Source organism: Glandiceps talaboti, chromosome 17, assembly GCF_964340395.1.
Source record: "Glandiceps talaboti chromosome 17, keGlaTala1.1, whole genome shotgun sequence".
Classification (NCBI taxonomy): Eukaryota; Metazoa; Hemichordata; class Enteropneusta; family Spengelidae; genus Glandiceps; species Glandiceps talaboti.
The window spans coordinates 9,611,067-9,683,155 of NC_135565.1; the positions used below are offsets into that span (position 1 = coordinate 9,611,067).

General features: G+C 35.5%; 1 protein-coding gene across 1 annotated transcript; it reads right to left on the reverse strand.

The window, feature by feature from the left end:
- Positions 1-1,038: 1,038 nt before the first annotated feature.
- Positions 1,039-54,012, reverse strand: LOC144448049 (1-aminocyclopropane-1-carboxylate synthase-like protein 1). The gene is made up of 6 exons (XM_078138198.1): positions 53,908-54,012; positions 4,184-4,325; positions 3,567-3,706; positions 2,873-3,106; positions 2,461-2,536; positions 1,039-1,079 (listed from the first exon to the last, which is right to left on the reverse strand). Exons 1-6 carry the CDS (start codon positions 54,010-54,012, stop codon positions 1,039-1,041), a joined length of 738 nt encoding a protein of 245 aa, XP_077994324.1.
- Between the last annotated feature and the right edge of the window lie 18,077 nt (positions 54,013-72,089).

Here is a 72,089-nt window from a genome sequence, read left to right on the forward strand (position 1 = left end):
ATATATGTGTAATTTGGCTAAAGGTGATGTGTGGCAGGCGGGGGTGGGGGGTAAACTTGGAAAGTCATGACTAAAGAAATTGGGGTATGTAAGGGTGTTCTTGATGGTGAGGGCAGAACACAACATATTTTGCAGTCTACTTGACATAATGAACCACTCGTTAATATGCAAATGAAGTAAAAAAAAAAGTTATGTTATTTTGCCACAAATGTTTATGCAATCAATCACACTTTCAATAAATGTTTTGAATTATGCAAATCATACCTTTCAGAAACTAAAATTTATTTGCTATACAATCAAAATTGTAAATCAGACATTTATAAAACCAAATTTTTAGTAAGTCAGGACTTGCTACAAGTTAAAAAAAATATACATTTGCTGTAAATCTACCATTTTAAATGAGAAATTTATCCACATCATAAAATCAACTTTTTAGTAAGTCTTGACTTGATTCATATTCAAGAATATAAATTTGCTGTAAATCCACAATTGCACAGTTTTACCCTGATTAATTTCATTATTTCTGGACAAGACCTTTACTTTCAAGAAGTTCAATAGGACTATAGGCATCATAAAATGAAAGTCATGCAATCAGTGGTTTTCAAGTTTCGTCCAAATGAGTGGATTTCTATCGAAGTAGTTGGTCCTTTACAGTGGAAGTCAATGAGGTATCGATCGCTATATAACGTTACATAATCACTTGGTCAAAGTCCATGGGATGTTCCATTATCCTATAGGGGTGTTTTCATGTTTGAAGTATGTTTCTCACCGCATGTGTATGTCAGACATTGGATTTCATTTCATTCAAAATTGTAAAGCACTTTGAGCACGGAGTGGGAAAGCGCTATATAAGAAACCAACATTATTATTATTTCAGTTGTGCATGTTGCCCATCACCAGGAAGTTTTATATTTATAAAATAGAAGTCCTACATTTCTCTAAAATGACCTCTATTAAAACTTTCATGTTTCGACTCTAAACAATATTTTCAAATTCACACGAATTTATTCTGAATAAGACAGGTGGCGTTATAAAAAACTATTTTCTCTTCATCAAAACTGCAGCTATCCTCTTCAAAGCTGAAAATAATATGGAAAGAAAGAAAGAATGATTTATGAAAGAAAAAATGCACAAGCTTAGTTTATACATGGGGTGGGGTAGTTAGTGCTGCATAATAAAAGGGTCCATGAAGTATTCTACATTTGCTACTTATAGAATACTAGACTCTCTCACAGTCCTTGGAGCTTCACATTACTAAAATTAAAGCAATTTATTTTGTATGTACCGATACCACCTATATAACCATACTCGAATATCCTTGTACTGTGTGCCCTTATCAACCCCATATATAGAGATAACCATTCGTTGACGTGGGATTGCGACGCTCCGTGTATTCGTGAAGCCTGAGAGCTCCACAGACTGTGAGAGAGTCTAATAGACTTCATGCATTCATGGTAATACTGACAATCCTAAATGGACACACATTCAGGGGTAGGTAACAAATATTAGTCTAGAGCACGATCGATATAGTAACAAGTACAAATATAAAAGTTGCGGGAAAATTCTACATAGTACCTGGTACAAGTCGTTTAGTTACGAGCAAAGTCTATATTGCGACGAGCACAAAGTCCTGTTTTTCCCACCGTCCATTGCGTATTCAACATGGCGGCAAGTAAGATCAACAATCCTGATGGTAAGAATCAGTCGATTTCTACTACTAAAAATCGAAAATACGTATTCCTATAGCGTGCGTTCTGGGAAGAATTGGTTGGAGGAACAACAGGGAAAATTTCATTGATCGATTCCACCGATTGTGGGAGGAGTTAGCGAAAAACTTTTTCTACCGACGGATGTCCTATTCTAAACACACGTACCTATACCGTATACGAATGCATATACATACGTATTTTGAACCACTGATCTATCAGATTACTGTGGGGTTTGTTAACTGGTTGGTTGTAAATATTGTATGCTTTACTTTTTACATAGAATTTGCAGGCAACATATGGGTTTGTTATTCTGTCTACATAAAATATAGTACTACTGTCAATATTGTACATGCATTCGCATAGCATAGGGACGTGTGTTTAGAATAGGATATCCGTCGGTAGAAAAAGTTTTTCGCTAACTCCTCCAACAAACGGTGGAATCGATCAATGAAATTTTCCCTGTTGTTCCTCCAACCAATTCTTCCCAGAACGCACGCTATAGGAATACGTATTTTCGATTTTTAGTAGTAGAAATCGACAGATTCTTACCATCAGGATTGTCGATCTTACTTGCCGCCATGTTGAATACGCAATGGACGGTGGGAAAAACAGGACTTTGTGTTCGTCGCAATATAGACTTGGTTCGTAACTAACCGACTTGTACCAGGTACTATGTAGAATTTTCCCGCAACTTTTATATTTGTACTTGTTACTATATCGATCGTGCTCTAGACTAATATTTGTTACCTACCCCTGACATTGCATCTTGGGTAGTTGTCAATTGGTGCTTCATTTACATATTCGGTAGGGTTTCTTTTGTTCCTATTCTATAGTATGCAAAAGAATGCCTGAGAGTAGAAGTAATGAACACCCTATCAAATATGTAAATGAAATACCAGTTATTTTCTTATGTCTGGAACAAAAAATTGCAACAAAGCTGGTTTTGTATTCCCTTCTTAGACAACTGTATGCTAATTATTTTTGTAAGTTTTAAAGAATGCCCATACTCCTGTGTTAGTCTTCTGGTAAGTTTATTTACAATATGCGATCATTTTTCACAATTTATTCATCACAATCATGCGATACATTGATCAAATCTTGTCTCCTATGTTTCCAAGACAACAAACATGTACCAGGAGTTCGAGGCATTAATTTACAATTACCCTAGAAACCATTTTCGTAACCACTTCTCCCTCCCTCCCCCTCCATGTGCTAAGAAGTCTTTCAGTTACACCATACAAACCTCTGTCTTGCCAATCTCTTGGTATAGTAAATACCATTCTAAACCAGCCAGGTTCACTGCAAAAGAATCCCTTGCCTGCTGGAATGTAGACACCACAATCTAGGAACTCCTGGTATAACAATAACTCATTCTCAAATGTTAGGGGAGATATGTACTATGTAGACAAAACCAACAGAGTATTATTAATTAAGCAAGACATCTAAATATACAGTAACATCTTCACAAGCACTAATAGTAATGAAATTCCTACTCCTGAAGTGAATCCCAAATGTTTGCCGACATCTCGTCAGGATCGTCAGGGGTGTACTACAATGGACTAATTATGAGTTTAACAGTTGGTCTGAGGACTCAGTGTTTTAACAGTTTGCCTAAGGACTTTGTATTTTAACAGTTTGCCTGAGGACTCAGTGTTTTAAAATTTGACCTGAAAACTACAAAAATGTTTCAACTTCTGACCTGGGGATTTCGCCCGAGGACTGCAGGGTGGTTTTTCTTCTTCAAAATCTGACCAAAAACTGAAGCATTTCAACATTCAACCTGTGTAAATAGACACCAGAATAACTAACTTTTATGAAGATTGCATCTATAATATTATTAATGATTTATCTAATTACCTGTCGAAGGTCAATCCAGATGAAGATAGCTGCTGGTCTCACCAGATGTGGTATCCCTAGCTTAGTCAGTTCCTGTGACATGAACTTATGAGACTCCTTAAGTCGCTGACAATTTGTTAACATGAAGTTGGTCATCCATTCTGAAAGCATATACAGACACTGTCATGATTGGTGTTACATACATACTGATATAATTGATATCAAAATGTCAAAACAAACAAATACACACAACTATTTGCTCTTTGACACTACCTACATGTAGCCCAGATCTGTCAGGCTTGTCATATTGTTCCTATCTCTACTGAGAAGCTCTCTACACCAAGCCAACTAGGGAGTGGTGTACTCGTCACATCACTATACATAAACACTTGAGATTGTTTGATTATAACATAGCGGTATGATTACTAACTCAAGTACTCAAAGACATTTAACATTGTGCATGCGTATCAATTGACTGCATTCATGTCGCCATCTAAACTGGAGAATGATTTTTGGTGTAAAATGGGTCTAAAAATAAATGGATTCTGGGGTTGTCAACTTTGGATACACTCCCCTGCCAGAACTGGCCATGGGTCTAGTGGTTTTGAATAAAAACACTGTAAATCATAAATATATACCTTCATCAGCCAGTAGTTGGTTTAGAGTCACCTGTGTAGGACTTGATGCACAGAAAAAGAAAGCTATTTTTCCAAGTGCTGAAATTACTTGTTTATTCCAGGAATAAATTGCACCACATCTTAATCCAGACATACAAAAATCCTGTAACCCAATTGAGAAACATTACATTATGTATCACTCTCCCAATATGGGTGTTTGCACCTAAGGATCTGGATCAGTGGTTACACACGTCTAGAGGTGAGGATGACAGAGATGTATATGAGGGCCTGGATTCTAAGATAGGTGACATGAGCCTTAAAAAGACAACAAGTCATTGAGAATAACATAGCTATGATTGTGTTCTAAGGAACTGGCAGTTTATGTTGTCATTTTCTTGATATCACTACTCTGATCACATGAAACATGAAAACTGCAGCCATATCGGATTGTATCAAAACGAAAATGGATATGCACATGTATGTCATAGAACACTGTGCTAATACCAACTTTGAATGAGATCTGTTCAAGCATGTCTGAGTTATGGCTTTGGACAGGGAAAATTTGCAAACAAAACGGCTGCTAGGCAGCCATATTGGATCGTATCATGAAACAAATTGACATGCATATGTATGTCATAGTATGTTGCCCCTGTGCCAAGTTAGAAAAAAATCGGTCCAGGCATCTCCAAGAAACAGCTGCGGACGGACGGACAGACAGATGGAACCCAATCCATAAGTCCCGTCCCAGATTTCGTCCGGCGGGGATGAATTAATCAATTTTACAAGAAATATCACAATTAGCACTCTAGAAATAACAGTAACAAAGTAACCTTCACATGCCAGTTAATTTGCATACATCATTTACGTCAACACCTTGGATGAAGACCATCGACTGAGTTGATGTAAACATCAATAAAACTTGTGACAATTCCTCAGACTTGACTTTGCTGATCAATGACGTAGAATGCCTGCCAATATTCGAAAATGTCAGACTGCAATGACTATATGCAATACTGCAATGACTATATGCAATGACTATATGCAATACTGCAATGACTATATGCAATGACTACATGCAATACTGCAATGACTACATGCAATGACTATATGCAATACTGCAATGACTATATGCAATGACTATATGCAATACTGCAAAGACTATATGCAATACTGCAATGACTACATGCAATACTGCAATGACTACATGCAATGACTACATGCAATACTGCAATGACTGCATGCAATGACTATATGCAATACTGCAATGACTACATGCAATACTACAATGACTACATGCAATGACTACATGCAATACTGTGATGACTACATGCAATGACTATATGCAATACTGCAATGACTACATGCAATGACTATATGCAATACTGCAATGACTACATGCAATGACTACATGCAATACTGCAATGACTACATGTAATGACTACATGCAATACTGCAATGATTATATGCAATACTGCAATGACTACATGCAATGACTATATGCAATACTGCAATGACTACATGTAATGACTACATGCAATACTGCAATGACTACATGCAATACCGCAATGACTACATGCAATGACTATATGCAATACTGCAATGACTACATGCAATACTGCAATGACTACATGCAATGACTATATGCAATACTGCAATGACTACATGCAATACTACATACAATACTGTGATGACTACATGCAATACTGCAATGACTACATGCAATGACTACATACAATACCGCAATGACTACATGCAATACTACATGCAATACTGCAATGACTACATGCAATACTACATACAATACTGTGATGACTACATGCAATACTGCAATGACTACATGCAATGACTACATACAATACCGCAATGACTACATGCAATACTACATGCAATACTGCAATGACTACATGCAATACTACATACAATACTGTGATGACTACATGCAATACTGCAATGACTACATGCAATGACTACATGCACTACTGTGATGACTACATGCAATGACTACATGCAATACTGCAATGACTACATGCAATGACTACATACAATACCGCAATGACTACATGCAATACTACATGCAATACTGCAATGACTACATGCAATACCGCAATGACTACATGCAATACTGCAATGACTACATACAATACCGCAATGACTACATGTAATGACTACATGCAATACCGCAATGACTACATGCAATACTACATGCAATACTGCAATGACTACATGCAATACCGCAATGACTACATGCAATGACTACATACAATACTGTGATGACTACATGCAATACTGCAATGACTACATGCAATGACTACATGCAATACCGCAATGACTACATGCAATACTACATACAATACTGTGATGACTACATGCAATACTGCAATGACTACATGCAATGACTACATACAATACCGCAATGACTACATGCAATACTACATGCAATACTGCAATGACTACATGCAATACTGCAATGACTACATGCAATGACTACATGCAATACTGCAATGACTACATGCAATGACTACATGGATTACTACGATGACTACATGCAATGACTACATGCAATACCGCAATGACTACAAGCAACACTACAATGACTACATGCAATGGCAACATGCAATACTGCAATGACTATATGCAATACTACAATGACTATATGCAATACTACAATGACTATATGCAATACTGCAATGACTGCATGCAATGACTACGTGCAATACTGCAATGACTACATGCAATGACTACATGCAATACTGCAAAGACTGCATGCAATACCGCAATGACTACGTGCAATGACTACATGCAATACTGCAAAGACTGCATGCAATGACTATATGCAATACTGCAATGACTACATGCAATACTGCAAAGACTGCATGCAATGACTATATGCAATACTGCAATGACTACATGCAATACCGCAATGACTACGTGCAATACTGCAATGACTGCATGCAATGACTATATGCAATACTGCAATGACTACATGCAATGACTATATGCAATACTGCAATGACTACATGCAATACCGCAATGACTACATGCAATACTACATACAATACTACGATGACTATATGCAATGACTGCATACAATACTGCAATGACTATATGCAATGACTACATACAATACTACGATGACTACATGCAATACTGCAATGACTATATGCAATGACTACGTGCAATACTGCAATGACTACATGCAATGACTACATACAATACCGCAATGACTACATGCAATACTACATGCAATACTGCAATGACTACATGCAATACTACATACAATACTGTGATGACTACATGCAATACTGCAATGACTACATGCAATGACTACATACAATACCGCAATGACTACATGCAATACTACATGCAATACTGCAATGACTACATGCAATACTACATACAATACTGTGATGACTACATGCAATACTGCAATGACTACATGCAATGACTACATGCACTACTGTGATGACTACATGCAATGACTACATGCAATACTGCAATGACTACATGCAATGACTACATACAATACCGCAATGACTACATGCAATACTACATGCAATACTGCAATGACTACATGCAATACCGCAATGACTACATGCAATACTGCAATGACTACATACAATACCGCAATGACTACATGTAATGACTACATGCAATACCGCAATGACTACATGCAATACTACATGCAATACTGCAATGACTACATGCAATACCGCAATGACTACATGCAATGACTACATACAATACTGTGATGACTACATGCAATACTGCAATGACTACATGCAATGACTACATGCAATACCGCAATGACTACATGCAATACTACATACAATACTGTGATGACTACATGCAATACTGCAATGACTACATGCAATGACTACATACAATACCGCAATGACTACATGCAATACTACATGCAATACTGCAATGACTACATGCAATACTGCAATGACTACATGCAATGACTACATGCAATACTGCAATGACTACATGCAATGACTACATGGATTACTACGATGACTACATGCAATGACTACATGCAATACCGCAATGACTACAAGCAACACTACAATGACTACATGCAATGGCAACATGCAATACTGCAATGACTATATGCAATACTACAATGACTATATGCAATACTACAATGACTATATGCAATACTGCAATGACTGCATGCAATGACTACGTGCAATACTGCAATGACTACATGCAATGACTACATGCAATACTGCAAAGACTGCATGCAATACCGCAATGACTACGTGCAATGACTACATGCAATACTGCAAAGACTGCATGCAATGACTATATGCAATACTGCAATGACTACATGCAATACTGCAAAGACTGCATGCAATGACTATATGCAATACTGCAATGACTACATGCAATACCGCAATGACTACGTGCAATACTGCAATGACTGCATGCAATGACTATATGCAATACTGCAATGACTACATGCAATGACTATATGCAATACTGCAATGACTACATGCAATACCGCAATGACTACATGCAATACTACATACAATACTACGATGACTATATGCAATGACTGCATACAATACTGCAATGACTATATGCAATGACTACATACAATACTACGATGACTACATGCAATACTGCAATGACTATATGCAATGACTACGTGCAATACTGCAATGACTACATGCAATGACTACGTGCAATACTGCAATGACTACATGCAATACTGCAATGACTACATGCAATGACTACGTGCAATACTGCAATGACTACATGCAATACTGCAATGACTACATGCAATACTACAATGACTACATGCAATGACTATATGCAATACTGCAATGACTACATGCAATACTGCAAAGACTGCATGCAATGACTATATGCAATACTGCAATGACTACATGCAATACCGCAATGACTACGTGCAATACTGCAATGACTACATGCAATACTGCAAAGACTGCATGCAATGACTATATGCAATACTGCAATGACTACATGCAATACCGCAATGACTACGTGCAATACTGCAATGACTACATGCAATGACTACATGCAATACTGCAATGACTGCATGCAATGACTACATGCAATACTGCAATGACTGCATGCAATGACTATATGCAATACTGCAATGACTACATGCAATACCGCAATGACTACATGCAATGACTACATGCAATACTACGATGACTACATGCAATGACTACATGCAATGACTACGTGCAATGACTACATGCAATGACTACATGCAATGACTGCATGCAATGACTACATGCAATGACTACGTGCAATACTGCAATGACTGCATGCAATGACTACATGCAATACTGCAATGACTGCATGCAATGACTACATGCAATACTGCAATGACTGCATGCAATGACTATATGCAATACTGCAATGACTACATGCAATACCGCAATGACTACATGCAATGACTACATGCAATACTACGATGACTACATGCAATGACTACATGCAATGACTACATGCAATACTGTGATGACTACATGCAATGACTACATGCAATACCGCAATGACTACATGCAATACCGCAATGACTACATGCAATGACTACATACAATACTACGATGACTATATGCAATGACTACATACAATACTGTGATGACTACATGCAATGACTACATGCAATACTGCAATGACTACATGCAATGACTACATGCAATACTGCAATGACTACGTGCAATGACTACATGTAATACTACAATGACTACATACAATACTGCAATGACTATATGCAGCGCAATGACTACATACAATACTACGATGACTACATGCAATGACTACATGTAATACTGCAATGACTACATGCAATACTGCAATGACTACATGCAGCGCAATGACTACATACAATACTGCAATGACTATATGCAGCGCACTGACTACATACAATACTGCAATGACTACATGCAATGACTACATGCAATACTGCAATGACTACATGCAATGACTACATGCAATACTGTGATGACTACATGCAATAATGCAATGACTACATGTAATACTGTGATGACTACATGCACATGCAATATACCGCAATGACTACATGCAATACTGCAATGACTGCATGCAATGACTACATGTAATACTGTGATGACTACATGCAATACTGCAATGACTACATGTAATGACTACATGCAATACTGCAATGACTACATGCAATGACTACATGCAATACTGCAATGTCTACGTGCAATGACTACATGCAATACTGTGATGACTACATGCAATGATTACATGCAATACTGCAATGACTACATGCAATGACTACATGGATTACTACGATGACTACATGCAATGACTACATGCAATACCGCAATGACTACATGAAATGACTACATGCAATACTGTGATGACTACATGCAATACTGCAATGACTACATGAAATGACTACATGCAATACTGTGATGACTACATGCAATACTGTGATGACTACATGCAATACTGCAATGACTACATGGATTACTACGATGACTACATGCAATGACTACATGCAATACTGTGGTGACTACATGTACATGGAATGACTACATGCAATACCGCAATGACTACATGCAATACTGCAATGACTACATGCAATGACTACATGCAATACTGCAATGACTACATGCAATACCGCAATGACTACATGCAATGACTACATGGATTACTACGATGACTACATGCAATACTGTGATGACTACATGCAATGACTACATGCAATACTGCAATGACTACATGCAATGACTACATGCAATACTGCAATGACTACATGCAATACTGCAATGACTACATGCAATACTGCAATGACTACATGCAATACCGCAATGACTACATGCAATGACTACATGCAATACTGCAATGACTACATGCAATACCGCAATGACTACATGCAATGACTACATGCAATACCGCAATGACTACATGCAATACTGCAATGACTACATGCAATGACTACATGCAATGACTACATGCAATACTGTGATGACTACATGCAATACCGCAATGACTACATGCAATACTGCAATGACTACGTGCAATACCGCAATGACTACATGCAATACTGCAATGACTACATGCAATGACTATATGCAATACTGTGATGACTACATGCAATGACTACATGCAATACTGCAATGACTACATGCAATACTGTGATGACTACATGCAATGACTACATGCAATACTGCAATGACTGCATGCAATACTACAATGACTACATGCAATGACTGCAATGACTACATGCAATACTGTGATGACTACATGCAATGACTACATGCAATACTGCAATGACTACATGCAATGACTACATGCAATACTGCAATGACTACATGCAATACTGCAATGACTACATGCAATACTACAATGACTACATGCAATACTGTGATGACTACATGCAATACTGCAATGACTACATGCAATACTGCAATGACTACATGCAATGACTACATGCAATGACTACATGGATTACCACGATGACTACATGCAATGACTACATGCAATACTGTGATGACTACATGCAATGACTACACTTTTTGTCGAATTGCAATGCATTAATGCGAGTATTAATATGAACTTGGCAAGACAAGCTAGGGAGTAAAGACTAACCCTTACCCACAATAATACACCAGACATGTACTGCTACTTGAGCACCAGTCATGATATATGAGCACTGTGAGTATCTTCGTCAGCTCCTGTGTTAGTCCTGCTTGCAGACGGTGCACGGGTCTAGATTACTAACATGACCCTCAAGGGATAGGGAGGGACGACTTACTTGGTATGCAAGCAGGACTATACTCCTGTGTCTGCTCCAGTCATGAGCTTTAGCAGTTCTCACGGTCATGCACTGTCTCGTGAAAGTAAATGTCAATGTGTATCTAAAGGTACCAAAAGTGGTAAATCCAGAGCTAACAACGGTCATGATATTTTGTACGGTTGACAACAAATTTGGTGTTGGAAATGCAGTTTATAGCTGGATTTCTAGTTGCCTGCTAGGTTTGTTTTATGTGCAGTGCTCACGTGATACAACAAGCAAAAATATGACTGTTCGTGAAAAATATGCCTTCATATATGCAGGGTTCAACGAAACGAACACTAAGACGACGTACAGTCGAACCTATACACCCCCCATCCCCACATTTCTGGCATGTAATGCAATACACTACGTTAGTAAGTACTACAAGTAGATCTACTCGTAACAACCACACTGGTTTTTAGGGCCAAAACATGATTAGTATTAATGAATCGGCTAGACTGTCAACAGTCGTTCATGCCTTTTTGCTACATTTTTATCTAAAACTAAAGTCTTTGCCTGGATCCGATCCGACAGGTATCTGAAGGTACCAAAAGTGGTAAAGTGCTCGGTAAAGTGCTCGATCGAGCACTTTGCTAAAAACAGCGAAGTGCGCGTATGGCGCCTCCAACGCCCAGTCTCAATTCTAGCCTCCATTTTGACAGCTGTCCGAAGACGTCAAATAACGCACTCACAGTCGAAAACTTCGAATATTTCAGGAAGAAGAAACATTTTGTTCGGCGTGCGTCACAGACTTCATACTGGAGATTTAATGGCAGTGACATTTGTAACATGACAAGAAATAATATAAAGGAAAACTGAATTTCTTGGTGTGCACGTGTGGGTTTTTTAACTTGAGTGTGTGTCTAGATGCGAGAGCGAAGATTTTTCTTGATCGTTGAACACGAAAATAAAGTCTGGGTGTAAGTTTATATCATGTTCACTATATTTCTATTGAATAGATTCACTTCTTTCAGTATTATCAGATCGTTAATAGATGACAAAAAATATTGCTATCGAAAACATAAGTTCGAAAACATTCGTGTGAACAATTTTAATTAACGCTTCATTGCTGTTAATATTTTGATAGAAATCTATAAATAACCCGTTACTATTATGTATGTATGTATGTATGTATGTATGTATGTATGTATGTATGTATGTATGTATGTATGTATGTATGTATGTATGTATGTATGTGTGTATGTATGTATGTGTGTGTGTATGTATGTGTGTGTGTGTATGTATGTATGTATGTATGTATGTATGTATGTATGTATGTATGTATGTATGCATGTATGTATGTATGTATGTATGTATGTATGTGTGTGTGTGTGTGTGTGTGTATGTATGTATGTATGTATGTATGTATGTATGCATGCATGTATGTATGTATGTATGTATGTATGCATGCATGCATGTATGTATGTATGTATGTATGTATGTATGTATGTATGTATGTATGTATGTATGTATGTATGTATGTATGTATGTATGTATGCAAGTATGTATGTATGTATGTATGTATGTATGTATGTATGTATGTATGTATGTATGCAAGTATGTATGTATGTATGTATGTATGTATGTATGTATGTATGTATGTATGTATGCAAGTATGTATGTATGTATGTATGTATGTATGTATGTATGTATGTATGTATGTATGTATGTATGTATGTATGTATGTATGTATGTATGTATGTATGTATGTATGCATGCAAGTATGTATGTATGTATGTATGTATGTATGTATGTATGTATGTATGTATGTATGTATGTATGTATGTATGTTTGTATGTATGTATGTATGTTTGTACCGTATCATCATATGGACGCGTCCCCGGGATGCGTCCTATTTGTTTGACAAAGGTTGCTTGCACACAGTGTCACAATCTCGTAAATTGCAAGGCCATTTATCTTATATATCAATCTACAACATGCTCAACAAGTGTTAGTTCCTGTCATGTGATGAACAAATTACATGATCTCGTTGCAATATTGATCTCATACTGAAAACGTTTACGGAATAAGTGTCATCACAAGACAAGCGTCAAGAAGGTAATGACTCTCATTTATAGTTTTTCCAAATCATCGCCATTGAAATAAGAGCCCGTATCGTCAGGACAGCTGATTAGATAATGCTAACGTAGCATGGGTACATTTTAATGAAGACTGTGCTTCATCATCACCATGACTTACTTACGGAACGAAGACAATTGAAGGAGAGGTATAGTACATGTCTAATGTTTTCAATCAATGTTCATGTTAGGCCAAGTTTGTAGTCATCATCATCATTAGATAATGATAAGTGTTTCAAAACGAATTAAAAATGTCTGCCCACCCAGGGATAAGTTTGTTAAACCAACACTTTAATAACCATCAAAACCTAAACTGTTACTATAGCCAAGTAGGGCGCCCTCTACTGGTGGATGTACACAGTTTTAATGAAATGGTGTTCCCCATTGACTTCCCCGTCAGCACTAACAACTTTTATATATTTATACATTTTTATTTTTTTATTTGGTCGGGTCAAAACCGAAATATATCTCAATATTCCGTACATTGTAACACATTTGGATATGTTGGTTTTAATGAATGTACATAAGCTCAAAAGTTTTGGTACAGAAAGAAATGAAGAAACGTGAGATAATTTTGACATCTTTCAATTACTGTCTGATGAGAATGGAAACACACCCATCTTAGCATCGTGTCAACTGGACATCTTTAAATCTTACCAAAACTTTTTTTTTAAAGTACTAAAATTACTTAGTTATTTCAAGGCATTAATGTTGAGCATGCCATGTTGATGAGAAGCGTACGTTTTCGCGCTATAGGCCTTCTTATTGTATACGGTTTTACGGTGTTAGATTTGCGGCTTTTAGCGCATATTTCTACTTATTCAGTGACGATAGAGCAATCATTGCATTGGTTTTTGAATGGTTACATGGTTTCTGAATGGCTACATTACACGATTGCATCACTCTATTATGTCTAGTGTCCTGTCAACTCTTATATGATTGCAGTCGTTCCAAATGTAGTTAGTTCTGCATAGAAAGTAAATAACCTTGAGACAGTGTAAAGTTTCTGACTTCTTAATTCAACAATTCCGCGCCCAGATCTAGAGTGTGCACGTGTTCACTACTTGTATTTTCCCCTTTAAAGCTTATGAGCACTGAGTGAAAATGTTTTTTGGGGGTGTGAACTAAACATACCATGTTACAATTGTTGGTATATATCTGCGTGAATGGCATTTTTTAAAATCACATTCCAGAAGGTTAGGACTGATATTTGAGTCGTGGAAATTGAATCCAAACACGGTAATAGAGGGGATGACACAGGTCACAATATTATTTATAACTTTTTAGCTAGAAAATGAAATCGCAAAATTTTATAGGGTATCTAAGTGGCATAACATGCACTAGTGTTAAAATTCCCAATAACCAGACATTGCCTATATTAATCGATCTTATCATAATTGTTGCAGTAACGTTTAAAACGTGATCGCCGTTGAGGGCGCCGATTTTTGGGTGCCAAGCCACAAATCGTTTTATTTGATTTATCATGTATACTGTTACAAATGATACGTTCACCCACAGATTATGCAATCTTGTTCAGGGTGTACGATATTTGGAGAAAGTTGCTGTATCTAACAAACCGTTTTTTAGGTTTTTTTTTAAATTTCAGTTTCAGCTAGTGCAGCTTTAAAATCTCAAATGTTATCGCAAGCAATGGAAAGATGAAAATGTTGTTGGGGTCAAAAATATTTGTTTACAGCCCAATATGTCACATTTACCATATACACCAATGACAGCATTATGAAATCGCGTGATTGGGTACTAAATTTCGCTCAGCTTTATTTTGTTCAAATTCGCACCATTCTGTCTGAAAATTCGTAATCAAGTCACGGGAAAATATTTGAATATTTAATATTTCGGCAATTCCCCTAGTCTGTCTAAACATATATCAAATCCACTTTTCAAATTGAGCTACAAGACTAATACTTTTAACCCTGGCTCGGTTGAATGACGCGAAAACTAGACATCGACATATTGTGATCAATTGATCATGAGTGTAAAAATACATATATATATATAATCTCATTGTTTTGTCAAATAATTAATGAGAGCATGTGGTCATAGTATGCGATAAGTCAGTATTTCGCGATTCGCTGACTATCCAATTTTAAGTTTAATTTATAACTGATGACTTCATTCTTTACCTTCATCCAATCAGACAGAAGACATTATGACATCATTGTTTAATAATAGAAAACCCAGTAATGTGGATATTTTTGAAAGGTTTAAATACTGTAATAAAGACTGGAAATAAAAAAGTAACATTCTCCTTCGGAGAGGTAACTTGCGAATCACAAATCTTTCACAAATCTATGTCTGTTAAGCTATTCCTGTGTACTCGTGTGATCAGATACGAGTGTACCTTGACATAGTGCACAGTTAGCTGAACCTACGACTTTTAGTGCGGAGTTCCCTTAAGGCCTAAAAATTGTTTGTTCAGGTTACCCGACCCCACCTACTTTTACACGCCGACCGTAAACTTTTTTGTACTTATTCGAGAAAAAACGGAAATTGTGAAATGTCGCAATCAACTTAGAAAGACAATATAAAACAGTTCTTCTAATTTGTAATGGCTGTACATGTGATAAGAAGAAACCAATAACACAGATACCACATGGAAAACAACGCAAAACATAGGTACCTGATCCTCTGAATAGACACTAACATATAAAAAATATCAAAATGATAACATAAAAAATCTACCTACACCACCTATTCTAAAATATTGTGCGTAATCGTAACCACACAATTATTTTTGTGAAGCCTAAGCGTGACAAACAAGATTTCAAACGGATTTTGAACAAGTCTGTTTGTTTTAGATGTCTGATTTTTAATTCGTAGTATCGCTGGTGTAGGGAATAAACCTTTGTAAACTGGTATATATTTTACTGGCGTCTCTCCAAAAATCAAATGCTCGAGGCTCACGTACACAGTTGACTAATCTCTTCAAACATCCGTAGTAAACACACTTTATTGATTTAAAAAGGCGTGATTTATCTACTTTACTGAAGCAGCCACACCAAAGTCCGGAGCCAGGGTATTCATTGTACCGATTGCAAAAACAAAATCACCCCATGTCTGACGTATGCGGCTTAAAATGGTCTGATTGTGCAGGTCACGCCTTGACCGAAGTCCATGTCGTTGTTGTTGTTATACTGTACAGTAACATGCCATTGGCTGAAAATGGCGTCTTGTTCATACAAACAGTATTGCTAAATTGCAAAATATGTTCACATTCGAATTCAGGAATGTTTCTTTAGCAGGCCGTTAATGATGGATAGAAAATGAATATGAATTTGAAGTTGATTTATGCAGTTTTTCATTCCTTTTTCTACTTTCTGCTTATTACGTCAATAAGCAGTCTCAACGGAAACAGTGTAAAATTCATCAGTTCATCATTGAGATATTTCACAGCTAAACCAAACGCTTCATGAGAGACGAACCTTTAAAAAAGAATGTGGCACATTTCCAACATTGCCCAATGATTTATTCGCGAAAAATACCTGTACACTTCGCGAAACCTCTTCACATTGAAATGAGTTATTGAAACAGGTGTGACTTTATTTACTTTACACAGACATGCCGCTGTAGCTATTTTACCACAGTCGTAATAACAAGCCAACTCATTACGCTTGAAGTATGTGTAACCCACCTCGAATTACCTTATCTATGTTTGTACCGGTTAGTTCTTGTCCCATTACTGACCAATGTACCGTGGCTCATATTGCTTTACACACGCACAACGTGTCGAATAACCTTTACACACACTCTTGCCAAGGACGGTAAATTTTGTGTGTCTTTAAACGCAATTCAAAAATAATTGCCTGCAAACCAGAGAAATGTTCAGAATACAAGATTTCCAGTGTAACTATGCGAAAGTTTCTTTTTAGGACATGTTTCATTACGGGAACTGTCTGTCTGTCTGTCTGTCTGTCTTACTGACTGACTGCCTGTATGTATGTATGTATGTATGTATGTATGTATGTATGTATGTATGTATGTATGTCTGTCTGTCTGTCTGTCTGTCTGTCTGTCTGTCTGTCTGTCTGTCTGTCTGTCTGTCTGTCTGTCTGTCTGCCTGCCTGCCTGCCTGCCTGTCTGCCTGTCTGTCTGTCTGTCTGTCTGTCTGTATATCTGCAGGTCTGTCTGTCTGTCTGTATGTCTCTGTCTGCATATATGTGAGTTATTCTAATGTTCCTTATATAAACACCTTATCTTAATGACAAGAACTGATTAGATGTTAGTAACTATGTAATATGGGTAATCATACGAACTTTTGGCATGATTAATGATTTCTTGTAATTAAATAGTATTTTTGAATCAAATTACGCCGTGTTACTATACTTAGTACATGCACTGATACAAATACAGGGGTTGTCTTCTATACCTCTTGTTGATACAAATCCTCCTGATCCACTTTAACTACATTTCATCAAAACAAGCTTGATTAATTTACTGTCAACATCCGTACCATTGTTGTCATGATACCAATCGTAAAAAAACACACCACGTCATTCTAGAAGTATGTTGCCTGAATGCTAACCCAAGAGTTGTCATATCTGTGATTGCGGTGGTCATAGTCGGGCAAAGTTCATTTTGTTGTAGCTTACTGATAATTTTAACACTTCAATCGCTCAGGCCAGAAACAATATAAAAGCTGTTCAACGGGCAACCTAGCCCATCACATTGGGTAGGTGGGTCGACATGTTGGACAAGGAATGTAAAAAAATAGCGCGAATGGTGTTGTAGCACAACTGTACAGATTAAAAAATGTTTATCCATATGCTAGTCCATGCTAAAAATAGGCGTCCATTGGCTGAATGACTATCTAGTTGCCTATTCAACCCTGTTGTTATCTTTGCAATATACGTCATTTGGCTGTTGCTATGAGCGTAGTCATGTTGCTAGACATATTTGCATGTATTTTTTGAATGTTCGTTCACTTGTCTATGAATCTCTGATGTTATCTTTGCAATATACGTGATCATGTGGCTGTTGCTGTGGGCGTGGTCTTGTTGTTAGGCATATGTGCATACACTTTTTGAAAGTTGTTCACTTGCCTACTAGATGATGTTGTTATTTAACCAAAAGATACTGCCATTTGGTTGTTGCTAAGAGCGTGGTCATGGTTGCTAGAGCCAATTGTGTCAAAATGTTTTTAAGAAAGTCTGTAGAAAAATAACACTTCTAGAAACATCTCACCAAGTGATCATTACATACTTGACATTTCTTCATCTATACACCCGCAGATGCAACCCTATTAAATTTCGGGCCAATCTGCTGAGTAGTTTTTGAATTAAAGATTTTGACCAGAAAGACACATTTTAGCCCTAGTTTGCATATTCCTGATGGATTCATCATGTCATGACCAAATCTTAATTTACACCCAAGAACATTCCCATCAAATTTCAGACCAATCTGCCCAGTAGTTTTGGAGTATAAGGTTTTTGACCAAAATCATATTTTTAAATCCAAAGACGCGCATTTCTTATGCGATCATTTTCATTTGAACATTTTCCATCTACTCGCCCTAAAGTAACGTCCCCACCAAATACCAATACTTTGACTTTAGGTCGTTTTCACACATACACACAACACAACCACACACAGACAGACAGACAGACAGACAGACAGACAGACAGACAGACAGACACAGACGAAAACTTTGCCATGCCTATAGCACGACTGAAACTTATCGTTATTTTGGTTATCTCATGCAATTTGTCTGTGTGGCAATCGATTTCCACGGTTAAACAGAGTTTGTAGCTCCTCTCAAAAATGTTAAGACCCCCAAATGAAACTCTAGACCCCTTCTGTCACCTTCTCCACTATAGTGGAGATATAAATTCATATGGTACAATGATACATTAAAATTGTACCCTTCATTTACCTACCATATATTTAATGTGTGTATCTGCCAAAATATCTCTGTTTAAGTACAATGAATTCACTCGAGTAAAATTCTGGTATTGAAGACAATTTTCAAGTACAGCTAGGGCTTTTTCTATGGCTTTTGATAATGTGTATGATTTGCAATTTTATGCCATTTAAATGACCTCCCACATGTCCTCTATTTTTAAAAAAAAATGCTTACTCGGGGGGGGGGGGGGGGGCTAGATGTTCCCCGCACCCTACCCACTAGCTATCATGAGGGATGCTGTTTCTGCCCAGAATCAAGTTTGAAAGAGAAAACCCTGCTAGCTAAGTATCTCCAAGTATAGGTTACAGTCAATGTGAGACCATTTTCGAAAAGCCCACATATATTTGTATAGAATTTAGAAACCTCTCATTGTTATGTATGGACGCTGAAGTTGATTTCCATGTTTGAAGTGGAGCGAGGTCCGCAAGGGGGTTACGATATAATTACACATTAAAATATGTGAGGCTGGGAAGAGGGGGGGGGGGCGCTACGAAAATTCTTGCATTCTTGGAATTATTTCGGGGGCCATGAAATTTGCCATTGAGAGCGCGAAGGGGGTGGGAGCGGCTGCAATAAAAAATTGACCAAAATAATTTCTCCCCAGGCTACCCCTGTCTTAAATTCTTATCCAAGCCTTATCAATGGTGACCAGTCTTCCCCACTGAGTGACACAAAAGCGGCACACACACACAGTCATGTACTACGACATACACAGAGGAGCAACTGAAGTGTTTGGTGAAACAAGCCACCCGACTTTATTCATTGTCTACATTCTAAAAGCAATGTAACAACATAAATGCAAGGGCCCCATTGCATCGTGACCACACTACATCCACCCCTGCCACTGCCAGCACTATCTCTTCACAGGCCTTGATTCGTTTTCAAAAGTCACTTGTGAACATGCGAATTTTTAATGTCACTTGTCCTGGTGAATAAATTGGTTGTCCCACCAGGTTTTGACATATTGCGCTCCTTCTTATATATCTCCTGCAGGATTACGCACCTGCAGGATTACTGCTCAATTTTTGAGTTACTCTGCAGTATTATACAGATCTCAAAATGTATGTAAAGTACAAACAAACAAACAAACAAACAAACAAACAAACAAACAAACAAACTTTGAAGGCATACCGTTTTCGTTTGTGTTAAATCTTATGTATTTTATCTTTATCACTATCATTTTGCCGAAAATGATATGTGTGCTAGCCCATGTAAAATAATGCCTTACTACTATGACATTGTTTATTACAATTAAAAACAAAAAAGTGTATGTTTCTCAGTTTGATTGATTTGTGTTAGGTGGTTGCTACATGCCTCGATCAGTACAATCATGTGCAGTGATTGTGAAGTTTATTACATGTAATTCCTCATTGATTTTCCTTCCACAGTTTGCTACAAATAAACATCTCTTCTGTCAAGTAGTAGTTGCGTGTTTGATTACATGACATGTGCCTCACTTTGGCACAATGTCTGGAAGTTGCCGTCTGAGAAATCGTCTCTAGATGGAAACGTATTGAAGACTTTTCAAATTTTGAATATTCCAATATTTGTTGGCGCATTCAAACAAATGACATCGACAAATATCGAAGACAGAAATATTTACCGCTAGGCCTAATAATTTGACTCGATCATAGTCTCGTTCCAATACGACTGTATTACAATTTACACTCAACTTCACACTTTGTACTGACTCAAGTAGTAACAGTGAGTCAGATTAGAGTGACACTGATAAGGTTGTGTAAATCGTAATACGGTCGTATTGGAACTAGACTAACTGGTTCGGTGTTCGCCACTTGACTGCACTACGTATGAGGTACAGTATACATGACGTTAGTTTTGAAGTACGTAGCTCAGCCCGACCCGTACCCGAAGGTGTTCGGGAGTTATCATAGAAACATAGACCACAGGGCACTCAGGCTTAATTAGTTATGTTTACGAAAACAACACATCAATAAATAAATAAATAAATAAATAAATAAATAAATAAATAAATAAATAAATAAATAAATAAATACTGACAAGCAACAACAAGAGAGTAGTAACAAATCATTATCAACAACAAGAATCATTGCTATATGTTTTCCTATATGCGAAATGGCCACAATTATACATACCCACGTACAATTGTGACCATTTTGCAAAAACATATAGTAATTCTTGTAGTTGATAAGGATTTGTAATTACTCTCTTGTTGATGATTGTCAGTGTTTGTTTGTTTTATTTATTTATTTATTTATTTAGTCATTCATTCATTCATTCATTCATTCATTCATTTATTTATTTATTTATTTATTCATTCATTCATTGTTTTTGTTTTTTTTTGTTTGCTTTCGTAAACATAACTAACTAAGCCTGAATGCCCTGTGCACAGACCACTAAAAGTAAAGAAACATATTGTGTCATGATATTTGCAGATGGATACGACATCACAATGGATCGACAGTTTTAAGAGTTTTCGATATGGAATTAAGATCAGTCCAACCACAGAGTGACACACTAGTGAAAAACCCATTCTTGAGGAAAGTAGCAAGTTTGATAATGAACAAGACACGGGTTTCACGTAGGAGAACTCGGGTGGCTTGTTTCACCAACACCTCTGTGTATGGGATTGTCTCAGTATTAGTCTGTCAATGTATTGCTAATGTGTCACTCAGTGGGGATGACTGGTCAGTATTGATAAGGATCTCATATCCAATTACTTCTAATGTTGTCTTGCTCATACAAAAACCCGTATATGTGCCCAGTAAAGTGTATTATAGGTAATACGAAAAGGGTAGTAAGTAGAATCTTTATTTCTGCGTTTCGGCTTTACACGGAAAGCGGCTCTCTCCTTATTTGTCTGTGTCTACCCTTATACCTCCATGGTCGGGCGAACGGATTGATATTTACACTTGCCCAAGCAAATTGTACTTGCCAGGGCATTGGGCGTCGGGCAATGTCAACCATCAACTAAAAAAGTGTCCGACATAAAGTTGCAGAATGGAATGTAAAGTTGCAGAATGCAAAATAAAATTTTAGAATACCAATTGGCCAAAAAGTACAATTTCATAAACTGAACGTTTGTACTCACAAAAATTTAAAATAAAAAAAATATATATAAAAAGCCTTTTCTGTAACTAAAAAAATTACTTATTCTTTTTTAACTCGTTCTTTTTTCTTGCAAATCAAGTTCAATGGTTTACACGTGTAAGCTTAATTATGCCAGACTAAATTACGCTGACAACTACAGCTTCGATTTGAAAGGTTTAAGTTTTGGTTTCTACTATGTTATGATCTTATGGTTTCGATATTTATTGTTTCACTGGTTAAGAGTTATTTTATTTTACGTTTTGTTTCGTTTGGAACTTACAGTTTTTATATTTATTGCTGAAAAGTTTGGATTTTGAAGTAAACATTAAGTTTTGGTACGTAATAATTTACTGTTTCTATTAGTCTAGTTCCTGACGAAAGGTCAGGAACTCGACATGTTTTGTGGGAAGTTGAGCTGTGTTTTGGAGTGAAGGTTTTTGCATTTCTTACCGTCAGATTGTTAGCCTGGAGTCAGCACAGTAGGGAGTCATGCAAAGCAAACACAGATAAGCTATACCGTTTGGTTTTGAATGCCTCATTTGCATACCAGTCAGTGTTTTTTTCAAGCGTGTTAATAACATCTCACAGTGAACTTACAGAAATGTAATTTTTTCATGAGCTCGTCAAGGGCATTCAGAAGTTTCCATTGATGTATTTTTTGTGATATCACTTTAAATTAATTAGGATCTTTTCGACTAAAAAAATCCTGTTTGGTTACACCACACGACTCCTATTTTTGGTAGCACTGCACAGAGGTCACACTATATATATCAATAAGGTTTCAGTGGTGGTAGTTGTTCAGTAACAGCCACTAGGGTCATCTCTGGACATTTACCAGGATTCTGTTATGCACTGCTGCAATGCTCACTTTAGTTATGCTTATTTTACTGATACTAAGGGAGCTGTCATTATTTATGACCGGGGGGTCACTCAAAAGCTGGGGGTTATATCAAATTGTATGTAGTATTATTACTACCTTGACATGTTAAAATAGCACCAGAAAGCATTCTTTTAGTCCTTCAATTTCAAAAATATCCAGGAACGAGAGGGGGAAACTCCCTACCGTACTACCCCCGCCTGGCTCCCTCAAACTTTTATTCAACTTATATTGCCTAATTTCCAATTTTACTAGCTACTTTGGGAATAAGCTGCATTCATTGTTACCTCTCCTTTTTGAAATAAGCTTCATCCATCATGTTATGAGGAATTTCAATTTCAAAATAAGAAGTTTTGTTTTGTTTGTTTGTTTGTTTGTTTGTTTGTTTATTTATTTATTTGTTTGTGTATGTATGTATGTATGTGTGTGTGTGTCTAAACGGAACACAATCTCAAGGAGGGAGGGGGTTGGGAAAAATGTCAAGCTAGGTAGGTTATGGAATTTTTTGGATTTTCAAAGCAATTACTCCTATACCACCCCCCCCCAACCCCCTCAAGGTCATAAATAATGACGGCTCCCTAAACTATGGATGTTGAGTAATCGTGTGTGGCTTCATCAAAACTTCAGTTGCTCTGTGTATATGTCTTAGTACATGACTGTGTGTGTGCTGCTATTGTGTCTGTCGGTGGGGGTGACTGGTCAGAATCGATAAGGATCTCATATCCAATTACTTCTAAGGGAGCGATCAGTTTTTACGGCCGGGGGGGGGGGGCTCACTTCAATTTGGGACTCAAAGGGGGGGGGGTCATCAATGAAGTGAATAAAGGAGGGGATGGGGTCACCTTGTTTTCGACAACTAAACAAAATAATGAGCTATGCTCCTATACTTAAATGTCCATACATTTATTAAACAAAAATGTATGTGCATAAAATAAACCATAAACAAAATAGCTATAAATATACATTCAAATATAACGTAAACTCTTAATTGTCTCTTGATACATCCAATACATATGATATGCAGTCACAAACTGCACTATGGCCACCTTTAAGCAACAGTTATTTGTTAGAAATGACTTCTCAATATTGTACAACATGAGTTGCATTGTGTCATCTTGTGGTATAAAAACTTGCATTTTTAGCTGTACATATATATATAAGAAATGAAATACTTTAAAATTTACTGGCTCTAAAAAAATTATGTTCTTCCATTGACCTGAACATGTTGAATTGCACACAAACATAACTAATTTAGGACACTTTGAAATAATATGTGGCAACCACTGTGACTGAAAGAGTCTGACCTAGCCTGTGTCTAGACATTGGATATTCTATGTCCGTGTGTATATATTAAGTCTCGTTCCTATAAATTTTTGTACATATAAGGTACGATTACTATGATCATCTCCGTTAGAAGTCCCAAAATGATTTATGGTTGAGATGAATAGTTAAATGTAGGATAAAAACTAAATTCTTTTAGTGTGGGGTGGGTGAGGGAGGAGGTCTATAATGAAATATGTTTTGTATCCCATACAAACATTTCTAAAAAATGTCAAATGGAAAAGTGGAAACATATTTGTTATGTATGGCACTAAAATACATTTATAGTGCGAATATGAATACTGTTTTTTCCTGACTACATACTGGCTTTGTATTCATAGCACTACATAATACTACATACTGATCTGAAATTGATTGTGCCGTGTGCAACAATTTTAAATTTTGACCAATTTAGTTAGAAAGGAGTGGGGGAAAGGGGTTCTGAGGCCTTACTAAAAGAATTTTTTTAAACAATTGATCTCGCCCTATTTATCATACATGTACAAAGTATTGAACTGTCACTTGACATAGCTATAGTATGAATTACATGTCTTCGTATCAAAAATAACATTACTGTGTTTTGTTTCACTTATTTTCTGATACCCGTGACCATCACCAAGTTTAGTACATTTTACATGTGAAACCCCCTTTTGTCTTGAGATTGTTTTACGCCATAAACTACCAAGAATGAAATATATTCCAAGGTAAACACAATATTACTCAGATTCTCGGAGAATATATTATGTGAATGACTGATAAACAAAGTTATAAACACAGACTTGTTTGAAGATGATCTAGTAAAGGGCTACTATACTTAATTACTGTAACTAGGACTTCTACAGTACAGACAGTGCAAAGTTGTGAGGAAAATTAGATTTTACATCTCCCCTGGAATATGTTAAATCAAGTATCCCCATTGATTGAGAGACTGTATACTGCGAGTAAAATTTTGTTAGCAAATCATAAAATTACATTTCCTTGGTATATTGTATTTGTTTTCAAGGCTATCATGTTGTCAGCAATATACTGGATACCATAGCCAGTAGTAAGTGAATTGAATTAGTAATCCAGTTGTGAAACAGCTGTACTACAGAAAACATTTTTACGACATTGTTTAATTTCTATTTTGAAAGCAATGACAGTTACCACATTCCATAATTCAAAACCTTTTCAAAACATTTTGGTTAAAATTAACAGTTTGGCCAATGAAGGGAGGGGAGTTCACTCAATCTAAGAGATATCGTAGAACTTTTGTTCACTAAACCATGAATATTTTGTATGTCAGTGGAGAGACAATCATACTCAATCATTCTCATAGGGTTCATGTCTAAAGAGCTTTATGCATGTTAAGAAATGGATTTTCGATAACAATTTACCAGATACACTTAAAATTACTTAAAATGTAACGTGTAAAATTAACTATACAGTATTATGCATTGAGAATAGAGTGTCTATTGCAAGAAAAAAAGAATGTTTCTTGTTAACAGTTGGGGGGGGGGGGACTCAGCATGTTTTTTTTATTTGTCAGAGGGGGGATGGGTTGGATTGTTTTGTGGATGAGTTGCAGGAGGGGGAGGGGTCATTAGTTTTAAGTACAACACGAACAAAAAGACACCGGCCCACCCCTGATCATAAAAAACGTATGTGTACCCATTGAATTGTATTATGTCTTTCGCTTTTGAAAGTATAACATTTGGAATTAACTCAGATGTATATGGTCACACATATTATTCAGAATATATAAAGAAACCCCCTTTAATAATTTTGAAACAAACTGTGAATGAAGTCCAGCAGCCATTTTACTGACATGCGAAGCCTGCATGAGGATACATTGCCCATCACAAAAATAAATTTAAGCTGCAAGCAGCATTTGCGGGGCCCAAGCAGTTTAAGTTTGCCGAGCAGGCAATGATGTACTGCAAGGAGGTTGGAGTAGTCTTCATTCTACACACCAAATTGTAAGGTTATCGATACACTTGTTTCATAGAAGAACATTTTAAAAATGATTTGGAGGAAAATTCAATGTGGCTGCCACTGGATTTCCTTAAATCAATGATTTCCGTGAAACTACACATTGAAATTTTTTCTCATTTACCAACCTTAAAGTAGTCAAGTACTTGATTATATTTGCCAAAATGCAAGTCAATCAATGCAGTGCTTTTGTCGAAGTTGTCAATTTTAAATTTTCGTAGAATCCAATATGGCCACCATAGCAGTCAACCGATTGCAACGCTTTTCGCAAACTTGAAAGACATCACTTAGATGATGTTATACACAAAAGATCACACCAAGTGGACTGCTTGTTCTGGAGAAGAAGATTTTTAAACGAAAATACCCATTCTTTTGAAAATCCGTTATGATGGCCAAGGTCACGTGACTGCATGCAATTTTATTACAAACTTTAAAGTAGTCAAGTACTTGATTATATTTGCCAAAATTCAAGTCAATCATTGCAGTGCTTTTGGAAAATTTAAAGTTGTCATTTTTAAATGTTCATAAAATCCAATATGGCCACCATAGCGGTCAACTGATTGCAATGCTTTTCGCAAACATGAAAGACATAACTTAGATGATGTTATACACAAAGGATCACACCAAGTGGACTATTTCATTCTTGAGAAGGTGTTTAAAGGAAAATTGCCATTTTTTTGAAAATCCAATATGGCAGCCAAGGTCACGTGACCGCACATGATTTTATTACAAACCTTAAAGTAGTCAAGTAGTTGATTCCCTCTTATCAAAAGTCAATCAGTGCAGTGCTTTTGGAGAAGTTGTCATATTTAAATTTTCATAAAATCCAATATGGCCACCATAATGGTCTATCAATTGCAATGCTTTTCGCAAACTTGAAAGATATCACTTAGATGCTGCTATATCCAAAAGATCATTCACACCAAGTGGACTGCTCATTCTTCTGGAGAAGATTTTTTAAAGGAAAAATGCCATGCTTTTGAAAATCCAATCTGGTGGGCAAAGTCACCTGACCGCACGCGATTTTATTACAAACTTTAAAGGGCAGGGGATATGCATACTACATATCAAATTTCGAGCCAAATGGACCCCTAGGTTTTGAGAAGAAATCATTTTAAGATGATCACGAAATCCAATATGGCGGCCAGGCCACGTGAACAGCCTGAAATTGTTTGATCATGTGAATGAGTACTCTGGGTTCCCGATAAGCCTACCAATTCTAAAAGGTTCATGGGCAACATAAATGTGAAATTACAAAAATATGGGTAGGTTGGACCAGTTGAGCAGTTTTTTTTTATTTTTCTGGCCTTATGCTTAAAACAAAATGGCAGCTACTATAACAGTTTCTAGTGCCCCACTCCTGAAGCCCCACTGGGTCTAGTCCCCCCCCCCCCCATACACCAGTTTCTAGTGCCCATCCCATGACCTCCATGACCATGTATGTATGTATGTATCCTATTGATGGGGGAGGAAGGGTGGGGGGCACTAGGAACTAACTCTATTTAGTGTCATAAAATTATTGAACAAATTAGAAAATCAATGTCATATCTATATCTTTGAGTATCTGCATGTGTATCTGTGTTGTCATGTCAGGTGTGACACTAAAACCCTAAAAACTAGCTAGTTCCTAATGCCCCAACATCATTAATATGAAAAGTACAAACACACATGTACATGCTAACATGAATAGATATGAAAGTAATGCAATAAATGTGTTCAATAATTTTGTTACATTAAAAATAGTAGGACCAATGGTGTTGTAAGACAAATGTATACTCTTTTTGTTAACCCCCCCCCCCCCAAAAAAAAAAAAAAAAAAAAAAATTCCAATTAAAAATGTTTATATACATAGATGTTGGTATGGGCAGTATCTTCCTTGCTGAGTTCATCATGTCAATTTTATTTGCAGTTTTTTACACAATCTATTTTGTTATATTGTCATTAGGCAAAACGATGTTTGTTTGGCCTCAGAAAATAAGGTAAATAGGTCGGTAATGTATTCTATTTTACTTAAGCTTTTTATTTTTTTTTGGAAAAATATTACTTCAACCAAAAAACAATCAGTGTTGGTCAGAATACCCATTCTGTGATAGTTTGATGAAATATGTACATATATCACTTGAGAAAGAGAACATACATGCCTGAAGGTCAAGAAGATAAGAAATTTATTATCTTTATTATCTTCGGGCTATCAGAAACACAATTTTTAGCACAACTGAACCTATAAGGTCTGTGTCTGTGTGTATGTATGTGTGTGGGCGACTTAAGCTAAAAATAGCAACAGACCGATTGCCTTGGTCTTTTGTGGGCACATTACTTGTGGTGTCTACTTGGGAAATTGTTCAAAGCAAAATGATGGCATTACAGGTCTGTGATTTGGGGAAAAAAATGTCATTTTTGGTCAAAAATAAACTCAAAAACTACTGAGCTGATTGGTCTGGAATTTGGTGGGAACATTGTTATAAGTGTGCAGATTGAGAATTGATGAATCAGTGATAGGCAAATTAGTGTCTTTATAGTCAAACCCTATAATTTCAAAACTACTATGCAGATTGGGCTGAAATTTAAGGAAGATGCATTTTGGAGTGTATAAATGAAGAAATATTAATCATATATCGGTGCCATCAGTAATATGCAAATCAGGTGTAAATATGTGAATTTTGGTCAAAAACCATTTCTCAAACAGTGCTTACTACACAAAGCATTTACCGTAGGAGAACCTTTATTTATAATTAAAACGTATGTGATATTTATTTATTTATTTATGTATTTTGAAATTTCTTTCTGTGTCCTATAAGCCAGAGGGCTGAATGTGGCTCTTTTGTTTGTAAATTTCATCTAAGCATTGTATGATTTAATAAGTCCACATAGCATAGGACACCATGATAAATAATAATAATAATAATAATAATAATAATAATAATAATAATAATAATAATAATAATAATAACAACAACAACAACAACAACAAAAACAACAAAAACAACAACAACAACAACAACAACAACAACGACTTGGACGATGAGACTGAAATTTGGTAAGAAAGTGTTATTCTGCACACTTTGTTCAAAACATTTTGACACAATTGGCCCTAGCAACCATGACCATGCTCTTAACAAATACCAAATACCAGTATATTTTGCTATAATAACAACATCATCTGATTGGCAAGTGAGTAAACATTCAAAAATTATATGCAAATATCCCTAGCAACCATGGCCACATCCACAGCAACTGCCATATGATGATGTTATATCACAAAGATAACATCAAGGATTCACAGACATGTGAACGAACATTCAAAAAATGTATGCAAATGTGTCTAGCAGCATTACAATTACAATTATTTACAATGCCCATAGCAACATTCAAACACCAGATTTAAACTGAATGCCTCCCGTAAGGGAATCACTAATTATGCAAATAACTCATTAAAATAAAAAACTATGGTTACAGGCTTTGTTTTTGGACAAGCGTGCTTTCTTAAGTTAATGTATGTGCCAAATTATGCGGAATTCGAAGAGTGCATGATACTGCTTAATTACTGAATATCGTTCATTATTCAAAATACTCATTAAAAGGTAAAAGTTGTAGCAACAAACTTCATAGGACAGGTGAGTATTATTATGGTTGATATGTATCATATTATAGGAAATTTGAAGCTTGCATTTTTAAGATACAACGTAGTTACCTAAAATCATTAATTATGCAAATATTTCATAAAAAACTGTACGCTATAGCACCAAATTTTATAGGACGTAGCTGCTTTGTTGTGGTTAACATTATGTACTAATTTGTATTGAAATTGAAGTATTCAATCTTAAGATATAGCCTAATTACTGAAAATCATTAATTATGCAAATTATCCATTAACACTGTAAGGTACATCAACTGACTTTATAGGACATACACAATTTGTTATGGTTAATGTATGTACTGAATTGTATTGAAATTGAAGTATGCAGTCTTAAGATAAAGCCTAATTACCAAGAATAATTAATTATGCAAATTATTCATTAACACTGAAAGGTACATCAACCAGCTTTACAGGACATGTGCGATTGTTATTGTTAACATGTGTATTGAATTATATTGAAATTGAAGTATGCAGTCGTAAGATATAGCCTAATTACCAAGAATCATTAATTATGCAAATTATTCATTAACACTGAAAGGTACACCAACAAGCTTTACAGGACATATGTGATTGTTATGGTTAACGTGTGTACTGAATTATATTGGAATTGAAGTATGTATTCTTAAGATATAGCCTAATTACTGAAAATCATTATTTATGCAAATTATTCATTAAAACTGTACGGTGCATCAACAAACTTGATAGGACATATATGTTCTCTTATGGTTAACGTATGTACTAAATTATGATGAATTTGAAGTATGTATTCTTAAGATATAGCCTAATTACCAAAAATAATTAATTATGCAAATTATCCATTAACGCTGTAAGATACATCAACGAATTTTATAGGACAAATGTATGTTGTTATGTTGAACGAATTTACTAAATTATATTGAAATTGAAGTATGCTGTCCTAAGATATTGCGTAATTAGTTGATTTCATTAATATGCAAATTTCTCTAATTAAACATTAACAGATCTGTCTCAAAACCTAATCTGGTCTAGCTATTACCAAAAAGATTATAAATCCCAAATTTCATTACAATTGAGCGAGCCGATTTTTAGAAAATGATGACACAGACCGACAGACACACAGACAGGCTCAATGCGTTCATCAGACAACGCATTGAGCGTGAAACTCGGAGTTGCAACTAAGCACCTCAAGTTCCAACCAACTTACTTTGATTATTCCCGCCCTGCTTACCCAAGCATCGAGCACTCTATTCTACGAGTTTGATACTATTTACTATATATATATATATATATATATATATATATATATTTGGCATGTCTATCGACTTGGCTATTAATCCATGTTATTATCTTTGAAATATACACACCATTTGGCTGTTACTATGAGCATGGTCCAGTTGCTAGGCACATTAGCATACATATTTCGAATCTTTATTGAATTGTTGAAATGTTTCCGTCATTATCTTTGTAATATACATCATTATTTCACTGTCGCTAAGGATGTGGTCATGGCTGCTAGGGCTAGATGTGTCAAAATGTTTTTGAACAATAACTGCAGAATAACACCTCCAGAAGCATCCCCATCAAAATTCAACATCCATTTTTTGAGTTATAAGGATTTGACCTAAATTGATTTTTACACCTAATTTGCACATCACTAATTGAATCGATCATCATGTTTTGAATACATCTTCATCTGCACATCCCCAGACACATCCCCATTAAATGACAGTCCAGTCATATTTTTAGAATTAAAGAAATCTAGGGCGGGGGGAGGGGCACTAGGAACTGTTGGACACACTAGACACTTGGAAATAGTTTCTAGTGCTTGGGAAGGCAATACATCTTAGGACTGATTGCCAGGGGTCACTAGACCATAATGCGTGGTGCCCAAAAGCACCTAGTGTGTGTGTGTGTGTGTGGTGGTGGGGGGGGGGGGCTCTAGGAACTACCACGTGCAATATCTAACTACATTAAACTTTACACAGAGATGTCATGTCATACAGGAAATATACCAGTCACGGGTATGCAAAGGTGGAACAAATGGTGGCCATGGTTGTAGTTAAAATTCAGAATTTACTGCATAACTGAAGAACTCATAATAAAGATTTATTAAAGTTTCTACTCAATATGATCGAGTAAACAATTTCTTTTTTAACATTGACAACTGACCTTGATATTCACTATCAGGAGCATTTGTCAAAATCAAGGCATCACAGTCACTTTGTGGTTTTTAAAATGTTGTCAATTATTTTGAAAGTGTCCACAGGTATTATGGTAGAAGAATAGAAATATATAAACGCATTGCTTTTGGTGCTCATATAACTCTCTACCGAGTTGTCGCCACATTAGTAGGAAAAGAATAATGATTTACAACATAACTTAAGAATTGTATTATATAGAGATTATTTCGGGGGTATCTACCGATATATGAAGTGTAAGCTGTATTTTAAATCATTTCTTTGACCTTCACCTTCAGGACTAAGTATTAAAATCAAGCAATTTCTTGCAAATAATAGGCATGTTGTGGTATTTATGTCCGGCCAGTATTTGATAGATTTTTGGGTACGTGCAGACCAAGAGAAATGCACACTTGCCTGTAATGAAAAGTTTCTTTGATTAATACCAATATTTCTGTAAATGTTCATGTCCAAACTCAGTCTTACAATAAACTATCTTTGTGTGGCACCAGTTATATTTTCCAAGATTCAACTTGTGTTCTCACAGCATATCATGAGATTGGGGAAATGACTACTGCTAAAAACGTAATTTGTTTCCCTTGTTAGGAAATTCATGGGATAAAATGCAAGTGTTTTTTTTACCAGGCTTCAAAATACCTTTATTACATTTATGATAGTTCCAACAACACATTAGTTGTCCATTTTAGTGTGACCAGTATTTATTGTTTGACTATATATCTGAATTTCTGTCCCTGTCCTTCCGTTTTGTTATCTAGGAAATTGCAGAAATTCATCGAGACTGTCGTCACATCTAAAAATATCACCTTATAATCTGCTTAAGCATCAGATTTAACTACATCTCATCAAAACAGGCTTGATATATTTACTGCCAACAGCCACTGATATCAGTATCAGTGGTATCATGAAAACAATGGCTTGGCTGTAAACTCGATTTGAAATGTTTTGACATCATTATATATGGCTTGTTGTTACAAAAAAACAACAACAACAGCAGCAACAACCAAAAAAACCCCCCCAAAAAACCAAAAAACAATTAAATCGACCTATCTTAAAATGTGATGGGCTAGGTTGCCCGTTGAACAGCAATTTTATTTGTTCTGGCCTAATCCAAATTCAATATAATAACGTACCTGACATTATGAAATGGATGGTGTATGTGCGGAGTGCACATGATATAGGTCATTCCTGGAATGATATGATATTGTTACACTTTGTAGCAATGTATCACATTTAAGATGTTTACGTGTACACATGCACAGCGCATGCATACTAAAAGCATCGAAAATAAATGGTCACAACCTTGAAGGTGACACAACTTTGAAATCATGGGTATTTGATCAATATTTTCATAAAAATAGAGGGTATGGAAGGCTACTAATCCCGAACTATATACAGTGGCATTGTTTTGAATTTATGATGTTATTTGTAGGATGCATATGTATTTAACTAAAACAACATTTTCAAGCCCAGTGTACATTTCCATGGAAACAGGTCTCCTATTTTAGACAATTTATGTTACAACTTGGCATGGTATGTATGTATGTATGGATGGATGAATGTATGTATGTATGTATGCATGTAAATATGTGTGTTTGTGCCAAAAACAATGAAATTTTTGTACTAAATTTAACTTTTTGCCATGTCAAATCTTGGAAAAATAATTAGCGTATTATGGTTATTTTGGTTGACATGGCAATGGACGTTCACAAAATAACCCTCATTTTTGAATTCAGGGGTAGTTTGGTTAATATGCAAATAATCTTTATTATTAATAAATTATTATTATATAATATCATTTAATTATTACAAGTTAAGGGGTTTAGTATTATATAATAATGAAAAACATTGGGACGACTTTAGAGGAATATCACTTACGTAGGAGGTGAAAAGGTTGAAGTTTTACACACCGCTAATTGTGCAACATTTCTCATTCAAGCTTCAAGTCTGAACAATTTTTAGCGTGGTACTTGCTCTGTATATCAATAAAAGTATAACAATATTATTTTATTTACTAATAAATTGTTATTACGGCCCAGTGAAACTCTCATTAGTCCCCGCGGACGAAGTCCGGAACGGGGACTTATGGATTGGGTTCTGTCTGTCAGTGCGTCCGTGCGTCCGCCCGTCCGTCCGTCCGTCCGCAGCTGTTTCTTGGAGATGCCTGGACCGATTTTTTTCAACTTGGTACAGGGGCAACATACTATGGCATACATATGCACATCAATTTGGTTTATGATACGATTCAATATGGCCGCCTAGCAACCATTTTGTTTGCGAATTTTCCCTGTCTAAAGCCATAACTCAGACATGCTTTAACAGACCTCATTCAAAGTTGGTATTAGGACAGTGTTCTATGACATACATGTGCATATTCATTGTTGTCATGATACGATCCAATATGGCCGCCTAGCAGCCATTTTGTTTGTGAATTTTCATGTAAAAAGCCATAACTCAGACATGCTTGAACAGATCTCATTCAAAGTTGGTATTAGGACAGTGTTCTATGACATACATGTGCATATCCATTTTCATTGTGATACGATCCAATATGGCTGCCTGGTAGCCATTTTGTTTGGGAATTTTCATGTCCAAAGCCATAACTCAGACATGCTTGAACAGATCTCATTCAAAGTTGGTATTAGGACAGTGTTCTATGACATACATGTGCATATCCATTTTCGTCGTGATACAATCCAATATGGCTGCCTGGCAGCCATTTTGTTTGTGAATTTTCCATGTCCAAAGCCATAACTCAGACTCCATTTTCATCGTGATATGATCCCCCATACCCAACCAATCCTTTATTGTTGGAGGCATATTCCATGTCCAACAAGCAGACACAACATATCTAAGTCTGTTTGTTTTAGGTTCACAAATGTTGTTGCGTGATCAGAGTCGTGATAATTCCTCAAAACCCAATTATAGCGGGGACTATGTCATTCTCAATGACTTGTTTGTCCAGTATTACACGAAGCATTTAGGCACCAATATTTGATTGACAGCTACAGTATTGATGATTCAGATATTTACAAGCCCCTTTGGTCTCTATTTACGAATTGTCAGACAGATTGGTGCGCATTTGAAAAAGTTGAACCTGAGTTGAGTGAAATTTAGTTGTCATAAAATAATATTGCAAAGTTTAGTGAAAAGAACATCAATTTTTTTTCTCCGACATGGAGCGTACTGACTGTGGTGAGCGCCCTTGTTGATAGCATTATTTTTTATTTATGAATTCATTTATTTATTTATTTATTTTTATTTTATTTTTTTTAATTTTTTTTTTTTGGGGGGGGGATTTCACGAAAAGGGTATGTTTTTCATCGGCCATCTAGTTCCGTGGAATCGTAAAAAAGGTGTACTTTTTCAGACCACCCTCCAGAATAGGGGTAAGATGCCCCTTTTCTATTCTCTTTCAGAAGAAACTTCACAACGAAGGCCCGGGGACGAAATAGTATTCAAACATTAGGGCGAACAGTGTACTGTGCAGTGTATGGATTAGGTTTCCTTGTGATGGTAAAACCTCACAGATTTCGGAAATAAGGGGGTGTTTTTACATTGATTTTCTCCCAGATTCACTAAAAAAAAAGGGGGATGCTTTTCATTGAAATATTCCGGGAAATGGGGTACATTTGAAATTTCCATCGCCGTGGTCCATATTTATGTAGGTGTACATGGTAAAATGTCATGTCGTGTTTGGATTTTTTCAACATTAGTCAGCGATAGGACATAATCCTCCAGAAAAAAGACAACAAAAATTGAAAAACCTCAAACCAACAGCTTTTGACAAACAACCCTTTGGTCTGTATTTCCGAATTTCAGACAGATTGGTGCACATTTGAAAAAAAATTCAGTCGCCATAAAATAACACGCCCATTGTTTTTCTATGGGAATTCTGACATAGTATTCGGAATTAAATATCAAATTCCCACCCCTACAATCCCTTGATAGTTTGTTATCTTTGCATTACTTGCGATAAAATTTTGAGATTTTAAGTCGTTTGAATCTCTTCTAAAATCGTATGGTTTTGATTTTTTTTAAATTTCCATCGCAAAATCGAGAAACTGCGATGCCATACTTTTGACCTGTGTCATGACCTCTGTGTGACAGTAATTTCGACTACAGAAAAAAGAGTCCAAAATTTAGCTTATTTTAAGACATGAAAAATGCTGGAATATTATTGTGTTTATTACAAATTGTACTTCCATAAATAGCCGATAACATGTAATAATATATTTCTTTTAAAATCCGAATGCAATATAATAATGTACCTGAAATTATGCAAATTACTGTGTATGTGTTGAGTGCACTTGATACATGTGATATAGGTCATTCCAGACGGTGATGATATAATTGTAATATGTTATATATATATATAACATATATATCAATACAAACTGTGACCTGGTACCTAAACCATCAAGCAAATTGATCTTATTATTTTATGGTCAATTTTTATCACAATTTGTATTGCAAGTATTCGAACATGTAATTTTATAATCAAAGTTCTCTTCGTGGTAAACGTCCTAGTTATTACAATGTTCAGTGGTGCGCTGCTCAAAATGATGTCGTATCAGAAATGGGGCCTTCCATAACAGTAAAAAGTATGCCAAATACTTACATATAGAGAAGATTCTGAGACTCCATACATGATATATTTAATTGGTATTTGTGTAGATCATTCATTAAAATATAGAAACCAACGTCAAGTTTATATAAGACAGCTCCAATGGACACATGCACTTTCTTATCATTAAATTTAAAGGATGCCTTTTCGTAAGGTATTGCATAATTACCTAAATTATTTAATTATGCAAACCCCTTAGTTCATAAACTATATAAAGAAGCGCTATTGTAAACATGTGCTTTGTTATCAGTTGAAATTCCAAGCTTGTGGTCTTGTTTCTGATATCAAAAACATTAATAATGAAAGTAGGACTCGTATTTTTGTATTGTCAGTGTGTATACCAGAGTATATGCAATTTAAAGCTGATATTGTTACGATATTGCTTAATTACTAAAAACATTGATTATGGTAATTGAAAATGTATCAAGTTTACTAAAGATGTGCGCCAAACTGTGAATTCTAAAGCTTTCAGTTTTCAGGTATTACCTTATTACAGAAAGAGTATAATTGTGCAAAACACATATAAATATTCATTGGATGTTTAATTAAGTCTAATCCATTCTTGCCATTCACTGACAGAAAAATAGGTAGAGCGAAACAAACTTCCCTCACTCCATAAGTGAAGGAAGTTGCTATAATTACAACCTTGGCAAATGTTTAACCCATCCACTCAAGCTGAGAACTGCTTCATTTCACCTATGACACCAAGTTGTTGACAGCCATCACATCATAGCGGACTCGTTGGTGGTTTCTTTTATGTGAGTAGATACTATTTGTTTTTTATTCTAAGGCCAGAAGATTTTTTTTAAAAGCTGTTCAAAGGGCAACCTAACCAAGAATGTAAAACAAGCCATATATACTGATGGCAAAACATTTCAAGTTGAGTTTATATAGTACATACTCAGGCATTTTGAATTTGTCTCTTTTGTATGGCGGTTTATTTCCATCAGTTTGTTCTACAGTCAGGAAATATGCATAATTTACAGTTCAACAATTTTTCTCCCCTCTCCTCTAAAACATTTTAAACCATGAAAAATGAAAATCAAGAATTATTTAAGCCACCCCTTCTGTCACCTACACTACATAATGCTAAAATATGTTATCAAAACACCAGAATCTGCAGGATTGAGACACTTATATTATGCAGTACATTTACCTGGCTATGAAGTGTATTTTTGTGGCAAAGCTCAATAACTCATTTCTGACAATCACTAAAACGAAATGATAGTGAAATTAATTTCAAACAAAAAACTTTGTTGTTTTCATAATGATTACGACATCACGAACTAAAACTGCTGCACTAACCATAACTGGAATAGTTATTAACTAATAATATATTCAGTGAAAACTTTTTAAATACAACATTGAGAAGGAAATGTTAATTGGAGGTTGATTTTATAGCCTGTACATTAACATGATGAAATCATGATCACAGTAGGGAGTTGATTACATGTCGCAGCTTATTTGGTTGTATTTATTGTGCCATATTTTGGTTGTGTTCTTACACAAATACGTATACCCACAGGTGATTATATTGTAGCTGATAAAAGTTTCCAAAAAAGTTTTAGTTGCAGCTAGTGCAGTGTTGAGTGAGATCCCAGCCTAATTACATTAAAAATGTATTCCCATTTCAAAATTTGTCCTGTCTTCTCTTATTTTAGTATCATCGAAAAAAGTGAACACTGTTTGATTGTAACATTGCAGTTTGTCTGCAGACAGCAGTCTGAAAAGTTTAACCTTAATATATTTATTCACATTCGCGTAGTATTTACTTTAAGATATTCTCTCCGGGTTGCATTAACATGAAACTTTACTTTGTAGGCATTGAGAGTACACTATAATGTTGCATTCACAAACTATTTGAAAGTTTTCAAAAAGATAGTATTATTATGATGATCATTTTCATTGTAAACTTACTTACATAATACAATTACCAAAGGGGCATATTATTGACCGGGAATCTGATGATGATGATGTTGATGATGATGATGACGACGATGATGATGATGATGATGATGATGTTGTTGTTGTTGTTGTTGTTGATGATGATGATGATGATGATGATGATGATGATGATGATGATGATGATGTTGTTGATGATGTTGATGATGATGATGATGACGACGACGATGATGATGATGATGATGATAACAATGATATCAAACATGAATACACAATTTTGAGTTTTATAACAGCAACTTTATTTTTTTATGTGTGATTTTTATAATTATACAATATATAATGACAGATTACCAACCTACTAAAATATAGAATTAGAATTAGAAGATTTTAATCACATACATAAAGAACTTGCAAATGTATCAGAATGTTACAGAACTAGATAAAGAAGAACATGTAGGAGAAATTTCTCTTATTAATTTACCAGAGAAGACCTTCATGATGAGTATGTGATGGGACCAGCTTCTGGAATTGAAGAACTGAGACAAGAAATTAGATAGTTTAGTTTAATAGTTAAATCAGAGAAAGGTAAAAATCAGGTATACTTTTAAAATTGAAATCTGCAACCATATAATGGTCCATTTCTAAGAATATAAAGTCCTTCAACTATTGAACCAACATTACTTAAATCGTTACCCAGAACTGCTGATGGTAGATATTGTAAAAGATGCCCTTAAGATAAATTTAACTACTTGTAAACCACTACAGCCAGCAGCATTGCAAGGAGAACGTTAACAGTGGTAGACCCTGATATATTAGATGTTTTAGAAAGAAAATAAATATAGAAGAAAGAATAGAATTATCAGGTTCTATAAGAGAAAATGAATTAAATGCATTTTAAAAACCTATTAAGAATTTATCATCAGCAGACATACATATAGTAAGGGATTACCAAACTACAATTTGCAAGGAGAAATGTCACATAGGGCTGTAACCTATCCAGGGAACATACATACGCTAATGAAGATACTGAGAAGGATGGCTTTCCCTTTAAAGTGGCCATATGGATGAGCTGAAAGTGATATAAACAGATCAAATACTGTATATAAGATTGGAAAATGGAACAAATTAAATCAGTGTAAGGCTATAAACGATGACCTCAATTTTGCCAATAAAAGTCTATATCTCTACACTAGATTAGAAGAGTGAAATGGAGAGTACAGAAGAATTATCATCTGAAGCACTACAAGAGAAAGATAAATTAAAGAATCGGATGTATAAATACGAAAATGAGATTATTGAATTAAATGGTATACTAGCTGAAACAAAGTCATTTAAAGAAATAGTAAAAGACAGCAATTTAAAATAATAAACACCACAGAAACATCTTGTGTACTGATTCTCACTACTTTAAAGCTTTAAAAAGATATAGACAGCTTTTAAAAATAAGTGGCGTTACTATTTTGTCATTATCCACTGCATTAGGATTAGTTATAACATCAATATGTATAGCTTTAGGTACAAACGATAACAAGTAGCCCAACAACTACTGGAGATGGCAATAACCCAAACTATGGACTACCAATAAAAGCATACAGTGCAGCTAAATCAGCTATACAACGTGTACCTGAATGGTTAAAATCGTTAGAAATTAAAGCAGCAGCAGTTTTACCTGGTTTACCAGGATCTGTATAGAATTTATCCTAACAATAGGTGAAAGTATACTTGGGTATGTAGCCGAATACCTTTGGATTGCTTTAGTTGGTTTGACAATATATGTGTTTGAGTGTTTGAAGAACAAACAGTGGAAATAAAATGTATAATACATATAAATGGCACATTCAAAGGAGTTAGAACCAAGTCATACCAGTAAATAGTAAAACAGCTTTAGCTGCAAAATATGAAAGAACTGTGTAGAGAGTTACATATAATCAGCATATCCTGGAGAAGTCTTATACGTTAGATAGAGGTAGTGGAATGCTTTTAGTAATAGTTTGATATTACCGTCAAAGGAATTGTTGGAATTCAGAAACATTGTGTAAAGTTCTTGACATACTATTCTCCATGGGAAGAATTCCTGAATAAGCTTTGCAGAAGAGTTTTGTATTTTCACCAAAATCCCCTACTTTAGACCTAATTTGCATATTCATGACCCAGCAAAAATCTCTTGAATAAAATCAGATCTGGGTATTTCAAGACACCTTCACACCAAATTTCAGCTCAATTACCCTATTAGTTTTGGAATTGAAATACACACACTTGACGAACAGAGGGACGGATGGACAACAGTCAAAGGCCAGACAACAACCTACCACTATAGCTCCGCTGACTGTCTTTGACAGTGGAGCTAAAAAAGTAGTCGTTTTTGGAATATTCGTTGCCATGGTAACCAAATATGATGTTATTATGTGTATTATTTTTTTTTCTCCAAAATTCGGCATAAAATGTGAAGAAAAAGAGATTGGCCAAAAATTTCCCTAACTTCTAACATGTATGAGTCAGTGCTATCCGTTGTTACACAACACATATCCCATGCATGCAAATGGCAGAAATTCAGTTCAGATGATAAAATGTTTGATATTTTTTTGCAAATTAACTTATGGCTTTGCTTTTATGGTTACTAAAGTATACATTTGATTATGAAATATCTGGTCTGGTCTGGTGTATCCATAAGTATGCAAATTATAGATGTTTGCAAAAAAGTTAAAAGTGTAAAAATAAAATTATTCACTACTTGTGACACTCATTAAAACATTATCTGTACTCTAAAATCAACAAAATATGTATATGATAGTAAATTAAAGTACATAGAATGTCAGCAATCTGTGAGAAATTGATCTAGTTTCACTCTTTTATCACAACATCTGCAAAATTAAGTGTCCACACATATTTGAGTAACAGGTGTCATTGGTGGTTGAGAATAGCTGTTGTAATTTGTACGAGGAAAATAAAATCAGACAAAATTCTACACAGGGAACTGTTGTCTGCTTCACTTTCTTCAGTTTGTTGGTGGTCTCAGATAGTGCTGAGGCCCATTGTAGACTGAGTGCTATTGACATAATAATGCCACTGGATATAGTTAGGGATTGGTAGCCTTCCATTTTCATAGATATATTGATAAATTATCCATAATTTCTCAGTTGTGTCACGTTCAAAGTGACTATGTGTGTTGTAGGACCCTGATTTGTTTTCATTGCTTTATCATTGCTTTACATGCAACATCTTGAATGTGATACAATGTAACACACTATGTACAATTCCTCACACCTGGACTGACCTATCTTACACGCACTATGCGCGTACACCGTAAATTTCATTATTTCAGGTACATTATTGCACTCAGATTAATATGTTACATATTACACTAACATAAATATCCTTGGATATTTATGGAAGTACACTTTGTAATAAATATTTCTCAGCGCTTGTAATGAGCATGACAAGATATAATACATGTTTTAATACAACCGTAAGTAAGTATAGAAAGAACGAACCAGATTTAAACTGAATGCCTCCCGTAAGGGAATTACTAATTATGCAAATAACTCATTAAATTAAAAAAAACAATGGTAACAGGCTCTGTTTTTAGACAAGCGTGCTTTCTTAGGTTAATGTATGTAAGAGTGTATGATACTGCTTAAATATCATTCATTATTCAAAATACTCATTAAAGGTAAAAGTTGTAGCAACAAACTTCATAGGACAGGTGCGTATCATTATGGTTGATATATGTATCATATTATACAAAATTTTAAGCTTGCATTTTTAAGATACAACCTAGTTACTTAAAATCATTAATTATGCAAATTTTTCATTTAAAAGTGTAAGCTATATCATAGTTTTTATAGGACATATCCGCTTTGTTATGGTTAACGTATGTACTAAATTGTATTGAAATTGAAGTATGCAGTCTTAAGATATAGCCTAATTACCAAAAATCATTAATTATGCAAATTATTTATTAACACTAAGGTACATCAACTAACTTTATAGGACATATACAATTTCGTATGGTTAATGTAAGTACTGAATTGTATTAATATTGAAGTATGTAATCTTAAGATATAGCCTAATTACTGAAAATCATTTATTATGCAAATTATTCATTAACACTATGGTGCATCAACAAACTTGATAGGACATATGTGTTTTCTTATGTTTAACGTATGTACTAAATTATGTTGAATTTGAAGTATGCATTCTTAAGATATAGCCTAATTACCAAAAATAATTAATTATGCAAACTATCCATTAACGCTTTAAGGTACATAAACGAATTTTATAGGACAAATGTATGTTGTTATGTTTCACGAATACACTAATTTTTATTGAAATTGAAGTATGCAGTCGTAAGATATTGCTTAATTATTTGATTTCATTAATATGCAAATTTCTCTAATTAAACATTGACCGATCTGGCTTAAAACCTAATCAGGTCTAGCTATTACCCTAATGATTATGTATTCCAAATTTCATTACAATTAAGCCAACTGATTTTTAGAAAACGATGACACAGACAGACAGACAGACAGACAGACAGACACACACACACAGACAGACAGACACAGACATTCCCCTTTTAATACCTCCCGTACCCTTACGGGAGGTAAAAATGGGAGAGTTGTTTCCATGGAAATGTAAATTAGACTTAAAATTGTATGTTCCAAACTGTAAGTTCATAGGATATGAACTCACCAGACAAATTCAAATATGGCCGGCCTGTGATATCACCATGTACACTGCATGAATATTTATCAATTTCAAAGTAACCAAGTAAATATCAACAACACGTCTAAGAAAGAAAAGCTACACTTGGCAGAGTTGTTCTAAGAATATATTTGTTGAATTTAGCAGTCAACATTTGCAAAGGAGTCATCATAACAGACAGTTGTGTGAAATTACGTTGTACCTTTTGCCTGTTCACTTTCTTCGTGCGGGTTCAGTTTGATGGAGGTATATACCTATAGTTCTGAGTCCCATTGTCGACTGAGTGACCCATGCTATTCAACACAATGCCACTGGATATAGTTGGGGATTAGTAGCTGGCCTTCCATGCCTTCTATTTTTATCGGAATATTGATAAATTATCCATGATATCACAGTTGTGTCACCTTCAAGGTTGCAACCTTTTATTTCCGTTGCTTTAGTATGCATGCGCTGTGCAGATGTACACGTAAACATCTTAAAGATGCAATACAATGTTACACAGTGTAACAATACCATCATGCCTGGAAAGACCTATAACATGTGCACTCCGCACGTACACCGTACATTTCATATAATTTCAGGTACATTATTAAATTGCATTCGGATTACATGTTATCGGCTATTCATGGAAGTACAATTTGTAATAAAGTAAATTATATTCTTACAGCGTTTTTCAGGTCTTCATTAAAGGTAAATTTTGGACTGATTTTTTTTACACAGTAACTATCATCGCTGTTATTCGATTTTGCGATGGAAATTTAAAAAACATCAAAAACATACGATTTTAGAAGAGATTCAAACAACTTCAAATCTTATCGCAAGTAAGGCAAAAATGAAAAATTTAAACCAAGCGATTGTACTAATGTGTCGGGTGCAAACTTGATATGTAAATCCAAAACCCGTGTCAGAAAACACACAAGAAAACTATTGTAAACCGGCACATTTTACCAGGTACTGCATAAATGTGGACCTCTAACTGCATTATTCTGAAAGCAATACATGTAATACATACAGACAGACTCACTTGGCATTTGTTTTCACAAAAATTAATCTTTAGATTTATCAAAGCTGTGTGAGAGAATTTCAAGTTATTACGTATATTTATTACCCGCCAAAAATAATGCTATTAACAGCTCAGCCATGTGTTCCAAAGGGCGCTCATCACAGCCGCGCCAGTGCGATCCATGTCGGGGAAAAAAATCGATATTCTTTTCACTAAACTTTGCAACATTATTGTATATCAAGTAAACTTCGCTGAGCTTCACCTTTTTCAAATGCACACCGATCTGTCTGAAAAATCGTAAACAGAGACCAAAGGGGATTTGTGTAAATCTGAGTCATCGCTACCGTAGGTGTCAATCAAATATTGGTGACTAAATGCTTCCCCGAATGCTGGACAAATGAGAGATGCGCTGGGCCGCAGTGCTAGTGGCAATTTAGTAATATTAATAAATAAGATAATATTGTTATACTTTTATTCATATACAGAGCAAGTATCAAGCTCAAAATTGTTAAGACTTGAAGCTTGAATGAGAAATGTTGCACAATTAGTCACAACCTTTTCACCTCACACAACAACCGTGACATTTTTCATTACTATGTAATATCAAACCACTTAACTTGTACTACTACTACTACTACTACTACTACTACTACAACAACTACTACGACTACGACTACTACTACTACTACTACTTATTATATAATATTAATATTGACACTCGTGTCCCAAAATGAAAGCAACCAACTCACTAGTGTATTGTTTACATGACTTTGCCGAACGACTAGGAATAATCATTAATTTACAAGTTGCTAAAATTTACACGAAGTTGACTTAAAAACAGAAAGGGGCATTGCAAATATTTTGTAATGCATGGTAGTCCGGATTGTTTGTCTTGCTTTCAAGCAGACTACCGAGAGTTGATTGCTTTTATTTTGATACAATACCATGCACCACTGACGCAGTCAATATAAAAAGACGCAACAATGATGTTGTGTCTACCTGGAAAATTACACACATCGCGGCGAAAACACGTTCATATGGACATAGCACAGATGCACAGTGCAGTGAATACCTCACGCTCCCACGAAAAATCAAAACAAAATGAATAAATAAATGAAACAAAAAATTGCACTGTAAGACATGCCTAGCCATAGTTCTCTTCAGCATGTTCAAATTATATTTTATTTTAGGAGACAAAAATAGTGGTAGACGATATACGGCACCATGACACACTGTTTCGGGTAGTTTTTTGAAAGATTACTTGACTTGACCTCGTTTCCTTCCCCAATACGAATTAGCACTTACAATTTTATGTGCATTTCACCTGTTTCTATTTCAATCGTGCACAATGAACCAAAAAACACAACACTCTAAACAAATACTAGTATACACACTATACTTGCCCATCACAATAATAACCTTTACCGAGCCAGTAAGCATGTAAATATAACTGAGTTCCCTGACCGATTTAGGAGTTCCCCGGTTGTGGCTCATGATCAAAGTGAAATCGAAAATTGTGTTTGAACTGATATAAAGAAGGCAAGTCAGCTTCATGATAATATTTTGTTTTTTGTTTTTGTTTTTGAACAATAATGCGTAGTCCGATTGTCTGTCTTGCTTTCAAACAGACTACGGAAAGTCGATTGCTTTTATTTTGATACATAGCATGAATCATTGTCGAAATCAACATAAAAAGACGCAACGCTGTACTGATGTTGCAGTTGCCATTGTTGTGTCTACCTGGATCATGGCAAACACAGGTTCATATAGACACAACACAATACAGTTACCTCAAAACAAAAAAATAAATAAATAAAACAAAAATAAGACATGCCTGGCCAAAGTTCTGTTCAGCATGTTCAAATTTTATTTCATTTTACAACTAATACAAGGCAAATATAGTCATAGACGATACACCACGCCACATGTACAGTAAGTCTTCAGTACGAAAGGGACGGGTGCATTTTTGAAAGACAATGAAACTGCTTCGTGTCACTGTGTGGATGGTAATGAACCCAATCAAGAGAAAGTGAAATAAAGTGAGTACATAGTATTCAAGGTGGCTGGTTATCAGACAAAACTAAAAAGCCCAAAGTGTAAAATAAGAAATTTATTCATAATTATCTGGAAAATATTTGATGATTACGCGGCAAAACAAGACTAGCGAAAGTGTTCGTTCTCGGTGAATTTAACCCTTGACCTAGTTTCATAAAGACGTCGAAGGAAACGAGGTCAGTATGACATATCATGCATGATCAACGACGTTTACATGAGAATACAACTAAATGTTGTCTAAACTTCAGTGGAAGAGAAATTCTGTTGATCAGACAACGACTATTTTCATTTTCTTAAAACATCTTGAAGATAAGAAGCAAAATGTGACACAGACAGACAGGCTAGTCCGTCCGGTACCATATACATGAGGCACAAACATACCACCATGTGCATCTGGTTGACTGGAATTGATTGTTATCACGTAATATTTAGCGCTAACTTTATGCTGTTGCTTCCAAATATTATTGAACTGTAATCTTTCTAAACAAGTCATGGAAATTGCCAGAAACCTGATGACTTCATGACTGAATATGTTACGATCAAAATTTCCCTTACCTTCAGTTAAATTTTCTGATGGGAAGCAACACAATCATTAAGTGTAACATCTGATAAGCGACATGGGTACAGCGACGTAATTCGTAAACAAATCTAACGTTGCGTTGGTAACTATTATTTCTGTAAATGATCCTTAAATATCAAGTACACCTGTCTTCATAGCAAACAGAAATCTGAGGCCAAGTTTTGCAACGAAAGCATACATCATTTGACTCCACCACAACGGCACACTAATATATTGTGAACAATAAAATAAGTACCAAATAGCTCAAAAACCTGGCTCAATTTTATCACACTCGCACAGCTCTGAGCGCCTGCAGGGTGTCGGGAAAAAAAATCGATAATCTTTTCAGTAAACTTTGCAACACTGTATAATCAAAATAATTGTACCTGTCAGCGCTTTGGGAATAATAATATTACATATATAGTAAGACTCATTGCAAATATTGTTTTCAGGGAATATTATTGGCAACATTATAAATCATAACAGAACAATGTATTGCTTGCTCATGATGCGAGCTGTTCAGACAAATATCAGGGGGGGGGGGGCTACTCCCTTATTTGAGTATACATTGATGTGCCGACCTTTTGGGTTCGTTTTCAAGTCATTTGGTCTAAAATGGGGTCAGGGTTTTTTCGAACTCAAGAGTCTAAAACGGGTCCACTTTGCATTATATTTGATTTTGCTTGGTCTAAAATGTGGCCCTTTGTCCTTTGCCAACTCGTAATTGCCATAAATTGCCAAAAAATGTTGCCTCCTAAGGAAAATGTATTTTGTATTTTATTGACAATAGGACCAACAGGCACCATTCCTCTAAATTGTCTCTCACACAATTATTATATACTATTTTAACCCCTTCACTTGTAATAATAATAATAATAATAATAATAATAATAATAATAATAATAATAATATCAACAACAACAACACAACGGAAATGCTTCTAAATGCTAAATTCAGTCCACTTGTTGTTTCATTGCACCCAATATGGCGAATACATTTTCATTGACTTAACATTTGCGATAGTCCAGTGGGTACCCGGCCCTTTTGAGGGAGTTTCGGTTAGTCAGGATAGAATTCTAGAGCCCTATGCACTCATCTCTTCCATTTATTTTAATTTACATGTTGCCAGTGGCAATATTGTTGAGGTGATAATCCTCTATTGTATGCAAATTAAACTCGTGCCTTGAACAAACGGTACACCAAAATTTATAAGAGCTTCCACATACTTCTCGAGGGCGGTGAACAAAGAGTATCAACACCGAGGTTAGTAATTCTAGCGGTCGTGTTCCTCCATGTTGTATTGTTCAAGTTGTGAGCAGTATCATTACAATCTTTATGAACCTGTAGAACTTGAACTGCAGCTAAATTGCGTCATTACAGATAAATTCTTCAAAAGTGAAACTACCAGCATGGTATCTATTATACATGAAAAACATTGTGCCAAGCTTCCTCCTACGCACTTATGAATTGAAATTTATATCTGGAGTTCCATGAGTCATAGGTACCCCTTGGAAATCACAAAGTCGCGTGACTCTTCAGCTTTTAAAATTATGCAAATTCCATAATGCTGCTTAGGTGATATGCTAAAACCTCGCCAAAAAGTGTCTACAACAATAGAACAATGTTGACATGGAACGTTCACATCGAAAGAAAGTAGAATATCTCTGAAAACTTCATCGTTTTATTCATGTCAATGTTCATGTTTACACATGATCAAGTAATGAGGTAAACAAGATAGATTTAAAATTCAAAGTTAAATTCAATGTTAGATTTAGATTAGTTTACATATGCTATTCCACTAGCACCGATATAATTCCAATGGTATGACTATATTATCATTATAAGAGGACTTCGATCACTTATAGCAATGTACCTCATTTTCGTAAACCAAATATTTCAATCACTTGCAGGTGTAAATAAGGTAGAAAAGAAATGTATGAACATTCAGTGACAAGTAGTACATAAAGTGTTAATTAGTAACAATATCTGCTTTATAAGAAACCAATACATCAGAGAACTCGATAAATCTAGGTTCTCAGAATCGTATATACCCAATATACTAGTTTTAAATGTTGTGCGGTTGTGTAGTCAATTACAGACTTTGCACTTGCACTTAGGGAAACTCGAAGTAACAGGGTATATATACGATGCATGATATCTATAGCTCCTATTATGTTGCTTTCCAACAATGTGTGTAAGACAGCAAGCACCTAATAGATGGCAGTATTTTAAGTATGGTGTCGATATTGTAAATTCTCGAAAGAGAAGTCTAATTTCGCTTTGAAACAGGGAAAATTAGTTAAAAAACAAACCAACTTTAATGGAACACTCCATTTCGGTGACACACGTTCGAGCGAATTCAAAGACATATATTTAGCGAAACCAGCGGCGGCCAGTCCCTTGGCGAAAGCCCTCGGTATATCTAGTACTTAAAGGGTGATAACAAAATAGCAGAAATGAAAATAAAGATAAATATTTCCTATCTGTTGATGTGTTGTTAAGGTTTGCTTGGGATGCACCAATACAAGGCAATAAAATAGATTTAATCTTTGAAAAGACATTTAATGAAATACAACAGCATACATTACAATTTTATAAGGGTGTAATAGTTTGGTAATAAAAACAAGTTAATTAGTAGAGAAAGAAAATTTGCATTGGTTTAGTACAACATCTATTGCGGAACAGTATAACAGAACCTTAAAAAATTAAATGTTTGAATGTCTTACAAACGAATCGGACAGACGAAAGGAATTGCAATATACCAGTATAACAAGATGGCAATAAACCACCCCTTGGGATAGTTTGAACATTTGTTGACTCTGTATGCACGCTTAGTGGTGTGCTTATGTCATCAACTGGTCAAAACACTGGCTATACGATCCCAATAGAGGATATATATATGATACATAAGCATATAAAAGCAGCAGTGTCAATCACAAAGAGGAAAGTTCTGCTTGGTATAATATTTCTGCGCGAAAATCACATCACGGTTTCTTATGGCACTCCATATTACCATATAATTTGAACATCATGCATGACATATTTGTGACATGATTCTACATGTTATTCTTGCATATGTATATTTTTATATGCTGTATACTCTAAGGGTGTTGTGGCCCTGTGGATTACATTTGTTAGTACGTATGCTATATACTTCATTGCCTTGGCAATTGCATGCAATCTAAATCTGGTTTGTGAGCTCCTTTTAGGTAATACTAAATACTACTTGCCTTTTTCAGTACATTGTGTAATGCTGATTATTGTATAAAATCTATACTAGTTGCAACTGGAACAGTGATTTTTGATCAAACTACAGTTGATCAATTACATATAAAATATATATTATACCTGTTAATTGGACGTGATTTTATTAAATCTTGAGTACAATCTGTTTGTTTTTTAAATCTGGCTTTATAAATTATAACCCACACTTACCAGTTAAGTGTGATTCATTTAAAGGCATGTTTGTGAAACAGTATTCTGATTTTAAAACTTTAAAAAAGCATATGTAAACACCATAAAATGACAGTTTTCAGTTAGTTCCCATTCGATTTAATTCTAGAGTTTTCGGGTATTTCCATTCCAACCTAGAACCCGCCATTTTGTGACGTCATTTAGAGAATGCTTTAGCATTCAGGCTATGATGAGTATAGCCAATAAGTGACTAAAACTCGACAACGTTGTGGAAAGATGCATGGCTGATGGTTGTAATAGACAGTAAACAAAAAACTACAATCTACATGTCTTACCGAACCTTTACCGATGTTTACCCACAAACCCTGACTATATTGTCTGTGTCTGTGGGTAATACAAAAATATTATTAATTTGAAGTTTCCATATATGTCCCTAATCCGATTTTGAAATGGGTAAAATAGATGATAATGGTTAGACTCGATACACATAAATAGTTGTAATTTAGGGGTGTCTTACAGTTAAATTATTTTTATTTATCTGATTTTTATCATTTGCCAACAAGAGCACTGCGATACCATCGTGACGGCATACGTTTTAGCCCACTCACTCATGTTACCTTTCTTGTAGCAACAAAGTAAAATAATATTATTTCATCTCAAATAAACACACTAGTATGTATTAGAAAACACAGAGAAAATTTCAAGAAGGCATATCATTGCATGCAATGCTACAGTATTTTTGTCTCATAATAAGCTATTGATTCGATTTGCTCTGAGCATGGAAGCATGCCAGGAGTCATTGCCCCAGCGGTTGAAGTCCCATGCTTGTTAGCGAATTTTAAAAATTAATGTATCTCTGTTCCCGAAAAATTTCAATGGAAAACACCCCCTTTTTAGTGAATCTGGGAGAAAATCACTGCAAAAAAACCACCCTTATTTCCGAAATCCGGGAGGTTTTACCTTCAAGGACACCTAATCCATACACTGTTTTCCCTACTGTTAAGGTGATCTGAAACGCACCCTTTTACGATTCCACGGACCTAGATGGCCGGCGAAAACACCCCTTTGCGTGAAATGTCTAACAAGCATGCGTATGGCTTTGTCTGGGACCCGGGACTGCCACCACTGGCTTATTGCATGTAAAAAGCACTGTACCACTCAAGAGCCGAGGCTCATACAAGTTACTTGCTTAATTTAGATGGCAATGATGTAAAAGCAGGTTTATTAGTCCCCGCGGACGAAGTCCGGAACGGGGACTTATGGATTGGGTTCTAGGAATTATTTCTGGTGATTAGGAAACTAACAAATCAAATATCGCAATGTGCTAAATGATATATCATATGATTGGACAATATTGGCGTAAGCAAACAAGATCGTAACCCCAACCCATCGTTATTAGCGAAAGTCTGCAACTAGATGGAGTCATCTGTTTGTTTTGAATTAGAGACGTTATTTTCATATGACTTTATAAATGTTGCAATATATCCAACTGATAAATATGGATTATATGGATAAATTCAACTGGGGTGTGGTCTCCGAATCTCTATATATACTCTATATCAGCTTTGATCGGTCCTACCGCCGCTGTGAGTACCTGCGAAACAAAACTGCTGCTACCAAACTACCGAAAATTATATACCCCTTATAATAACTCTGTTCAGTCCGAACATATGTCACAGACTCGGGCTTTGCAAGTCTAAAGTATTGCGTCCTAGACAGACCCAACAGCAGTGATTCCACCAAAAGGAATAGCCATGAGTACATGTTGTGTGAAGCCACAAGTGCTTCCCCAATCATCATCAGCTCCCTAGGTGTATGGCAAGCAGTTCAGGCCAAAATATTATATTACATTACTGGATTTTGTCATTGTAGAGGTGTGCGCACCAATATGACAATCACTGATGACAACAATCGCTATCATGATCATGATGCATAAATCTCTGCAACTGGGTGAAGTGTCAAGAGTCTGAGTTCTGTTCTGTTCAATTCCATTCCATTCAATTCAATTCAAAACCTTTATTGTCTGCAAATTGAAATACACAAAATGTGTCAAAACTACACATAATTCACACCAATTAAAACAGAAACTGTTACAGTACATTTACATAATGAAATGAACGTTCACTTCAAGATGACACATTGTGTACAAAATGGGGCCACTGCTGATGGTAAGAATGAAGTTCTTTTGTTGCAAATGGAACCCTGTAACGACGTCCAGAGGGAAGCTTCTGGAAATGAGTATGTAATGGATGTGTCCGATCATTAACTATTTTCAATGCCTTTCTTTTTACTGACAACTGATGCAAGTGACAAAGAGAAGATTGCTTGCTACCTATGACTTTTTCAGTTGTGTTGACAATTCGTGAAAGCTTACTGCTGTTCTTTACTGTCAAATTCCCATATCAAAGTGCAATATTAAAGGACAACACACTCTCAATGAGAGACCTGTACACGAATTGAAGGACACTTTGGCTTACGCCAAAGGATCTGAGTTTCCTCAGAAGATAAATTCTCTGTTGGGCTTTATTTGTGATATGATCTGTGTTCACATTGACGTTTAGTTACTACGTCAACTGGATTGTCATTGATTAAAACAGGTGAAAATTCATCATATTTACAGCCAACAACCAGTTCTTTTGTTTAACTGACATTCATTTCCAAGAAACTTTCTTTACACCAGTTTGTTAAAATTCCAATCTTACAAAAGTAACCAGCTAAGGAATCTTCATCTTTAAGTAAGCCAACAAGAGCCATTTCGTCAGCAAATTAAAAAAAAAACCCAAGTAATCGCAGTATTACATCTCATGCGATTATTAAATTCAAAAGTGTAATTGAAGCATCCTCAACACCTATAAGCGCTTTATAGGCAAATTGGAACGGGTCCAACTGATCCACCACATCGCAAAGCAGGTACTGCCGCACAACACTTTCCATAGAAAGTATTGATGTCAGGGCAATGGAACGAAAATCATTCAACTGCTGGGGATTAGGCTTTTTAGGAACTGGAACAATCATGGATGTCTTCCATGAACGAGGAATAACATGACAATTGAGAAGCATTTGAAATATATACGTGAATACAGTACTGAAATGTGAAGCACAATGCTTCAGAACTTTACCAGTTATTTTATCAGGTCCAACAGTTTTGTTATTGTTTAATTTTGAAAAGGTAGCTTTCACATCAGACTCTGGAATATTAATTTGTGCAGGGGTTAAATTCTGACATATTGAGTGACATTCTTTACTAAAATCTACAATATCAAAACAAGCATAAAATGTATTCAGATCGTTGGCCATGGTAGATGGATTTGAACAGAAAGGGACAAGCTGTTTAGTTTGTTTCTATTCAGATCGTTGGCCATGGTAGATGGATCAAAACAGAAAGGGACAAGCTGTTAAGTTTGGTTCTTCCCCATCATGATTTTAAGTCCGTCCCAAGCACATTTAGCACTGCCAGATTTAAACTTTTCGTCAACCTTACATTTATAATTATGCTTGGCAATAATAATAATAATAATAATGTTGGGTTCTTATATAGCGCTTTCCCACACCATGCTCAAAGCGCTTTACAATTATTACCCCTGGCACGGATCAGAACGGCATAACGGCCCTTTAGTCTTCCTCAACTCCCTGGGGAGCACACAATCCATTGCAGCCATTTCAGCGCATAGGATTAAAGCCTTCACATTGCAACCTACATCCTACCAGGTCCCCAATTATACAGCTGGGTTGACTGAAGCACAGTCGTGGTTCAAATCTTGCCCAAGGACTTTAGCCACTCAGAAACAAACAGCAGGCAGCGACAGGGCTCGAACCTGCAACCAATACCAGCTTGTCTTCTGAAATCTTTCTCTTTCTCCCTATAATATTTCTTATTACCTTTAAGAAAAGTGTCTTTAGTTACCCAAGGCTTATTATTCTAGGAAATACACGGACTGATTTGGTCTTAACAACAACATTTTCGCAGAATTTCACATAACAGGAAACGATATCAACCAATTCCTGTGGATCTGAACTCACCTCTTTGCAAATGATCCAATCAGTTATTTTGAAACAGTTCTTAAGTTCATTTATATTATCCAGAGACCATATCTGTAATGATTTAATGCATGGTTTTACAGTTTTCAATGCTTTTTGTCTATATTTGGGAAGTAGGTGCACTACGTTGTGGTCAGAATGTCAAAGAGCAGGTCTAGCAATTGAACGATAAGCATTAGGAATATATCCGTAGCATTAATCGATGGTACTATCAAGACGGGTAGGCCCTGTGATGTACTGTTGTAAAGTAGGAAGGCTGGATGACAGATCACATTGATTAAAATCACCGATAATAAGAACAGGATGATCAGGAGATCCTTTGGAGACTTCGTTGTAGGGGTCTGTAATTTTCTCTGCAGCTGTTTTAAAATCAGGGCCTGGCACATACACCATGATAATAGTTACCTTGTTGAATTCAGGTGGCAGGTAAAATGACACAGTTAACAGCTCATAATCACGGGTGCATACTTTCTCTTTCACAGTGAACTGAGACGACCACCTGTTCATGACAAAAGCACACAGTCCTCCACCGCATTGTTTCATTGCTTTCTCACTATCTCTGTCGGCTCTAATCAAGATGTAACCTGGCAATGAAATATTGTCTATTTCTTCTGTTAACCATGTTTAAGAAACACAAAATGTTACTACGTTGAAAGTCGCCATCAAATCGAACAAAGGCTGTCAGTTCATCCATCTTATTTTGAAGAGATCGAACATTAGACAAAGTTATTGTGGGAAGCGGATGTTTACAACCACGTCTTTTCAGTCTCATTTTAGGCCTCCTCTTGACCCACTCTTCTTCTTGAACTTCTTTTGACATTCGATATTTTTGTTTCCATGTATTGGAACATAAAAATTTAGGGTTAGGTCAGAGTTCAATGTAGTATGTTGAAGTGAGAGAAGAAATTCTCGGCTGTACCTTGGAACAATGGCGGCGTTTGTTTGCAGAGATGACGGCCGGTACATAGTCCCACACAAGACACAACACTGCAGAGACTAGAATCCGTTTTCCTTCCATATTCGTAGAGAGCTACACGTAAAAATATACGACGAAACAGTCACAGGTAGTGAAAAATTTGCACAAAACTTGAGACAACTAATGAGTCCAGGGTCAGCCACTGTATAGCGCCCCTAGCATTTATGATGTAAAGACAAACTTTATTATGAACTTCTATGATATTTTCATATTTCAATGCTGAAATTTATTACAAATTTAACCAGATTTAAACTGAATGCCTCCCGTAAGGGAATAACTAATTATGCTAATAACTCATTAAAATAAAAGAAACTATGGTAACAGGCTTTGTTTTTGGACAAGCGTGCTTTCTTAGGTTAATGTATGTGCCAATTTATATGGAATTTGAAGAGAGCATAATACTGCTTAATTACTGAATATCGTTCATTATTCAAAATACTCATTAAAAGGTAAAAGTTGTTGCAACAAACTTCATAGGACAGGTGCGTATTATTATAGTTGATATATGTATCATATTATACGAAATTTGAAGCTTGCATTTTTAAGATACAACTTACCTAAAATCATTAATTATGCAAATTTTTCATTAAAACTGTACACTATAGCACCTGCTTTGTTGTGGTTAACATTATGTACTAATTTGTATTGAAATTGAAGCATGCAGTCTTAAGATATAGCCTAATTACTGAAAATCATTAATTATGCAAATTATTCATTAACACTGTAAGGTACATCAACTAACTTTATAGGACATACACAATTTGACATGGTTAATGTATGTACTGAATTGTATTGAAATTGAAGTATGCAGTCGTAAGATATAGCCTAATTACCAAGAATAATTAATTATGCAAATTATTCATTAACACTGTAAGGTACATCAACTAACTTTATAGGACATATGTGTTTTCTTATGGTTAACGTATGTACTAAATTTATGTTGAATATGTAGTATGCATTCTTAAGATACAGCCTAATTACCAAAAATAATAAATTATGCAAATTATTCATGTTGTTATAACGAATATACTAAATTATATTGAAATTGAAGTATGCAGTATATAAGATATTGCTTAATTATTTGATTTCATTAATATGCAAATTTCTCTAATTAAACATCAACCGATCTGGCTGAAAACCTGATCAGGTCTAGCTATTACCCTAAAGATTATATATTCCAAATTTCATTACAATTGAGCCAGCCGAATTTTAGAAAATGATGACACAGACACACAGACAGACAGACAGACAGACAGACACACACACACACACAGACACACAGACAGACATTTGTATTTTAATACCTCCCGTACCCTTACGGGAGGTAAAAACAGTGTATACACAATATTTATTGTTGGCACTGCATTATGCCGGCAATGTGCCAGCTTTGGTGATGAAGTTATCATTTGAAGCTAGTCACATGGCTTGTTTATTTGATACAGAGATATAACTTATGAGAGCTTCCTATTAGACATTAAGAAAGATAGTGCCAAAATAGTCATATGTATTAACAATGCATGTAAAACAGTTGAAATACAGGCAAACAGTTGGATATAGTGAAAATATACAGCCGGAAACAACAAATATTATTAATATTTTAAATGAAAACCTGAAATTTGGTGAACAAATTTCTTCAATATCAACATAAAGTTGTGTCTACATAACTGGTGTGCAATAGTAGTTACCTAAACACCAAAAGAAAAAAAATGAATAAGAAGGGCAATATGGTCAAAAGTAGTAAACTATAAATATTGTGGCGACCATATTGGATTTATGCAAAGTAGGAATTGTTGCACTACTTGGATTACGGTAGACGTTTGATGTTATTCTGTAGACATTTCAGAGATGTATGGTGAAAAAATTAATTCTGTTGCAATTAGTGATGGGTTGACCCCTACTGGCCGAAAATAATAAATGCAAACTCACTGTCACAAGCCAAGCATGTGACAATACGTCATAATCCTCAAAAGGGAGAACAAAGGGCAGTATAAATGTAAATTTAAGGCTGCTCAGGTCGCCCACAGATCGCCAATTTTAACTCTTTTTCTTACTTATCATGCTATATACTTAGCATTGTCTGGTTTAAGGGTTATATAAAGAACATTTTTCAAGGCATTTTGAATTGCATTTAAATATACAGTTTGTACCCGCGAAAATAATAAGCAAGTTATTAATATCGAACAAGGCCGTACCTTTGATGTAAATACGTTTGGACAAAGTACAGCTTGTTTACAACCCAACCCACTCACATAAATCAGTTTGCTACGTGGCACATCGTGTCACACACTGATTCGAGACATTATTCGACGACGACATTGGAGGCATAGCTGATTGATGCTCCATATCGATGACCAACTACAATTTAAGGTAAGTTATATATTCTTTTCAGTATTTATATTTTGTCTCTTACTCTTACTAAATCTCCGACAAAATAAACAGATCAACAGATTCGCGTAGTACATGTAGTATTATAGTACTATAATACATACAGTACATATTTGTAAACGTCATACCAAAGTGGACGTAGTAACACTGTGGGCGCAGGCATATCAGCAGAATAACTGTATAACTCCCTCAAATCCTTCTCCTTGCAGTCTCAAAAAGTGCATGGGATTTACATGGCATCAACTGTCCTAAAGGTCCCAAAGTATACAGCTGGGTTGACTGGGCTACAATTTTGGTTCAATATATATTGTACGCACACACCCACACAACACTAAATACAAAGTTTGTTCTCATTTGTTTTAGTATCTCATGCTGTCGGTGTATATACTACATTTAAAACATTGTATGTATCACTTTATTAGATTTTCAGGGATTCAATGTTTGGGCAAGTTCAGGTGTCAAGACTTTACGTTAACGTGCGTTAGTTTTTCTTGGAATAAATTACACACTGTGATGTTAAATACAATATAATCCAACATATGATTATTTTAAACTTGTCATTCTTATTAAAACACACCTAAATTTGCTGTTTCAAAATTAATTTACATGATAACCACGGCACTACAAATGAATTCACTGTCTATCAATGTTTAAGGTACAATTTTGACAAGAATGGCCATTTGATTATCCAGCAAAAAAGTGTTTGATTAAAACACTTACTCCAAAAAGATTTTGTGAAATAATTGGTTAATTCATTGCTTCCAAATGACTCGTCAGTAAAATATGAAGTGCATCTATTTACATAGCATTGACACTCCCAATTATTGGTAGGACTACACACACGAGCGTTAATGGAAATCAAACAAGTGTACACATAATGACATGTCACAATTAATTATCAATAAATACTTGTGGTAAAGATGATGAAATTTACGAGGACATTATACCCCGAAATGACTCAATGTCGAAGGGGAAGTTATATTTATTTGGCAGTTCCTTTTTTTTTACTTTTAAGAACACGTTTTCCATGTTTTATATTTTAATTCATATAAGTAGTATCATAAGCCCGAGTTTCTAGTGCACTTTGTACAGAATCTAGGCGAACAATACGTAACTCTTATTTTTACATTTTTATTTACACAATCAATACCAATGATCACATGTCATCCACATGGTATCCTCGTGATAGTAAGAATTCTAATTATACGAAATTAAATGATAAATATTCCACAAGATAAGTGGTATTGAGATGTCCTACAAATGTTAAATTGAATTGATATGATACAGTTTATAAAAATGAAATTAGGACGTTCAAGCAATATATTGCACATAAACTACAAAATCTGTTACACTGAAAATAACTTTGAAAGATATTGAATAGACTGTACAGTTTTAATTGTTATTTTAGGTCCTTAGTCCAGCAGACAGCAACAGCAGGATGGTGCGTAAAGGGTTAGGATGATAGGTGTCCATTGGTTTTGTCTGTTTTTCTGTCAATTTTTTTCTCTCCATCTTTTCAATATCTGCTGCTTGGATGGCATTGCATGTGGTGCGCTTGACCCTGTGGGAGGATATTCAAATTTTTTCATGCCAAACTGATATGAGTAATTTTCAATTTTAGCACATTTAATAGGTGTTTATTTTCAATACAAAAACTCCAGTGTTTGAATGACATTGAGAGTTGGTGTGTGTATATGAGCCTTGGCGTGAGTTTATTCAGATTTGTTCATGCCATTATTGTTAAAGGTAGATGTCCACTTTATAAAGAGGATTATGTTACTGTATGCGTATGCGGGAAATTCAAACTGATGTAAGGAGCACTGACTTTGCCCTCATATCTACACCCCATTTTGCACTGAGAAAGTTTCACATGGCTCTCATATTTCATATATACTGTTTGTAAATATATAGTGATGCAACATGGGTAGAAATAACTGTCTTTAACAAAGTTTGGTAGGAAATATAGCAGGTTTACCATCAAACTTACGCAAAATTTGTTTCAAATTTGTCTAGTAAAACCGTTGGCCAGTTGTCAATTAGGCTTACAAGTTACACAAACCATGATAAGACACTGTGAATGGTGCAAACAAACAACGTGCGAAATGCCAAATACTGAATGCAAACAATACAAGCGAACAAAAGAGTCTGTGTATTAGCCCGATATTTTGCCTAATATCAAGCTCACATGTGCGAACGGTACGTGAAAATGATACATTGTTACTGAAATAGAATGACATAAAATGAAACCAAAATGTTTCTCAGTTTGATCGATGTACGTTCTGAGTTACTGCACTCCTTAGTAAAATCACAATTTCATACAACTTTTTGTGTGCGCGACCTGTCAAGTAGTTGTGTCGTTGACGTACCCATACCTAGTAGGTAGTGATGTAGATAATAACCGGTTACCTACCGGTCACAACGCCCAGCTATAACTTATAAGTATAACCACAACAGTTTAGTTGTGGGACCGGCTTAGGAAAGTACTAAAACCTGACGATCATTGAAAAAAGTTCTAAGGTCGGAAAATTAAATATGAGTTCCGCAGAAGTACTAATACAAGTACAATACCCAAAGTGTAAAAAAAAGAAAGAAAGAAATTCATAATTATTTGGAAACGCGGTAAAACAAGACTGGCCACGCTATCGCTAGCGAAAGCCTTCGAACTAGTTTCATAGGGACCGAAAGTTGAAGAAAGCGCAAAGCAAAGCGAAATGTGAGGTCAATGTGACGTCTCATGATGTATGATGCAACAACATGACGTTTACGTAGAGTAGAACTAAATGTTTTCTAAACTTCAGTGGAAAGACATTTTGTCGATCGGACACTGACTATTTTCAAATTCTTAAAACATCTGAGAAAAATGAAGAGAGGAAGCAAAATGTAGCACTGACAGACAAGCTAGTAACGTACGGAACATGTACAGGAGGCGAGGCACACCGTGTGGTGCAAACTGGACAAAGATCGCGCGTGTCACGTATAAGGCATAAAATGTAATACATGTAGCTAACCAAATATTCTTGTAACAAGTATTGGAAATTGTCAGAAACCTGAGGATTTTATGACTGAACATGTTTCGATCACGAATTCCCATACTTTCAGTTAAATTTTCTGATGACCCCGGAGCAAGACATTTTTGAAACATTTAGTGCGACATTTGATACTGATATAAGTGATATAATTCATAAACAAATCTAACGTTAGCAACTATTATTTCTGTAATGATCCTCAAATTTCAAGGACAACTGTCTATGTTGTACACATAGATCATACATCACTGCCTAGTCTAGTTCCTATACCTATCGACTATTCTTTACGATCTCTAGCTCTGTGCATGTTGTATGCGGAGATGAACTAACTAGAACTAACGTAACGCGAACTAACTAGACTAACTAGACTACAAGTACAATCATGGAGGCATCATAAATATTTGTTTCATTCAAATTTGAAAGTTGAGAAATCGTATTAAATTCTTTCCATATTTCTCAAAAATCGTTTCCATATGTTTTGGCACTATCCAGCAATAATCCTCGTCATGTAAATGACATCGACTGACATCGTAGTCCAATATACTCACGGAGACAGAGCGGAGACCAAACAAGAGTCCGTAGTCACCCCATCACGACTATGCATATACCGATGAAGTCTGTGTGTCTGTACGTGTGTGTCACGATTTCCGAAAAAAAAACAGCTGCATTAATTCAAACGAAATTTCATAGACATGTTCCATAGGGTAATGGCCAGAACTGATTAGGTTTTGGTAATAATCCGATGAATATTAATGACCAATTTGAGTAATTAATCGATCGAACGAGCATAAAGTTGGCTTCAGATTCAGATTCAGATTCAGGTAGCGTTATCTTATGAACTTTATATTGAGTGTCAGATGGCCTCAGATCTGAATCTGAATCTGATGCCAACTTTATACTCTTGCTCTACTTACAGTCTGGACATTCGTGTGCACAGCCTATCTGCACATATTTATCATGCATTAACGTTGAAATCCTACTTTGGTCTAAATATTCATAGAATTTGATGATTTTATAGAGTTTGAATTTTTAAATACAACATAACAAACATTATTATGAGTAAGGCTCTCTGAGAAGTGGAAATTCCAGCAAATGTTCGGAAAGAATTACAACATTTTTATCGATTGATCAGAGAGTGCATCGTGACTTATCCAAGTGACATATTTTTGACACAAAAAAATATACGTAAAGTGAAATGTTCTTTGATGAAAAACATGTTTACACATAAACAAGCAACACGAAAATCACATGAGATGAAATTTATATCTGGAAAATACATGGGCCAATTGTGTTTATTATTTTAAAACATCGCATAGAAATCATAACTCCTAGCTGATCAATGATGACTAAAACTGAATTATCGAAAATAAAAATTGCCTTGAAAGTTTGACTGTCATTTGACTTTATCGGCAAAAATAAAAGCTGTGGTCAAATTTTGTGAATTTTCATACAGCTATTAACTGTGCGGTGATTTTTAGCATGATGCCTTTTGATCACATTTTACTTGCATACGGACAGAAAACAAGCCAGTAAAATCTACAGTAGTCGAGAGTATGTTGCACTAAATTTCTAAAAACAAACAAGTTTACATGTTCAGAGATATAGTTGAATATCATTGCGTGGACAGATTTTACGTTGCAGGGCTTCATCTATGTAGAATTTAATACTGAATCGAATGATGTATGTGACATGCTTAGCCTGTACGTCTTTCTCTTAGCCCATGCCGTTTTATGACGGGTATGTTTTCTTCACGGAAGTGAAACTGAGAAATCTGAAAACGAACATCAACCAAACAAAACGGTATTATGAAAAATCTCACATGCCAATGTACACCGGTACACTGGGAGTGCGCCCTTGTAGTTCCAAACGACATGCATCGGGCGGGACACACAATTTTTTTTAAATCGTAAAGAAACTCATTATTACTAATATTGTTTAACATTATCAGTTTTATTTTTTTTAATTTCAATCTTTTAAAAAAAATTCTTAGGGTCCCTGTTCTTAAATACCCACACCTTTATTGCCTTACAGACATACGCTTGTATTGTTATGCTCGTTCCGGGGCCGCGATGGCCAATAACGGAGTACATTATCAGTAATAATGTACAGCGATGACGTCACAAAATTCACTGGAATTGGTAATGCTATAATATAATAAATTATATTGAAATTGAAGTATGCAGTCTTAACATATTGCGTAATTAGTTGATTTCATTAATATGCAAATTTCTCTAATTAAACATTAACAGATCTGGCTCAAAACCTAATTAGGTCTAGCCATTACCCTAATGATTACATACTCCAAATTTCATTACAAATGAGCCAGCCCATTTTTAGAAAATGATGACACAGACAGACAGACAGACAGACAGACAGACAGACAGACACACAGACAGACAGACATTCCCCTTTTAATACCTCCAGTACCCTTACGGGAGGTAAAAATAACGGGAACATCAACGACATTTCTACCAAACTCGAGATCGCACGTAGCTAGCTACCTAGTGTACAGTAAGTATGGAAGTGTAAAGCTTAGTCCGCTCTGGCCCTTGCGATACTTGTGAAGTTAATTTCGAAGTTTTCCCGATTATGTTGTCAAAACATGACCTACATGTAATCTGTAATCTGTAAAAAAAAATTCTCATCTATCTAACGATTTTTGTGTGGTAATGATCGACCAAATGCCGACGCTAGTGTGTACGTGTGCAACTGTAATCTAGTGCCTTGTACAAATGATACAAGTAAGTAAGTTAGTTCGTACCCAAGAATATCAGTTTACAATTTGAATTATACAAATTGTCACTGTGTAACAGTGTTTGGATCGTGTTAGAACAGGTCCCTCAAAATATATTTTTTCGGGTTATAATTTTTATGTAAAAGTTTTGTTGAAATATGTGTTTCATCCAGACTGGGTGTCTGGCCGTACGTAAGCACCGGAAAAAAACGTATTAGAAACACTGCCACTTGAAAAAAAATATAACAAGGGACTCTTCGGATTTGGCAAGAACTACATGTAACCAATATGTGTGAACAGCCACTAATATGTTGATAAACTACCTGGGTCAGATTTACCAAATGCACCTCCAAGGTAAACAAACGTATTCCGTTGCATATGCGCAAACCTACTTCCGTAGCATGGGCACATAGCATAGTTGCACCTTGGGCTTTTATTTTGGATCAAGTATTATATTTTTGAATTCTGGAAACCAGAAGTTTGATTTTTGATATGCATGTACATCCCCCATGGGGGAGACTTTTCAAAATGTTCATGTCAAGTTGGTATTAGTATTTATTTTATTTTAATCAATAATATGTAAATTGTGTCTACATTCCTTTTAACTGTTGTAATTTGTATTGTTATATAATATTAAGCCCCTTCTCACTTAATAATATTATATAAGAATAGTAATAATTTGAATAATTATATTGTAATAATAATAATTTCGTTCTTTTTGGCAAGTGTGACTTGCATTGGTGTTATCTGTCGAAACATAAATGATCTAAGATAGGAGACTTGTTTCCATGGAAACGTACAGTAGGCTTGAAAATGTTGCTTTGGCTAAATACACATGCATCTGATAAATAGCGTTATATAAATTTAATAATAATGTATTTTGTTTGCATATTGACCACTGTACAGTGTTGCAGCCAGCCTTTTGAAAGAGTGAGACATAGTGTCCCGAGACTTTCATTTTTCTGGGTCATCATAAATTGTTTCGGGGCATTATTTAAAAAAAGCCTAATGGAGTTGTAGCACACACAACTGTACAGTTTTTAAAAAAATATTTACCCACATTCTGATCCATGCCAGATATTTGCTTCGAATGACTATGCAGTTGCCTATTCAGCCCTGTTGTTATCTATGCAATATATGCAATCATTTGGCTGTTGCTATACATTTAGGTGTGGTCATGTTGCTAAACATATTTGCACACAATTTGAGTGTGGGTCATCTATGACCCGTCACTTCCAAACTTGTGGATCAGGTCCAAAAAATATGTGTCAAATGACCCAAAAACCCCCTCTGGCTGCAACGCTGCTGTACATTGAGTAGTTTGTTATGGTGAGTTAAAAAAGTGGCCATTTTATAAACAGCTGTTACCATGGTAACAAAACAACCATATTACCTGGATTTTTTAAGAATTAGACAAAACTTATAAAATGATTAAAATTTAGGAAAAAATTTCTTGCTGTTGGCATGTACGAGTTGATAACACAAATTGTCTAAAATAGGAGAGCTGTTTCCATGGAAACATAAAGTATGCATTCAATTGCCTTGATTTAGTAAAAAAACATATCTCTCACTTATATCACCAACAAACGAATGATTTTAGTATGAATATTTTGTTACGCTAAGTCCAAATAAAATATGCAACTAGTGATCTAAAGCGAGTGGTTGTGAAATGTTGGTATGTACATTGTAATTAATCGATCGAACGGGTATAAAGTTGACGTCAGATTCACATTCAGATTCAGATTCAGGTAGCGTTATCTTATGAACGTTATATTGAACGTCAGATGGCCTCAGATCCGAAGACACCTAATGGACTCAAACCTGAAATAATACCGTTGAGACTACAGGGAAGGATTCTGCTTCACTGCCGTCGGGTGTATTCGGATCTGAGGCTATCTGACGCTCAACATGATGCTACCTGAATCTGAATCTGACACCAACTTTATATTTCACCGGTTTCTATTTCAATCGTGCAAAATGAACAAAAATACACAACACCCTAACAAACTATACGCAGTATACTTGACCATCACAATAATGACTTTTACTGATGCAACGAACTTTTTGAAGGCCAGTATGCATGTAAATGTAACTGGGTTCCCTTACCAATTTAGGAGTTATCCGAGTGTGGCTCATGATCAAAGTGAAAACGAAAATTGTGTTTGAACTGATATAAAGAAGGCAAGTCAGCTTCATGACAATATTTTTGTTTGTTTTTTGGAACAATAATGCGTAGTCAGATTGTTTGTCTTGCTTTCAAGCAGACTACCCAGAGTTGATTGCTTTTGTTTTGATACATAACGTGTATCATAAATGTTGTCCCAATCAACATAAAAAGACGCAACATTAATGTTGCAATTCATTGTTGCCATTGTTGCCACAAGTTCATAGCACAGTACAGTCAATACGTCACGCTTGCACGTCAAAAATCAAAACAAAAAAAATAAAACAAAAATTTGCATTGTAAGACATGCCTAGCCATAGCTCTCGTCAGCATGTTCTAATTTTATTTTACAAAGACAAAAATAGTCGTAGACGATACGGTACCATACCACAGTAAGCCTTCGGTCGAACGGGTAGTTTCTTGAAGCAGTTTAGTCATCTGCTTTGTGTCACTGTGTGGGTGGTATAATCAATCAATAGAAAATGAAATAATTTCTAAAAACTGAGTACATAGTTTTCAACAGAGATAGTAATCCGATAAAACTTTCCGATGACTTTTTGAGGCTAGCTAGCCACTTCGCTATTGTGAATGATCATAGACTGTAGTGTGACGACACGTAATACGTCTAGATAAAACTAAAGTGGGGAACATAGCATTTGATACTGACGCGTGACGTGGCCATGAAAAATCAGACTGCTGACTTTGAAAACCATACATTTTCGAGTACATGTATTTACATAAAAACTTCACGGTCCATTCACCCGTGAACAGTTAATTACAATGCATCAGGCTCATGTGGTGTTTTATGTGAAGCCCTTTCTCATCCAATCTCTTTAGGTTTGTGGGTACGACAGTATCAGATCATTTTCGTGTTCATTTGAGTGACATTTTTTTAGAAAGTAGTGTGGTGTAGGTCGACAACACGGAACAGGGTGTGTTTACATGTAAATGTCATTATTATATAATATTAAACCCCTTCACTTGTAATAATAATAATAATAATAATAATTAAACAAAATTAATCAACTAAATATTATATAGAAATAATAATTTTTGTAATAATTGAGTTTATTTGAATATTAACCACCCTACCTGGGGTAGTTTGTTAAGCTAAGTTCAAAAAGGGGGTCATTTTATGAACATCTGTTGCCATGGTAATCAAAATCAAAATAATATGTTAATCAGTTTTCCAAAATTTGACATAAAAAAGTCAATGTAAAAAGACGCAGCAATGATGTTGCCATTGTTGTGTCTACCCAGAAAATTACATACATCTATCGCAGCGAAAACATGTTCATATGGACATAGCACAGTGCAGTAAATATGTCACGCTCCCACGTAAAAAATCAAAACAAAATAAATAAATAAATAAATAAATAAATAAATAAAACAAAAATTTGCACAGTAAGAAATGCCTAGTCATAGTTCTCTTCAGCATGTTCAAATTTTATTTTATTTTAGGAGACAGGAATGCCGATATTATTATTTATTTTACGAAAACAAAATAAATAAATAAATAAATAAATAAATAAATAAATACAACAAAAATTTGCACTGTAAGACATGCCTAGCCATGGTTCTTGTCAACATGTTCAAATTTTATTTTATTTTACAAGACAAAAATAGTCGTAGACGATATACGGCACCATGACACATTGTGCAAGCACGGGTAGTTTTTTGAAAGATGACAAAACTGGTGCTGAGTGGATGGTAATAAACCCAATCAATAGAAAATGAAATAATTAAAAAAAGTGAGTACATAGTTATCAACAGAGATAGTAATCCGACAACATTTCCGATGACTTTGCTATTTGTGAGGCTAGCTAGCCACTTCGCTGTAACACTGTGAGTAATCATAGTAAGCTTATATTGTACTGCGACGATACATAATACGTCTAGATCAAAGGGGGACCTAGCGTTCGTTCGATACTGACGTGGCCATTGAAAACCAGACTGTCGTATTTTTCTTAAAAGAAACAAATCAAAGAGATGCAGCGACTTTGAAAACCATACATTTTGGAGTACATACATGTACACATAAAAAGGACATTTCCGAGACAACCCATCCATGATCAGTGAACTCGCCCACATTATTACATTGATCCGGGACTCGATTCTGACAATTGTCCCTCCTACCTCCGTCCTGCAAAGAGCCAGCCGTGAAACACGGGCTTACTAAAAATGCCGTTAACTAAGGAATAAAATCACCCAGTGGTCAAATATTAGCAATAAATCGATTATTCAGTCTGTTTACCTCCTCTTGACTGCAAAAATTCCATTGCGGGTTATCAAAACTCTTGAAATCGGAACTTTTCAAGTTCTACCCTAAATTGAACCACAGCTCTTACGTACGTCGGCGCAAGTGTCTCTGGGTTATTATTCATCTCACTCAATGATATCAAATATGGCGGTGTTAACGAGGGTTATTTGAATGTTGCAGTTCGAACTCGAAAAGGTCTGATTTCGACACTTTTTGTGATCTGAGCAGGGAATACTACCGTCAGAGGAATGGAAATGGCGTAGATATTCGATAGATTGCTAATATTTGATCATTGGGTTGGCAATTCTCTTGCAATTGGTGCACATACATTTTGCTTTCGGTGTCGTAATACATGCATTGCTCTTTGCATGACTGTGTTTAGAGTCAAGTCAGTAATGTAGACTCGTGCACCGTCTGTAAGCAGGACTACATTGCCTCATGTGGTGTCTAATCGTAAGCCCTTTCTCATCCGATTTCTGTAAGTTCGCGAGTACGAAAATATCAGATCACTTTCGATTAGAATTCAATAATTGGGAATTAGAATGTTGCATTTGGTTCATTTCAGTGACATTTTATATTTAGAAAGTAGTGTGCTCAGCGTAGGTAGAAGACACGATACAGGGCGTGTTTACATGTAAACGTGGCTCTGAATTCATATGCTGAGAGGTTCGACCAGGGATGTATAAACTTCATCCTTTATTTTTTCATCGTCATTATAAACCCCTTCCCTTTTTTTATTTTCCTGACATGCAATTTTGAAATTACTTTTATTATATTTTAGGGCGGCCCTTTTTATTTTTTCTGTTTCTCATCTCCCGACCGACCCTAATTTGCAGCTCAGAAAAAAACATTTTTATTTCCGACCGACTCCTGAGTTCAACACAGCTAGATTGTAGGGTTCGAACGAACATCTTAGACCAGTGTTCTGCCGAGGCCGCGACCTTGCGATGTTGTCCCCCCCCCCCTAAAATTACAAATGACGCAATAACTTTCCCACCTTGCGTCGCTTTGGCACATTCATTTTACGGCAGACATCAAAATTATCTAAGTCCAGGGCCTTATCCTGACGTCAATCCCACAAGAAGTATATGACTCCGTAAGGGAAAGTTTTGTTGATATTAAATAAGATACAGTGACAATGCACAGTTCTATTGTTAACATAAAAAATGCCACAAAAAAATCAACTTTGATAAACTTAATCTACAAATTGAAATATTAGAGGGAGTCTCTGAGATGAGACGTCGAAATGGACGTCTCGTCATATATTTTGTGTACTGTCACTGTTGCGACCTACTCACTGACGTGTGCGAAACACTGAACTTGCGACCAGAACTTGGAATCGGAACATTTATCTGCCACAGCTCAGAAGCCTGAGTAAACCAAATTTATGGGACAGGTTGTGATTTTCATTTGTTGATGGGTTAGATTAATGGAAACAAAATGAGTACATGTGTATTTTGATTCCGAAAAGCTGTGTTAGAGGATCGTGTTGCATGATGTTGACAGTGACACGTAAATGTTGGGCACTAAATCAATGCGTGATCACTGGCATGGACACTATTATAGACGGCCGATGCATGTACGCCCGGTCAGACATGAAGATTGAACTTGTTGTGCAAATCAGAAAATAATAACTTTGATGTTGTTGATAGCTTTAGTTCAAGATTTCTGAGTTTCAAGGACACCTAATGTCAGCTTTCCGTATGAAGTTTACAGTATGTAACTAATGCTGTTATTTGATATAGTAGGACCAAATCATTATACACAGCCAGTAACGGTAATTAATGACAAATAAATTATTTCAAAGTTTGTTTGACTGTATTATTTGTAAGTTTTTCGTTCACATTTAGTACTTTTTTCTTCAAAATGTTGGTTTTTCTTAACCTCGTCATGAATTTGAAGAGGGAATGATAAACACAGCAGTGTACTAACAGTTCTAAAAATGTAACAAGTGGTTACAAGATTAGGATTAGGATTAGTTTTTATTCAATCATATGTTCACTGTGACTTATTTTGAAGTTGTTCTTGTCCTTGTCTGAAAAAAGGGAATTATAAATTTGAGCACTGCTATTCATTGATATTCAGATTAAAAATTGTGACTACCTGGCTGTCCAATCTTTTGAAACAATATATAACATACTCTCTGTAGAAATGACTTAAAATTACATAATCTTAATTGCCTTCTTTTTCTAAGGTGTAATGTGTAGTACACAATTGTCAAAAAATAGCTTACTGGGAATTGTTATTGTGAATGGAATTTTTTTATGTAGTTAGGTAATAGTCTATGCGTAATGGAATACCTCAGACCACAGTATAGTATGAGGTAATATATATATATATATATATATATATATATATATATATATATATATATATATATATATATATATATATATATATATATTGAATATTTCATAGACAATAATAATTGACCCCACTCCCTGTCAAATGACCCCACTTTTTGCAACCAAGGGGCCTTTATCCCCACTTGTTGGAAACCTTGGCAGAACACTGTCGTTTACCCCCTCCCCCCTTGTTACGTCGGAGCAGCATGTGTCTTTCATGGCTGAATTCGTTGAGGTTTGATGAGGGACAGGGCTCGAAATTAATGCCGTCGTGCGGTACATTTTGCTGCAATGTAATAATAGCTCAGAATATTTCTATCATTTTCAAAATATGCTTAAATTGGTAAAAGTCATACTACATTCCTCAAAAAAAAAATTTCTTTACCAGTTTTTAGCTTTAAATCAGTTGTATCATCGGGGACAAATTACACAAGCTTCAGTGGTGTCATAAACACAAGTTTTAGGCATGGATGTTACAAAAATGGCACAAAATGACTCAAAAGGAGCAGTGATCGATGATTTAAATAGTTTCAGCATTGGAATGTTTGATTGTAAATTTGTCGGTGTGGACACTATGCAACAACGTCTTGCTATTGCCTATTGCTAACATTAGTAACAACATTTACAAGTTACAGAAGATGCATAATGTATACTGTACTGCAAGGTCAACCAAGACCATGTTACCGATGTTTACATTATTACTTTTAATTACTTTTAAACAGTAAATCCCAAAGGAGTTCTGAGTTCTGGAAATGGTTACATGTTATTTGGCGGATTATTTTGACAAGTTCACACTGAAGAAAAATGTTTCATAGAAGTAATGATATATATAAATCAAAATTCCTCTAGCACACTGATGGCAATCACGCAAGTGTTTCAAAAAGTTACATACTCAAGTTTAAA

Bases quoted from the DNA above. Each gene is read 5' to 3' on its own strand.
- LOC144448049 (XM_078138198.1), bottom strand. From the start codon at position 54,012: ATGGCTCTTGTTGGCTTACTTAAAGATGAAGATTCCTTAGCTGGTTAC. The intron at 3,107-3,566 runs GTAATTAGATAA...TTGTCTACATAG, and splicing joins TCTGGATTGACCTTCGACAG to TACATATCTCCCCTAACATT. The intron at 1,080-2,460 runs GTAGGTAACAAA...TATTATTTTCAG, and splicing joins CCCAAGATGCAATGTCAGGG to CTTTGAAGAGGATAGCTGCA.